The sequence below is a fragment of the Lotus japonicus genome, chromosome 1 (genome assembly GCF_012489685.1).
Source record: "Lotus japonicus ecotype B-129 chromosome 1, LjGifu_v1.2".
NCBI lineage: Eukaryota > Viridiplantae > Streptophyta > Magnoliopsida > Fabales > Fabaceae > Lotus > Lotus japonicus.
The window spans coordinates 6,873,209-6,945,297 of NC_080041.1; the positions used below are offsets into that span (position 1 = coordinate 6,873,209).

The 72,089-nt window shown below is 37.9% G+C and overlaps 4 protein-coding genes, 2 long non-coding RNA genes and 1 pseudogene across 6 annotated transcripts; 4 read left to right on the top strand and 3 right to left on the bottom strand.

The window, feature by feature from the left end:
* The first annotated feature begins 14,151 nt into the window (after window positions 1-14,151).
* On the top strand, window positions 14,152-18,647 carry LOC130731554 (uncharacterized). The gene is made up of 6 exons (XR_009016733.1): window positions 14,152-14,342; window positions 14,506-14,813; window positions 15,227-15,468; window positions 17,058-17,139; window positions 17,480-17,631; window positions 17,787-18,647. It is a non-coding gene; the product is annotated as an uncharacterized LOC130731554 (long non-coding RNA).
* A 5,832-nt stretch (window positions 18,648-24,479) lies between these two features.
* LOC130733305 (uncharacterized) lies at window positions 24,480-25,303 on the top strand. The gene has a single exon (XM_057585440.1). It carries the CDS (start codon window positions 24,540-24,542, stop codon window positions 25,212-25,214), a length of 675 nt encoding a protein of 224 aa, XP_057441423.1. The 5' UTR covers window positions 24,480-24,539; the 3' UTR covers window positions 25,215-25,303.
* Window positions 25,304-28,032: 2,729 nt separating this feature from the next.
* On the top strand, window positions 28,033-29,519 carry LOC130733304 (aquaporin NIP1-2-like). The gene is made up of 4 exons (XM_057585438.1): window positions 28,033-28,263; window positions 28,600-28,797; window positions 28,919-28,980; window positions 29,118-29,519. Exons 1-4 carry the CDS (start codon window positions 28,033-28,035, stop codon window positions 29,320-29,322), a joined length of 696 nt encoding a protein of 231 aa, XP_057441421.1. The 3' UTR covers window positions 29,323-29,519.
* Window positions 29,520-31,053: 1,534 nt separating this feature from the next.
* LOC130733307 (uncharacterized) lies at window positions 31,054-33,001 on the top strand. Its single transcript, XR_009017446.1, has 2 exons — window positions 31,054-31,489; window positions 31,606-33,001. It is a non-coding gene; the product is annotated as an uncharacterized LOC130733307 (long non-coding RNA).
* A 1,626-nt stretch (window positions 33,002-34,627) lies between these two features.
* LOC130733306 (MLP-like protein 34) lies at window positions 34,628-35,631 on the bottom strand. Its single transcript, XM_057585441.1, has 2 exons — window positions 35,351-35,631; window positions 34,628-35,040 (listed from the first exon to the last, which is right to left on the bottom strand). The coding sequence occupies exons 1-2, from the start codon at window positions 35,538-35,540 to the stop codon at window positions 34,760-34,762; spliced, it is 471 nt and encodes a 156-aa protein (XP_057441424.1). The 5' UTR covers window positions 35,541-35,631; the 3' UTR covers window positions 34,628-34,759.
* Window positions 35,632-39,480: 3,849 nt separating this feature from the next.
* On the bottom strand, window positions 39,481-41,429 carry LOC130733308 (uncharacterized; annotated as a pseudogene).
* A 14,968-nt stretch (window positions 41,430-56,397) lies between these two features.
* On the bottom strand, window positions 56,398-58,398 carry LOC130712123 (uncharacterized). The gene is made up of 2 exons (XM_057561992.1): window positions 57,517-58,398; window positions 56,398-57,300 (listed from the first exon to the last, which is right to left on the bottom strand). The coding sequence occupies exons 1-2, from the start codon at window positions 58,396-58,398 to the stop codon at window positions 56,398-56,400; spliced, it is 1,785 nt and encodes a 594-aa protein (XP_057417975.1).
* Between the last annotated feature and the right edge of the window lie 13,691 nt (window positions 58,399-72,089).

Sequence of the window (72,089 nt, forward strand, 5' to 3'; positions counted from 1 at the left end):
GAAAAAACCTAGTGAAGTAACAAGAAGGATTAGATAAATGTGCTTTTTATTAACGAAACAAACTAAAGACACACACTTAGCTTATATGTGCAGGACAATCACCATTTCTATATGTTCTGGGAGTCGGTAAGACCTCATCATCTTAGCTCAAGCTCCACAGTCCTTGTGGACCAGAGCTAGGGGATTGTATTGTTCTAGTAATCGGTAAGACCGACCATCATCTTAGCTCAAGCTCCACAGTCCTTTTTCACCAGAGCTAGGAGACTACTACTCTAGGAGTCGGTAAGACAAACCATCATCTTAGCTCAAGCTTCACAATCCTTGTGGACCAGAGCTAGGAGACTACGTTCTGGGGAACAGTAAAGTCGATCACCCTCTAGCCCGATCGCCACCTTGAGGCCTGGTACGATCACACATGGTCGACTAGTGCCGAGCGTACCCAGCACGACGAACGCCAGCTGGAGGTAAGATCCGAATCACCTCACCATCCCATCGCTGACTCTAGGCTCCAACGGCATAGGGCTAGAAACGAGGCTCGAGGCTTAGTCCCTGGTTACTAGGAACCCCTGGCCATCAGATCTCTAAGGACAACAGGAGCCCCAAAGATATCTGACGACGGAGAATCATCTAGGGGCCTAGGCACTCATAGCTTTTCCTGGGGCTACCCTAGCCTCTCAGATAGGTATATAAGGCACTGAGAGCCTCTCTCAGGAATTCTAACACCAACACTTAGAGATATCTCATCTAGCTCCGGATCTAACTTAGGCATCAGAGTGTCTATATGCAGGACCCCTTCTCAGACTCAACCACGGTACTCGGACCCAACCCTCCATCCTTCCCAGCTTCAAGCGCCACACTCCCATTCTCCTTAGCTCAGCGTTCCACTGCTCCCCTCTCCTTTCACCCATTCCCGGGTGTTCAATTCTTGGTCGTTTAATTTCCCCCGATCACTAAACTAGATTTTCAAGTGGAGGTGGAGTTATACATAACCCAGCTTATTTGTATTTTTCAATAAAGAATGCATGCAGGCAATTATTGGAGTTCATATGAATTTGTTTTGACTGTGAAATTTATTAGCAATTTGTGGAGTACACCCTCCGGTCACATATATAAGTAAAAAACACTTTTTAGGTTCATTCATTTAATGAATGTATCTAGTTGTTTTAATGACTAGATACATTCATTAAATGAATGAACATAAAAAATGTTTTTTTGCTTATATATGTAACCGGAGGGTGTAGCTATTAGCTATTCAAACTGGAAACTGAAGCATTATTTGAAAAATAGAAAACAGACGGCATAGAAGTACTTCATTAACAGATTAAGTGATTAAAATTGCAAGAGTAAAAGCTAGCCTGAAATATGAAAACAATTGAAATGAAAAATATCAAAATTCATCTTGACGACATGAAATATGGCAGTAATCTATCAAAGAGTAAACTATATGAGAAAGACATGTTTTATTTAATTTGTTTTCTACAATATAATTGACTAATGCTGATTATCTTTGCTCGGCCCTTTTCAATATTTAAAATGAGACACTAATCAAATTAATTACTTGATCTTGATTGTTTAAGCAAAAAAGACAAAGCATATATATATTAAGCTAGCGGATGACACTAATCAAATTAATTACTTGATCTTGATTGTTCAACCATCTACTTTTTGTTTGATTTTGTTTGTTAATTTCTTGCTTGATGGGGTTTTGTTAACAAATCTGATGTATAATTTATAATTTTTTAACTCTTGTGTTTGAAGTTATGTCATTGATTCTTCCTTGAGGAGCTTAACTACTTGAAGAAAATTAACAACCAAAAGTGTGGAAATTGCGCAAAGGCGAATGGTCAAGTTCTTCAAGATGAAATATAATTCCAAGGTGAATAAAACGTCAAATTAACCCATATAAGTTATAGTTGTTGATCTACCAACAGATTTTCCACAAGACAAATATCATACAATTATAATCAGGCTTAAAATTATACTAAATGTAAAATATGATTTCAGTCCCTACAAGTAGGGGTGAATATGAATTTGTTCCTAATTTTTTTTTTCATAGTTTCGAGTCTTGTGATGAAATAAGGGCTTATGATGTCGTACCACATATGCGGCTTATTTTTTCGCAGATATCAATCAACGAAGGCTTTTCACATGGTCCGTTTTAGTCTCTCAAAAATTTCTTTCATTAAATTAAATCATGCTCTCATTTCCCCCATCTCCATGAAACCACTTTCTTCTCTCTCCACCATACAAGTCACCCCTGACCTTCTCCTCCCGACATCATTTCACCATTAAATCTTTCATCACAAAACTTCTTACTCCAATGACCCAATTAATAGAAAATGGGACAGTTACTAAACCCTAGTGTTAGTCAGGGAAGGAACGAGCGCCTCCCCTTCTTCTTCTCCTATGAAATAACAAACATAACCACCCACTCAGTTTTGAAGGAAGTTTGGATTTTCATAGTAGCCCACTTCTCTCTACTCTAGCAAAACAAGGCGTCTATACCCTGGCTTGTCGGATTCACGACGACCTTGGCCGGCCTGTGCAAGGGCGACAACAACGTCAGTAGAGGCTGACGACAATAGCCACAACAATGGCATGATCTACTAATTCTCTGTTTCAGCAATATAGGATATATATACAACCCAGGAATTACCGGTGGTCGATGTGAAACTAATGTTCGGTGCCACCACATCCTTCCCTAGCTTAGAAAAACTCAACTTCTCTTCTCCTTCATGTAAGTAGCCAAATTTCCATTGTGGTCTGTCTCCTCCTCATCCCCAATTGCAATCGGCCTTCAACCACCTACTAGCATTGCCCATAACCCTCCCCCCCCCCCTTCTCTCTCGTTTTGGAGCGAGAAACATATGTGTTCCGGTATGGAACCGCAGACTAAGGCTAACCAATATCGAGAGTAAGCGAGAGTAAACAAAGCGAATAAAATGCGTGAAAATGATAGGATCCCCGCCGCTTGGGCGGTCCTTCTTTATTTATAGTTGGGTTTTGATCCGGTTGGATCATGGGTTACCCGGCCCATCTAATACATGATTCGGTCAGCCTAAGTAATATACATATTGATCAGCCCATACCATACCACAAGCCCTCAAGACATTGAGGCTTAGTATAAGGCGAAAGTGTCTTTAATAAGCCCTCAACCATTAAAGCCCTCATGATGCAATTAGAATGGGCGTGTAAATCATAACATGTGTTCATTTGAGTAAAAGTAAATAATAATAATAACCACGTCAAACCAGCTCTTTCCCCTTCTTCTTTTCTTGCGTGTTCAACCTAACCTGTCAAATCTCTGAGCCTATTACCTGCTACGCCCTGACTGTGGAAAGAATCATCATTGCTTTTCCTGCTACAATTACATCAACAGATATCCACAAATATTTTGGAACTTGAGCCGCAGCATTACTGCGTCTTTAAATCCCACCAACATGATTACCATCATAAAAAATAAATGCGATTAAAAGCACATAAAATGAATTCAAACATAAAAGGTTGTACCGTTCCAGCGACTCCTGGAACGTCATGATTGCCGGACTAAAATGTCCTTTCCACTTGGCCTTTTCAGTGAATCACGTCCGTTCAAATTCAAATCCTTGATCGACGTGTCCTCTTTTAATATGAACATCAAACTTGACTCTTGAATACCCAAATGTAAGCACGTGTTCACTCATCTGGTAATTAATGTACCTTTTCATCTCACCCTTTCATCCTCCTTCCTTCTCTATATAAAGCCCCCTATTTTACCCCTCTCATCACTTACCTGCAATTCCTTACTACCAACATTCTTTTCAAGTAAAACACAAACCCACACACTGCTTCTTCTCTGCCAAACCCGCTTTCCTATTTCCTGCGTTCGTCATCAACCAACCCAGCAGAGTCCTTGGAGTTCCAAACTTTCTCTCAGGTAACAATCTTCTTCCCTTTTCTTCTTTATTTCATACTTTCACATGAACTTGCGCATAAAAGTTTCTATTTTTGATACCCATAACTCTTTCTCTACCCAGAAACACTTCATAAACCTTGCATTGTAAACTAAAAACTTATACTCTATTCCTTCTTCATCTTACTTCTAAACCTTTCACTTTCAGGACACTTTGAAAATGGTTTCTAAACGCACCCGTAAAGAGGCTTCTACTCCTAGTGTTCCACCTATTGCCGATTCCCTATGGGTGGCTAGTAAAATCAAAAAACAATTCTCTAAATACTCTACTCCAAAAGCTATTATAGATTTAGTCACTAAATACAACTTTAGGAAAGATGGCCTAGATGCACATTTGGACATAATTCCCTGCGCCCCTGATGAGCCGTGTTGTTTTGGGGGACCAGATAATCAGGGGCGAAACTTCACCTATCTCTTTGAAAACTTATTTTCCGATTTGAAGTATACTCTGCCTTTCTCTGATTTCACCTGTTCCGTTTTAACCCTTCTGAATGTAGCTCATACCCAACTTCATGGCAATGCTTGGGCGTATTTAAAAGCCTTTGAAATTTTATGCCTAACTCTAAAAATCGAACCCACCAGTAATAAGTTTTTCTACTTTTTTGAGACATGTGGGCGAAACGTTAGAGGTGAATACGTTTCGCTTGCTACTGCTAGGGGTTTAGGGCTATTCACTTTATTCAAAAGTCACTATAAACACTTCAAAGGAAAATTTTTCAAACTCCGTGAATCAGAACCCTGTAAAGATATTTTTTACTTTGATGACGGGAGTCCCCGATTTCCGTTCTACTGAACGAACCAATATGAAGGCATCATCAAAATTTCCGAGGATTCCTTGACTGAATCAGAATTAGTAGATTGCCAACTTTTATCTGGCTTAGGATTGAACCTTGCAGATTTTATGGCCGCCCTTTCTAAGAATGAAGTGGGTAAATACATTGGTAAGACATCTCATTATGCATTTTACCTTTCCACTTTATATTAAAATCTTCTTATATTCTAACACCACTATACTACTGCAGGTAAAATGGCTCGCCTTACTGAAGAAGATCTCCTCCGCTTTCGCCGTGAACAACAGGCCGCCCGTGAAAAAAGGAATCCTTCAAAGTCTGTTGCCGACCAAGACACCAGCCATTCTGGCACAGAAGTTGGTCGCCCCGCCAAGAAAAAGAAAAAGACTGAAGAACCTGCCTCTCAGAAGAACAAAGCTTCGAACCATACTTCCTTAGAGCAATTTATGAACAGAAATGATTCGCCAGGGGCGAATAAAGGCTGCTCATCAAGCGCTCCGCCTATTTGCTGGAAGAACTTGCTGAAGGAGTTTGAAGAACTGACCTCCACTGAAGTAACTTCACTTTGGGATTCAAAGATAGATTTCAACTCTCTGGTGGAGACAAACTTGGTTTTTGAAGCTGACCGTGAGAAGATGAGGAAGATGGGTTTAAAAGAGGCCTGCCAAGCTATGATGACCAAAGGCTTAGAAATTGCTGCAGTCGCCAAGATGATTGACCTAGAATCTAATGGATTCGATGGCCTCACCAATGCCAAACTTGTTGAAGAAAAAGAAATTGGGAAGCTGAAAGCAACGTTGAAGTTGTTAGATAAATCCAACAAAGCGAATGAGAAAAAGGCTGCTGATTTGGCTGTAGAGATTGAGGATGCGAAGAAGACTGCTGAAAATCACAAAGCTTCTGTTCAGACATTAACTGAGGAAAATGACAAAGTGAAAGCTGACCTCGCCCAAATAACTACTGTTCATAACCAAACCCTGGATGAGAATTCTAAAATGAAAACAGAAATTGCTGAATTGCAATGCTCTGTTTTGGATCAATTTGAGGCTGGCTTCGCCAAAGCACTAAATCAAATCTCCTTTCTCAATCCTGACCTGGCGGTCAACTTGGAGGGTGCAAACCCTTATGCTCGTATTGTAGATGGAAAATTGATCAGCCTGGATAACGCGGATGGGAAAGGAGAAGAAGAAGAAGAAGAAGAAGAAGAAGAAGAAGAAGACAAGAATGAAGAAGAAAATGTCAACCGCAAAGAAGGAGAGGGAGAAAACCATTAGCAACAAGTCTCATTCCCTTTTCCTTTTTAGAAAATTATGTAAAAGACCTCCGGTCTCTTTAATCTTCGTTTATTTATTTTCCTTGCTCTCATGTACCGAACTTTTCCCATATCGTAATGAATTTCCCTTCAGCATTATATGAATACTTCATATTCTAATTGTCTCGCCAAAAACCTAAACCTTCATGACTTCAGAAATAACATTATCCTTTTCGCACCCAAACAACTATCACAGTAACTAATTCTATAACTAAACATATCATTACTAAGTCATCTAAGTTACCATACAACTTAAAAATATAAGCATAACTTTACTTAGTTATTCAAGTTATCACATAACTTAAACATATAACTTAACACAAATGACATTTACTAACCTTTCACCCGAATCGGTCCGCCTTCGTCATTTAATTGAACTCGTTACTCTTACATTTTACTGTACATAGTAAAATACTCTGGAATAGATCTCTTTAAATGTTATAAAATTTAAACTTAATCAACTACTTTGGAATCATAAGGCCTTTGTGTATATAACTTAGTCAAATTTTCATTTTTGACATAGTTATTATTCATGGAAATCAAAGTCAACATATTTGATTTCATTGGTATGCTCGCGTGGAGACTTGTGCTTAGTTTGGACAAGCTTAAATCCAATTTAAGACTGTGCTTATGAATTCGTGGTCGGATGCTCTTGTTTTAAGAGACTTACTTTTTTCTCAATTGTCTGACGTCGCCCAATTGATAGACCTTAGTTGATAAGTTTCCGCTATGGGTAAAAGAGATAAGCAAAATGATACGCCCTTGATCATTTTTTTTTTAAAAAGGTTATGCCTCGTTAAAAACTCTCCCGCCTGGGGTAGAGAAAAGAGTGCATACCTGTTATTCATTAATAATTGATGCCTCGTTAAAAACTCTCCCGCCTGGGGTAGAGAAAAGAGTGCATCGAATTTAGTCTTACACAACAAACATAGTCTTAAACAATACAACCAACAGACGTAGACTTCAACACACACAAACTGAAACAACGAAACATAGTCTTGGACAAACATACACTGAAACAAACTGTACAAAACCAAACAAACCGAACGAATCACCCTGCACTTCAACTGTAATAATAACGGAGATGCTGTGCATTCCAAGCCCTTGGGACCCTTCGCCCCGATAACTCCTCCAAATGGTACGCCCCTTGACCAAGCTCACGCAGAATCCTGTAAGGTCCTTCCCAATTAGGTGATAACTTCGAATCATCAGGCCCCTTTGCCTTCCTACGCAGAACCAAATCACCAACTCTCATTTGCCTCGGAACCACTCTAGAATTGTATCGCCTTTCAGACCTCTGTTTTACCATTGCCTGCCTCAAACGAACCTCTGCTTGCGTTTCCTCTGCTAAATTGAGATCAACCACTCTATTCATGTCGTTCTGCTCTTCATTATAAGTTGCCACCCTGAAAGTTACATCTTGTAATTCTGCTGGTATCATCGCATCTACCCCGTAAGTCAATTTAAAAGGTGATTCGCCAGTAGTTGATTGAGGAGTAGTATTGTACGCCCAAATGACCGTGATTAACTCTTCAGCCCATAATCCCTTAGCTTTGCCTAGACGCTTTCTAATTCCATTGAGAATGACTTTATTCGCTGACTCCACTTGTCCATTTGTCTGAGGGTGCTCAACTGAGGCGAAACGCATCTCAATTCCCATTCCTGCACAAAAATCCTTCACACTCCTGCTTGTAAACTGTGTTCCATTGTCTGAGACGATAGTTGCTGGAACGCCAAATCTGCAAACCAATTTTCTCCAATAAAACTTTTTGACTTTTTCTGCTGTTATCTTCGCCATTGATTCCGCCTCAATCCACTTAGTAAAATAGTCCACCGCCACCAAAATAAATCTGATTTGAGAACCTGCTGGAGTGAACGGTCCCAGAATATCTACTCCCCACATTGCAAATGGCCACGATGAACTCATTGAGCTAAGAGTCTCAGGCGGCGCCTTATGTAAATCTGCATAAATTTGACATTTACCGCACTTCTTCACATATTCCATACAATCCCCTCGTAAAGTTGGCCAATAGAACCCTGCCCTGAGCACTTTCGCCGCCAAAGATCTTCCCCCTACATGACTTGCACACACACCTTCGTGAACTTCAAACATGATTCTTTCCGCCTCATCCTTAGAGACACATCTCAATAAAGGAACTCCAATCCCTCTTCTGTACAATTGATCGCCCAACAATGTGTAACGACTCGCCTCGCGAATTTGATCCTTAGAGAATGTCAACACATTAGAGCCTTCTGCCTCCAAACACTGTTTGATACGCCCCATCCAATCTGAAGTCGCTAAATTTAACACCATCATTGTCTCATCTTCTTCGATACTTGGGCTACTTAACACTTCCTGGATAACTGACTTATTGTTTCCCGGCTTCTTGGTGCTTGCTAACTTTGATAGAATATCCGCCCTTGTATTCTCCTCCCGCGGAACATAATTGACCTGCACTGTGCCTATCTGCTTTATCAATCCCTGAGCTTTCAATAAATACTTAGCCAGCTGTGCGTCCCTCGCCTGATATTCACCCTGAATTTGCCTGGAAACTATCTGAGAATCTGTTTTAATCATTATGCTCTTGACCCCCATCTCGATCGCCAACTTCAAACCTGCAATTATAGCTTCATACTCGGCCTGATTATTGCTTGCTTTAAAGTCAAACTTGAGTGACTGCTCAACTGTCACGCCACCTGGCCCTTCTAAGATTATTCCAGCTCCACTTCCCTTGACATTAGACGAACCATCTACAGACAAACTCCATTCGCCAACTTCCATATTTTTCTCACTGGAAGACATTTCATTAACAAAATCCACCAATACCTGTGCTTTAACTAGACCTTTCCTGTCAAAAGTGATTTCAAATTCTGACAATTCAACAGCCCAGGAAACCATTCGTCCAGCCAGATCAGGCTTTTGCAAAACTTGGCGAAGTGGCAAATCTGTTTTTACCACAATTGGAAAGCCTTGGAAATAAGGTCTTAATTTCCTGGCGGATATGATTAGAGCTAATGCAGCCTTTTCAATTTTTTGGTATCTAATTTCAGCTCCTTGAAGAGCATGACTCACAAAATATATGATCCTCATATCATCCTTATTTTCTTGCAACAAAACTGAACTAACTGCATTATCAGAGATGGAAATAAATAGTGATAATGAAATACCTGGAACTGGTTTGGCTAAAATTGGTGGCTTGGACAAATGATCCTTCAAACTTTGGAACGCCCTCTCACATTCTTCAGTCCACTGAAAAGTTTTGTTCTTCCTTAAGCATTGAAAAAATGGTGCTGATTTTTCCCCAGAACACGGAAGAAACCTGGATAAAGCTGCTATTCTTCCTGTTAACTTCTGCACATCTTTAACTGAGGTTGGACTCTGCATATCGAGTATCGCCTTACACTTATCAGGGTTCGCCTCAATTCCTCTCCTCGTGATCATGAAACCCAAAAACTTTCCGCTTTGAATTCCAAACGAACACTTTTCCGGATTAAGTCTCATGTTATGCTTTCTTAGTTCGCCAAAAGCTTCTTCGAGATCAGAACAATCTGCATAATCTGCATGCTGCCTGCACAAAGAATAGTGATTTTCTTTGATAATTATTCGAACTCCAGTGGAATATACCCTTGCATAGTTAATTCTTAATTTGTTTTGATGGTAAATCCTTAATTGATTATTTGAGAAACAGTCTCCTAGCTTTAATAAGAAGTACCTTTGGAAAGTGTCTAATTGCAGTGGATGTTTTATATCCCCTACCGCTTGGGTGGTGTCTGATATTTATAGATTGAGTTTCGGTCCGCCCGGACCATGGGTTGCGTGACCTATATTTACATTAGGCTGATAAGCCCAACTAATCAATAAGCCCATATCAGACCACAAGCCCACAAGACACCGAGTCTTAAAAGCTTTAAGACGAAGTGTGTCTTTTTCCGAGCCCACAAGTAATCAACTCACCCAATGTTCCGGTATGGAACCGCAGACTAAGGCTAACCAATATCGAGAGTAAGCGAGAGTAAACAAAGCGAATAAAATGCGTGAAAATGATAGGATCCCCGCCGCTTGGGAGGTCCTTCTTTATTTATAGTTGGGTTTTGATCCGGTTGGATCATGGGTTACCCGGCCCATCTAATACATGATTCGGTCAGCCTAAGTAATATACATATTGATCAGCCCATACCATACCAATATGATTGGGAAAGAAATAAAAGAAAACATGACCTTCTTCTTTGTCATTGGGTGGAGGGTTTTGTTTTGTCAAAATAAACTGTGGAAGAAGGTGGAGCAGAGGAGGTCAAGGGATTGTCAAAGCCTGTGTTCACTATAAATATGTATTTTCCTTTTTTTTTTGAAACATATTTTCCTTATTGTTATACATCTGGACTATTTCAGTAAAATTTTCAATTTAGGAATTTGACATTATGTGGTCCAATTATTTCATTTTTTTACAAATTTTCCTACCTTGGCCGAAGATATTACCACCAATGCTAACATAAGGTCAATAGCGGTGACCTTTGTAACATGTAGGCAATGTCGACTAAATGACACTAAGGGCTCGTTTGGTATGTTGTATAGTATAAGGCCTGATAGTATAAGACATGATTGTATTAGGCCCTATAAGATAAGGCCTGATAAAAATTTAATACTATACAACGTTTGGTCATACACTGTACAATTCGGTGGAGACAGTGGTGGTGGTGATAATGGTGGTATTCGAAGGTGATAATGGTGGCGGTGGCGGTGGTGGTGGATAGTGGTGGCGGCAGTAGTAGAGTCAATGGTGGTGGCGGCAACGGTGGTAGTGACGATAACGGTGGCGGCGACAATGGCGGTAATGGTGGAGGGTAGTGGTAGAGGGTGGTGGTGGCGGCGGTGGGGGTGGAGGGTGGCGGTGGGGGTGGTGACGCGGTGGTGGTGGTGAGGGTACATGGTGGCGACGGTGGTGGTGGTAGAGGTGGTGGTGGCGGCGGTAGTGGTGGAGGTGGCGGCAGTGGTGGTGGTGGAGGACGATGGCAGTGGTGGTGGTGGCGGCGGCGATGGCAGAGGTGGTGGTGGATGGTGGTGGTAATGTCGATTGATTAAATATATTCAAGTAGTTTATACATCAGACAATCACACTCTTATCATGTCTTATTAATTATCTATAGGGTGGATTAAATAATTCATTATTTTAATGTATAAGAGATGATTGATGTATGAGTTTATACTATCATGCCTACGCGTTGGCTGCATGGTCGAATAAAGACGTTTTTTTTTTTTGAAAGAGGGAAAGACGTTAGTTTCAAGCATTCTTAGCGTTAGTCACGATATCAAAATTAAATCAGCTGTAGCATAATTTTTTAGCTCGTCAGCATCGCTTTTATCATATTTATATCGCAGTGATTGTTATTCTTATGATCTTTTTTTTTGATAGGCAATTATTCTTATGATCTTATCACTTAACTGATTAACAACTGTATGGTACTGTATTGCTCGCTGCTTATAAATAAAAACACTGTATTGCTCACGCTTATAATATTAAATTAAAATTTAAGGTTAATGTAAACATATAGTCATATAGAGATAGTTTGTTGAGAAGCAAATTTAATTTGTCCTAATTACAAATCGGTGTTGGACCTCCCTGGAATATTCAACCCCCGTCTCTTTTTTTTTTTTTTTGAAGGCACATGCATTAAATGCCAAGGAATACAAAAAATCACGTGTACAAATCAGTATTTGAAAAAAGTGTTCTTGACCAAAAATAAAAAAGTGCTTTAAATATACAACCACTACTTAGTCCTCACTCGTCACCTCTCAATAAAATAATAGAGTTCCCAACTGTCGCTTTATTTTTTGCCACATGCCCTAAACTACAAGAAATAGTGAAATACATATGAGACAATTATTGGAAATCTTGACTTTTCTCTACAATAATTGGAAGAGAGCACAAATTAAAATTTATATTTGGGTTAACATTCTCCAATTACATTATTTAACAAGATTTGGACTATTTTAGATTAAGAAATATCTAGTTTACAAAATAATATGACTTTTTAAAATTATTTTTAACAAATAATTTATAATGTTTTTTTGGTAAATTAAATAACACATAATTAATGTAATTAATAATATATGTTAAATATGATATTTTATAATAAGTAAATTAAAACAGGAAATATGATAATTGATGGTTTGGCTGGTTTTGGCTAATTGCTGGAAATTTGTCTATAGATTTTTTGGGTTTGGTTGGCTTTGGCTATTAATTTGTTGGAAGTTTGTCTCTAGGTTTTTTGGTTTGCCGTTGGGGGGTTTGCGTTTTTTCTTTGAGGGGTTGCCTTTAGCTGATTGCGGGTTAGCTTTTTATTGCACTGACCTTCATTTCCCTTTGTACGTACTCCTCTTTACTTGACTTGTCAAGTATTATATATATATATATATATTTTGCTTTAAAAAAAAACAAGAAATATTCATATATTGAAAAAGTATATCTCAAATGATGATATATATGGTAATCTTTTTATGTTTTAATTTACTTATATAGCTAGAAAGTATCATAGGTATATGAAATCAATTTGGTTTTTTTGTTGTTGTTTTATTTATGCATTTTTTCTCTTTATTTTCTCTTCTTAACTGGTTATGGCTTATCTTTCTATTTTGTTTTTTAAGTTAAAACTTGGTCAATGGAAATAGGACATGAAGAAGGTACATATAAGAAAATTGTTCTACGATGTATATAAGTACTTTAGGTTGTTCAATTGACAATTTAAAAGTCAACCATTAAGTACCTTGAGAATAAGTAGTTATGAGGATCACGTATATGAGTTCTCATTATACTTTCAATTTTAGTTATTAGATTAATTGTTCAAAATACTACTACTAATTATTTGAAAAATTCACAAGCTCTCTTATGATATTTTTTCTTTTCAGCATAAGACATATATTCACCACCATAAATTTTGTGTACGTTTGAATTTATTTATGTATCCTGGAAAATTGACTAAGGTAAAGAGTATGCATTAAAATTTAAAACACCTTAGTGCATAGAAAAAAAGTACGCAGGATGTCAACAGTTATGACCGATAATTACATGATTTAAGATTTAATTATGTAATCTATCTATCTATAAACTCTATAAAAGCAAAGTTTGTGCAGCCTTAAGGATAAAAGTGTAATTCAATAGATCATTGAACATAAACTAGGATTTTTCCATGGACAATTCAGTAAATCTAAATATAATTAGTTGGAGATCAAATCTTGGCCGTCCATCGCGTTAATCTCAGCCATTTGATTTTTTTTCTTTTTCACTTCAAAACTCCTCGCACGTTTGGTTTTCCCTTTCACAGCTCCCTTCGGTTTTCATTTTTCCACCCCCTTTATGACTTTCTTCCGTTTTCGTTCTCCCAATTCCACCATTTCAAGAGTCACTCACGCTCATTGATATTGAAAACCCACCGTTTTCGTTCTCCCCTTCTGCGTATCCGAGCAGTGATATTGAAAACCCACATCGGAGAGAGCTCTAGCGAGTCCGAGAAAAAATTGTGGGAGAGGAACTGGGTAGAGCTCGAGGCAGAGAAGATGGTGTCATCCCTGAATTTCAGGCGAGGTGGTCATGCTCTAAAGCCCCATTTCCTCTGTTCCATCAATTTGCGAGGTGAAGCTCTCTATTCCACTAGGTTTTGGTTGCGAGGCGCAGTTCTCTATTCCATCAGGGTTTTCTCATTTCTTCTCTCACACCTGGCTTCACACATCATCCTATCACAACTCGATGAGTGAAGAAGCGGAAATTTCATGTTCCTCCAATCTTTTTCATAATTTGATAGTTTCTTACAACTACTCTTCACAAAATTTCTTTAAAAATAGTGTGTTATTGTGCACAGAAGCACAGGTTTCTGAAACAGATGGTAAAAGCAAACAGTGATAAGGCTTCAGAAGATTCCTTGGTGCCCAAAAGGTGAGCAATTGTTCACCTTTACTTTAACTTCTATCTTAATGTACAAGTTAATATGGAGACACAAAGAATGTGAGTTTTCATAGATACAATGATTCTTATTTCTTATTTTCCATGAGAAAGATTCACAGATTAAATCCTTGATCTCTTTTTGTGTAGGGTTGAGTTCCTCATTTAGGAAAAAGTGTCCCATGATTGTCTCTTTGTAACTGTATCCATCTCTTGACATTATGGTTGCTTTGAATATGTAGTGTATCTTAATCCAAACAGGGTGCGATCCTCTTCTGACTTTCCTCCTCTGCTGCAGGTTATTTATAAACTATGTATTTGGCACGGGGGATATATCACTTATGCTTGCACAGGTTGGTTTGATTGTTTTGAGGCTAAATTGTGGATTTAACTCATGTTGATAGGCTACAAATCTCTCATCTGTTCATCTTTTATTGTGCTTTAACTCAAGGTGAATGTTGATAAATAGAGAATGATAACTCAGATCAGTGATTCTTTGGATTTTTTGCCCGTCAGGTTCTCTCTATCATGCTGCGCATCAGTAACCTCACCTTTCTCATCCACTCAAACTCTCTAACCTGTGCGTTTCTTGATTTGAAAGATTTAATCTTGATTGACCAAAGTTTTCTGCAATGTTTCAGGTTTGCTTCTCTTCTTTTGGTTTTCTCGGTTACGTTTTTCAACCCCTTTTTTCTTATTTCTGATTTGGCCCCTTTCTGATTTAATTCCTTTTCTTCTAATCGTTTCTCCATTTTGAGTCTGGGTTGTTGTATCACGATTCTACCAGCCCGCCACCCTACCTGCACTGATTTCGGTATCAAGCGGTGAGCTTTTTCTTTAATTTTCTGTTCCCCATAGGTATTCAACCATTTCAATTTGATATGTACTTCCCTTGATCGCTTTGTCTTTCAGAAACATTTCAATGGAAAACACCTTACCTAATCAATACAACTGGAATTTAATAGTAAAATTAATCAATTGTTTTTCTTTAAAGCAAGCTTCAATTTTGGCAGAAACTTTTGTGAGTAGCTAAAATTGATTATGAGAAAACACAAGTGGATTCAAACATGCTACCCGTCATTCCTTCAAAATTTCTGATTTTAGGTCTGGGATGATCGGTTTATTTGTAGGGGTTACTAAAAGTAAAGCATACATTTTTTGCATCTTTACAAGGTTTTTGAGTAGTTAGTTATATTGCAGTTTTCACTCAAACTCAGTACTTTTGATTTATTTTTAGATTTGAATGCGAAGATGGAGGCCATGATGACCATTTTGGAAGGTGGAACCCAAGATCATGTGCATTACAAATGGAAAGAAGATCTCATAGAGATGCTTGAAGAACTTGGCCAATCTTACCGTGTTTTATTCATATCATATAATCAACTGAAGTCCAAAACATCCAGCAATGTGGTGTTAATTGGAGCATAGAAAGCTGTCTCCAACAAGTAATAAAGCTATGTCAAAGTGGCTCTTTTTCAAGTATGTTTTAATTTACAATTATTATTTTGGTCATTGCAGCCTGATTTGTCTGTTATTTATATTGTCATTCGAGTCCCCCTTTGTTGGATTTGTCGCTATGTGTCTATGTCCAAGGGTTACTTCATTATGAACACTAATTTTCACCAGTACACATAATGTAGTTTTTTTTCCCTGTTACCATTGCGTAGTAGTTGTGTGGAATTTTATGCTTTCTTTTATATCTCGGAATAAATTATATGCTTGCAATTGATATGGAGGTATAGTTGATTAATTCCCCACATAGACGCCTATGTGCACCTTTTTTTCTCAATATTTGGTGAATGCTTGAAGCAAATAAGTTTTCTGATTTCACCTGCAATATTTCATTTCCTTTCCATAAGGTTTGTGCTTTTTTATGATATGATATATACTTCATCCAACTTTAAATTCTTCATCTGATTACCATTTACAATTTGAAGGAACTGATCCAAAAAATCACCAAGGAAAGAAGATTTATTGATCAAAAACTTACCCTCCGGCCTCCAGGCTCCATATTTATTTTTTCCTCTTTTCTCTCATGATCCTTATTGCTTACCCTCAAGGCTACAAAATGCAGTTATGCCATGAGCCTCAAAATTGCAAAGGAAGTATTTTGATGCAATTTCATGTCTAATTTAAACTCTCATTCAATGGAAGATGAGAATTACTTCTTATTACTTTTTATTGATTTTTACGCAGCAAATAATGCCAGGTAGAACTTATGTTGTTAACCTTCCTTCATCTCCTTCCTTTGTGAATCCAAAGCATTATTTTCTCTTCTTTTCTGTTTTTTCTTTCCCAACTTTCCTACAATATGAGTGCATGAAGTATGGCTGAACTTTTTATGCGGAGTTGTCATGTTAACATCTTACTTTTGTGGAGCTATATATTATGGCATGCCATTTTTTGAAAGTTAACTTTCATCAGTATTCTACTTCTTTTGTAAGTGAATGGTTTGTCTATTATGAATTTATTATCGTTCCAAAGATGTACCTTTTGCTGGAAATAGAGAGTACAATTTTATGGAAGGTTTTTCCCGAAAAGTTAGCCAGACAAATGGTCCGCCCCTCCCCTTTGCTCCTCTCATTCCTTCGGATGAAGGGCTGTTATTTATTTCTCATGCTTTTGACAATCTGTTTTGTTATTATGCTGATATGTGGAATATTGAACTGACTATTTTTTCTCTTTGTTTTACGAAATTTCACTACCACTCTTATGTTCATATTCCTCTATATATAGAAGATAAGAATCATGGTCTTATGTACTTTTTGTGGTTTCAGGTTGGTCTATTATTGGATTGGTTTTGCAAAATCTATTTTATTGTAAATGTTTCTCTCACCCACCTGTACCAACTTTCTTCTCTTCACAATGCTCCGAATATGACAATTCTTATTTTCTCTCTAATGGTTCTTTGATTTCTGAATAATGTTTCTATTGCTTTGGAATCACCATTCACTGTTAAGTCCGTATTAATTCTTTCTAACATGTTAAAACTCAAGCTAATATTGTGACTTCTCCACTAACGTTGATACACTGATACTCAACATGAAGGATAATTTAATTTGTTACAGGCATGCAAGATCTTATGGGGTTATAGGTAGCAGCGCAGCTGGGCTCAAATATGATTGCTTGCAACCTTATTAACAGAATATTGTAAGTGAAATTTTAGCCCTCAATTACTTCCTTCTGACAGGTTAAAAATAAAGTTAATATTATGACTTATGTACTAATAGTGATACTTAATTAGTTGCTCTTATGGTTTCATTTCTACTCCCTCTTGCTCTTTAGTTTGTTCTGCAGTTAAAGAGAACATTTTTATGCCTATTTTGTTTTTTTAATAAGCCAAAAAATGTATTAAAAGGGAGTACAAGAGGTACTCCAACCCTTAATATAAAAAGCAATCAAGAATAAAAGCACAGTTACAAGACAAGAAAATGCAGTAAAAAGTCTAAATAATCAATTTGACAAGAAGAAATCCCTTGCCCTGTTACAGAGAATCCCAATCCAACGTTATACCAAACCATCATACAGTAGATGCCATATACTCCATTCCTTCATTCACATAATCCATGACAGACCAAAATCACCACACCTCATGACCAAGGAATCAATTACCAAGGAGTGACAGCACACACTTATAATGAGGTCAGTGCCTATTTTATGATCTGTATCATTTTAATTTCTTCGTTTAGCCATTTGTAACTGTAATTTTGTTTCTCTTTTGCTGCTATTGTAGCATTTTAATTCATATCTCAAGGCTATGCTTCTGTATTTTGATATCAAATATACTTTTCTTGAAGCGGGGAAATATATGTGGGGCGCGCCTTTAGGCTGGGATTGCTCTCATCTGATCAATTACTTGGAGGTCAGCATCACTATCTCTAATTACTGCATTAGTACTAAATAAAAGAGGCATTACTATTGCTATTTTAAGTTTTTGACATCTTAGTGTTTATTAGAAAAAGTTTGTATGACATACACCAGTATGAGTACACTTTTTGAAAGCTAGAAAACAAAGACTCAAAGTTGGGCCTCAGGTACATAAAGTGATTGACAGTCTTATGAGAAGTACAAGCACAATGACAGTAACCGCAAGATTGTTACTCCTGACCTGAAGGAAATTATCTTTCAGCACTTTATAAAAAAGATAAAGAAGGTCATCACGGATGAAGAGATTTTGTGATTGTAGGGGTGACAAGGTTATGAAAAGCATTCTTCTATGGCATATTGCAACACATTTTTATGTTATAACTGTCTCATGTGAGGAGGAAACAGATAGCGGAAGGGGTTTAAGTTTTAGAGAATGAAGCAAATTGTTATCAGAGTACATGTTGTATCTTATTGTTATGAGAACATCCATGCTGCCTAATGGGTTTGGTGGGTATGTGTCTCCATTGATTGGACATATATATTTCATACATAGCGAGAAAGTAGTTTGCATAAAACTACTCAAACTCCGCACAGAGATTGAGAAAGTGAGTCTGGTGAAAGGCAATAGGAGCAAGTATGCTATTTAATGCGTGCAGGATGGAAAAACATACAAATTAAAGGTGGTTGATTTAATATTATATCAATGTTGCAAATAACATTTCCATTATCCTTTTCCCTGGAGCTATATAAATATTAAATTAAATTGTTTTTAATTAGATTAAAACTTTAATTATTCGTCTCGAAATTTTTATAAATGAGTTTATTATTATTTGGCTCATTAATATTTAGTTTATATAAGTTAGAATATTAAATAGGACGTCCCCGTATGATACCTCAAGTGGTAGGAGTTGGGGGACATATGAGTTAGGTAGGGGGAGAGCCACGGATCGATTCCTAACGGGTGCAATTTATATTTCCGATGTACCAAAAGAGAGAATTTCATAGAGTACAATTAATAAGTTTTGATCTAAAGAATTATTAATTAGTTAATACTTAATATTAATACATAAAAGTTAAAAAGGTGATGGTTTTAATACCAAATATGACATCACTCCAAAAAGAATTGGCCACTAACCATTTTTCCTACAACTATATAAATTAGTTATACTGCTCAGTCAAAATTTATTTTTATGGTATGTCATTTGTTAAAATTTAGTGAATTAGTTTTACTATTTTCATATTAATTTTCTAAGTTAATATTTAATTCTATACTATTTATTTTATTTTATTAAAATGTCATTTGCAAATTTTTCATTCATGATCATATTATTAATAAGTTCTCATGGTGTTTTCTCATTCATTAATAGCTTTTTGTTGTAAACAAATTAGTTACTAACTAAATAAAAAAGTTAATATTATTGATACTATCATATTTGTATTTTAAACTATATTAATTTCAAAAAAAATATTTTAAACTATATTACCTGATAAAAACTTATCGGTACAAAAAAATTCAAATTTTAAATTATTAGATCTAAAATAAATTTAGTTCTTTTAATTCATAAAATATCTTAAAATAATAACACATGTATAAAAAAACAAAAAAAAAAAACAAAAATCTCCCGTGCATCGCACGGGTAAAAGTACTAGTGTTATCTAAAAGTAGAGTAATTAATTTTTCCCATAAAAAGTTTAAGCAATTTATCAGCAAGTATTCATCTAAAAATTGAGGGGTTCATACATTTGGTCATAAATTCATTAAATTGTCATATTTTAATCCTAATAAACTTTAAACTTTTAGGATTTACAATTTAATCTTTTACATTTGAAATAATAGGCCGAAGAATTTCAAACCCTTTTATTTTAAATGGGTTACAACTTACAAGCAGCAACGCCCAAATATTTAAGCTTGTTTTTAGTGGTTTCTTGGAATTAACCTGCAACTTGACTTTACGTGTATGTGTGGGGGCAAAAGAAAAGTGGCAAATTGGCACGTGAAAAGTCATTAGCTTGGTCATAAACCGACAACTTAGGTAGCCATATACGTTCAATCAATATCAGCCTATGAAGAAGGGAACTTATTGCTTTGAGTGACTTACAAAGACGTACTTTGTCTCTATGGATCCAAATTTATAGTTGGAAAATAATAACCAAATGAAATGAACACCAACTGGCCGGCTTTGAAATCTTAGTCTTTAATAACTAGCTATTAAATGAATTAGTTGGGATAATAGATTAAATGAAGTCAACAAATTCAAACTTTGATATATAGATAGATGCCTTTGTGGATGATTTTCATTTGAGTTGATCTATATTTATGTTTTTGGATGACGTTGCGACAATTGCAAGAGTAACATGGTGGACATAATTTTATGAACTGCCATGACTGGAGGCTGGAGCTAATGAGCTATCTTCTAATACCGTTGAATAATGAAAAAAAAAATTCTATACCAAATCGAAAATATATATCACATGTTTCTTTATTTTTAGATAGTGAAGGAAAAGTGGAGATTTTTTGTTAGATTAATCTTTAAAACCGTTTTTTATGAATAAAACCTGTTTTCTTATACATAGAGAGCTTTAATGTGGTTATTTGTAATTTTAATGGGATTCTAGCATACATAAGCAAAATAAGTGGTGCAATCATAGAAAACGAGTGTCAATTAGCTAGCAATCACATACAAATATATATTTTTTTTAAAAAGAGAAATATATATAATAATAGAGTGTTGAGAAACATCTCCTCTCAACATGAGTATAATAACGTAGTAAACAAAAGCTGAAAAAAACTCGAGCACTATGACAAAAACCTCCCAAACCACCTGAACAAACACCCACAAAATAACCAAACAACTACCCACTAGCAAGGACCATGTTCAAGTCGAAAAACAGCGATTCAATCGCAGCACGACACCTACCGATCAGAGACCCAACCTAATCGAGCAACCAAAAACCCAAACAATCAAGAACCCCACAACTGTCATAGTGCTGAGAGACCTACCTAAGAAAAACATGACTGAAAAAATAAAATAAGAAAAGCAACCAGCGGCACCTCCACATCGCCTTCAGCTCCGCCACCATCACAGATCTTAAAGGGAACTAACAAATAAATAGTTTTGTGTCTAATTTTCAAACTAACGAATAACTTTTTTTATAGGGAAATGTTAATTGTTAGTAACGCTTGTAAATTAGTCTCTCCTCAGGGTCGTTAGAACCTTGGACCCTTTATCAATCACACTCAACCCTTATGTCTCTTAACTCTACCACTTGAACTAACCATCGGGGACAATGAATAACTATTTCTTCGTTAATGAATTTTTTTTTATCAGCAATTTTTTTCTTAGTTAATGAATGGTGAACCACACATACCATAGTGCTAGACATATGCCAATTCAATTAAGAAAGAGTTCTTATACATAGACAAACTGATTAAGGCCGACACTTTTCCATCGACGCACAAATTAGCCAGCAGATGTGTTTTTAATGACCACAATGGTCTGTGTTTTCTGAAAATGTATTTGAGACTATTTCTAGGAGTAATATTCTTCATATGCGGGTTGTATAAGTTCATCCATATAGACCCTATTTGCTAGTTTTACATTCTGGATGCATGTCCATATCTGATAGATCTGCTTTATTATACGATGACTGCATTTTTTTTGAAAGTTAGATAAATATGATATAAATAAGAAATGTTGAGAAACAACTCATCTCAACATGAGTACAGTAACCTAGCCAACATAACACCGAACAAATTTCAGCTCATATAGTAAAACCTCTCAAGCCCACACGAACAAGGGCGTGCTAACAATCTAGAAAAAACCTCAAAACAACGACTACTCCTCTAAAAAGATATTCGTAAAAGTAAAAAAACGGCGACAAATATATTATCTTTAACTTGTTGGCTATCAATGCAAATTTAGTGATGACTTGCATCATTTGCTAACAGTTTGGAGGTCCATAAGTTCTTAGTCCTGTGCAGGTCAAACAATACCCGACAGGAATATACTAAGCATGATAACTCAAAGTTAGATACTGCTTGTCTCGGTTAAGGTCGACCAATTTAATAGGTTGGAAATAGTGAGATAAGGATTGTAAGTTATCATCAGTTAAGCCTTGATGGCCGGCGAAAACAATTTGATTCACATCATACATGGCATCACCAACACTATTTAGAGTTGGCCTATACGAATGATGATGTTTTTTTGTGAATTTGCGTCAGTTGAAGTGACAGTGGGTCGTGTCGGCTTAGAGTCAACTAAATAGACGCTAAAACCTTTGGCTTTATGCTATTTAGCGTAAGACTCGACGCCAACGCTAAATAGGCGTTAGGGTCAGCTTTTTGCCTGTGCCGCATTTTTTGTATTGCCTTCACGTCCATGACTGGATATTTGCGAGTGGTTCATACATGAGTAGTCTCCAATGAACAGTAAATAAATCTATGATAAACTCTAATACTATTTTTTTTTTGAAAGGCGCATGAATACTATCTTAGGGTGCTTACTCCGGTGCCCAAAAATTCATATGAGTGTACGATACAAGAGTGATATGGACCAGTAATATTAGTACATTTAATATGATATAGATAAGTGAGTTGTGACAAGATATTATTTTCTAATTTATCCTTATTCATTCAATATTTTCTTAATAACCCACTTTTATATCAATATTCAATGGTTCTTCATCTTCATGCTTTTAATCTTATGTTCTTCATTTCAATAAAAAAAAAATCTTATGTTCTTCATTTTCTTCAAAGACTCATTTCCAGAATTCAATCTTACTCCAACTTCTGTCTTCTTCTTTCTCTATCTCATCCTTTTTTTTTTGGATAAGCCGCAATATATATAAAACTAGGCAAAGGGATGCCACCCATCAAGAACAAATACACGGTACCAGTAAAAAAAAGAAGAAAACAAGAGGGAGAGAAAGACACAGAGAACTAGATACAGGAAACAGAGAAAAAAAATAGAGGAACAAGGGAAATGGGCATAACGTGAAAGAGTAACAGCCAAGGTAGGATAAAAACACCCAAGGAGGCCACCGATTGATCACAAAGGCACTGCCCACGTCTGTCAAACTCACCCACATTCACACAACCAACATATCCACACCAAGTCAAACTGCAGGACACGGTGAGCCCGGACAGATGAACTGAGAGGAGTGTGAAATATGCCATGGATCTTCTGTTGTTTTACCCCAAATTGGGCTAATTAGGGTTTATCCTTCCTCTCTGTTCAACATCCCCTTCCATCTTTCCCCTTCTGGAACTTAGGTTTGCTAATTTCTATTCACAATTCCGCATCGAGCGATCTTCAACGCCCTGATGAACAAACCCTAACCGAAGATAATGAAGTTAAACACCTTCTACGCAGCCCCCAATCGACGAAACTGTTGCTACGGCGTTGATTATCGACAAAACCCCCAACTTATTGATCACAATTCGTATTGATGCACCTATATGAGCCAACTGAAGAACCCTAAACCCGAAGAAGGGGAATGAACAGATGTGGAAGAAGGTGAAAAAGTTATCTGAAAAAATCAACTTGGTGTCCACATTTTTTTCATCTTGTAGAAGGACTCAATTCGTAACACACAGAGTTCTAGGGTTAGTTTATAATTACAGTAAATCTACTGGACTGATTCAGAGTTTCAGGAAGTCCACAATTTAATTTACCAATAAATCCAAGTGTAATTATCCTATTGGTACATGCATGTCACTCATGTATTTTACCCACAATTTTTTTGCTTGTACCACAGTAAATGCCCTATCTTAGAATTTGGATTATACCTAATTAACTTTACATCAAGATTAAAATTAGGTTAGATGTGCCTTTTATAAGGAGTATACACCCTACGATCATATATATAAGTAAAAAAAGACATTTTAGGTTCATTCATTTAATGAATGTATCTAGATATTAATGACTAAATACATTCATTAAATGAATGAACCTAAAATGTCTTTTTTTGCTTATATATATATGACCGGAGAGTGTATATATTTAATTTAGTCATCGATGTGTAGCTTTGTCAACATGATAAACCAGAATGGTGAAATTTAATTGAGTGTTACATTATGTCCATGTATAATTATTAACCTTCATTTATAATGCTTTAGGCTTAGAGTTGCCAGCTTATTCATTTCGCGTCTGCGGAATATTTCAAATTAAGCACTTTATACGCAGTTCAATCATGTGATGAAAATGAGATGCATGCTCCAGATCGACCACTTTAATAAAGTTTCAGAACTAAAAATACTTGTATATTCCAGTTTTACCCCCAAAATAGTACAATCCTCAATTAATCCGATATATCATATTGGATAAAAAAGATGCGCAACTTAATGTTTTGAATATAAAAGTACAAGGCACACAAGGTCAAGGGTATTAAACCTACATACACAAGATAGTGTGGCCTAAAAGAGCCCACACAAAGAAACTTAGAGAGAGATGTTCAAAGCCGACATGGCTGACCAGACCACCGACCCATCAGAATCAAACTAATGTTGCCAAAAATCATAATAATAACACAAGTAACAACAAAACCATATACTAATTAAATTTTATCTAAAAATACAAAGTCAATTTCTTCCCCCATTATCTCTATATCTCTATATATAACAAATCAATCTCTTCCTTTCGCAAAAGTCCAATCCAATTAACCATCTCTCTCTTATCTTCTCAATGGGAAATGCAGCATGCTTCCAATGCAACAACAACACAAACTCAACCTCTTCATCAGTGAAGCTCATATTCTGGGAAGGCACAGCAAGATCCTTGAAAGGAAGACACATAGCTGGTGAGATCATGTTTGAGTTCCCTGACATGATGGTTTGCCATGCAGACTCTTTCTTCATTGGACACCCCATCCCAGCTTTGTCGATCGATGATCAATTGATGCCAGGTCAAACCTACTTTGTCATCCCTCTCGATCTCCTGTCCAGCGACACGCTCTCCGTGTCCTCGCTCTCTTCATTCGGCGGAGGATCATCATCAAGCCCTAGCAACAACATCAACAAGTCCCCTATCAAGTTTGGATCATGCCCTTTTCAGTACTTGAAGGGTTCTGATGGAAGGGTCTTGATCAAGGTCATGCCAGAGTTCATCACGAGCCTCATCAACAAAGGGATTAGCAATAATAATGGAACCCTTGGTAGTGGTAGCCCCTCTAGCCTGTGTAGTACTCCTGAACTGCAAAAGCACTATGAGCAGCTCGTGAAGTCAAAGAACCAGGTGTGGTCACCTAAGCTTGAAACAATTTCAGAGTACAAGATTAGGTTTTCAGTTTCACCTTGCAGATACATAGGTACTCTAGAATGGAAAGAAAAAGAAAAGTCAGAGGATGTGCTTACTAGATAGTGATCATGTATTAATTAAATCTTAGAACACAACATCAAATTTGTACACTTAATTTTGATATTTTCATGTATACATACATTAATTGTTAATTATGGCCTCATGATCAGGATAAGCTAGTAGCCACTCGTTTTTTTCATCCTTGTTTGTCTATAATTTTGTAGAATTGATATGATAATGAAAAGTGTTTGTTTCAAGAGCTATACTAAGTATATTTCTTAGTTGGTATGTAAAGTAAGAAGTTTTTTTTTTAGAACAGGTAAAGTAAGAAGCTTGAAAACCTTGCAAGTTGCAATTTATTGTTCTCCAATTCTCGGTCAAGTGTTTAATTAAATTATAGATGGTGAATTTTTAATATTATCGTCATGAAGTTTATATATGTATGGATATTCACAATGCTGCAGCTCGCTCTTGATTCTTATATTAAATGGTTCGGATTTGTAAGTAAAAATTGAAATGGTAAAAAAATTTAAACACTTATCATTTTGCTGTTGCAAGACATAATAGGATCCGAATTCAGAATTTGATATCTTCATTTCGTCCATTTTCTCTTTCATTTTATTTTTAAGCACTTTATCATTTTATCTATTTTTTTTATATCATGATGACACTTGTTATATCTATCACTTATCTCTCATCTATTTATATCTCTATTGGAGTGGAGTTGAGTTGAGGTGGAATTGGGGTGTGGATGAATTAATTTTCCCAAATGTATAGCAAGTGGTAGAATATTTTGCTGCAGATCGGATAAAATTAAGAACTCGAGTCTTAATATTCATTCAGAAGAACTTAAAACATTACAAACATTTTGGATATGGGAAGAAAATGAAGGGAAGAGAATATGGGTAGATTAATTACACATGCACACTTGACACTATGATCTATTTCTTCATCGATCATATTCATAGTTCTTTCGACCTCTCTCCCATCCATTAAAAATATCCAGGAGAAACAATTTGAATGATTTATGCTCTATATATTGGTGACTCTCTCTGGATATATATGAAAAACACAAAGCTAGAGATGGGTGTGTGAATTGACGGTACTTGGTCTTGGAAATTTAGGTGGAGGAGGAACTCAGTGAGCGGGAACAAACCCTGGTTGAGGAACTCAGTACTATAACAAGTGGGATATCATTGCCAAGAGGGGTGAATGACTCATGGGTATGGCTAGCAGAGCCTGAGGGGAGCTACTCGGTACATTCAGCATATCAGTTGAGCACCATCAAATGTTTGCATGTTCATCTGGAAGGCGATGGAAGACACCGGCTACCAACACGTAAAAAACCTTCTAAAGAGGAAGGAGGAGATGGTTTTAAAACTGGGGATAAAACTCCATATTGGGCTTTAAAGAGCAAGTGAATCAGACACCACATCTTTCACCCAATACTTTAAGGGCAATGAGTGTATGAGTCATCACAATTATAAATTAAACCACTCAAACTTATTATCATTATCTTCCAATGTGAGACTTTACTCACACTTGGTACACAACAATTTCCCCCTCAAGTGTGAGTCCATCTCAAACAAAAGTTGGCTTAGTACTCAAACGACCCTCAGAGGCCGTCATTCTGGGCTTGTGCTCTTGAGCCTCAGAGGCCCATGGTAAAAAACTCATCGACTCTGATACCACTGTTGGGCCTTAGAAAGGGTCAAACAAAGGAGATGGTTTAAAACTTGGGAGATAAAACTCCACATTGGACTTTAAAGAGCAAACCATAAGTGGACCAGACACTACATCTTTCACCACCCAAAACCTTAAGGCAATGAGTGTATGAGTCCTCACACTTATAAATCACTTAAACTTATCATTATCTTCTTCCAATGTGAGACTTACTCACACTTAAACTTATCATTATCTTCCAATAGGTAAAGTTAGGCTCTGTTGTACTATTTGTGGCGGTTTTTGTGTATTAGCTAGTGATGATATTTAACTCCTATAGATCATTTATTCTTAGTTTTAGTGAAAGTTTAAACCGCTATAAATGAATTAAAGACCAATTTCACCCTTTCATTGATATTGATATTTGAGACTAAAAGCTATATATGAAATTATTTTAGAAGAATCAAATCCAACTCACCTATATTTTCTCTATAACGTTTGTTGAGAAAATTTGATGAAATTTTCAAATGCCAAAATTACGACAGTAGAACAACAAATATCATAAGAGAGTAGACCAAAATAAACCCAAAAATAGGACTAATACCAAACAAGAATTCTTTCATTTCATGTCACAGCTCACAAGCTACAAATAACAAAGTTTTCATAGATTAAATTCTATCTAAAATTACGTTACAGAGTGGAAGTGCATGCTTACCCAAAAATACATAGAAACACTCGTTAACAAGGTTGTACCATCTCTGGATATCCATCTTCCATTCTGCTATTTTAGGACTTTTGAGTGTTAATAAATTGGCGTTGCTCTCTCAGTTTTTCATATATAACTTGTGTTCTAACCTTCAAGAGAGAAACTCTATTCTATAGCATTCTTCTTGCAACACCATTTCTAATTAGCTTTTTCCTTATTCTCATTCGACTGCAATGGCTGATAACTCAGGAAGCAATGGAAGCGAGTTGATTTTGAATGTAAACCGTGAAACCTCCAAAAAATGTGATAGCATTGAAGAAGACTGTGTGCCACTTTTGCAGAAGGTACCTCTCCTAATATTTTCTTTCCTTCTCCATGCAAAAACAACAATTCAAATGCTATCTTTCCAAACATATAAAGTTCCAATATTTTTTAGAATGTAGTCTCTTTTGCAATCAATTTGTTTGGTTAGAAATTACCACAAAAAGTAATGGTTTTGTTGAATATTGTTGAATGCAGTTGGTAGCAGAGGTGATGGGCACATATTTCTTGATATTTACGGGTTGTGCTTCGGTGGTGGTGAACCTTAATAATGATAAGGTGGTGACACTTCCTGGGATTGCAATTGTTTGGGGACTTGCTGTTATGGTTTTGGTTTACTCTATTGGTCACATATCTGGTGCACATTTTAATCCAGCTGTTACCGTTGCTCATGCTACCACCAAAAGATTTCCCTCGAAGCAGGTGAACCAAATATAACATTTTTCCACTTTCTTTAGTTATTTTTTTAATCGTACCAAATATCCTCCATGAATTAATCATATTTGGCCTGTTATGGACATCAAACCTCTCCTTATCAAAATTTAACGCAATTGCATTCAGAGACTCGAACCTTAGACATTTGCTTATACTTGAATAATCGCGTGGCAGTTGATCTATGCATTTGATGATTTCACTTTTAGTTATTTAAACTGCTATACAGTAGAATGTGCTTAATTTCATTTCTGTTGATACATAATAGGCATTGTATCTCTTTATTCTTAAATTATTGAATTTTGCATCATTTGAATCACATTGCAGGTACCAGCTTATATCATGGCTCAGGTTATTGGATCCACGCTTGCAAGTGGAACTCTCAGACTTATATTCAGTGGAAAAGATAACCATTTTACAGGAACACTTCCTGCTGGTTCTAACTTACAAGCTTTTGTGGTGGAATTCATAATCACTTTCTTCCTCATGTTCGTCGTCTCTGGAGTTGCCACAGATAACAGAGCGGTAATGTCTCATGTTCTTACATTATCAACAAAAAAAAATTCATTGGTGATAATATACTAACTTTATAGACAACATTTCCATAACTTTGCTTAACTATTCATTTTTCCCTTGAATTCTGCAGATTGGTGAGTTGGCTGGGCTTGCAGTTGGATCTACAGTACTGCTAAATGTGTTGTTTGCCGGGTAATTAACCTATCTCAATACCTAATTGAATTAGCCAATTTTAGTGTAGGTTTTAAATAAAATCAAGATGTGACACCCTTTTGGAAACAAATTTAAGCTAAGAACTTACTGATTATGCGTGAAATTAAATTTGACAGGCCAATTACTGGAGCATCAATGAATCCAGCAAGAAGCTTAGGGCCTGCAATTGTCCACGGTGAGTTCAATGGATTATGGATATACATGGTTGCACCACATCTGGGTGCTATTGCTGGTACATGGGCCTATACTTTCATCAGATACACAAACAAGCCTGTGCGTGAGCTCACCAAGAGTTCCTCTTTCCTTAAAGGAACTCAGTGATACCCAAGAATTTATTATTTTCTCTTCTTCATTTTGTTGTTTTGAAGATGTGGTGGTGTTTTTGTCAGAAACTAAACTTTATTCTTCAGAAATGTTGAGTCACAGAGGGATTGATAACAGAGCACCTGTGCGTAGGTAGTGTGTAAGAAATAATCACTAGTTTGGGGTTTTTGCAAATGTATAACCCAGCAATACAGGACAACTGGTGGAAATGTAAACTAGTGTTTTTTTCAATTTTTTGTTTTTGTTTGTTAATTACACTTCTTATCTACTTATGAAAGTATTTAACGCGAATGTATTCACAATGACTCGACTCAAGACCTTCGCTTCAGCTGAGTTATAGGAAGTTTTGAAGGATTTAAAAATGTCCTATGATTTATCTGCTATTAGGTTGCGAGTGGAAATAGATTCTAAGATTGCTCACATGATGATCTTTTATCACTATCCAATGTCTAGGTGACCATCCTTATGCATATCTTTTTAAGGAGATTGTTATTTTGGCCAATTCAGTTTCGAAACTCTCTTTAATTTAGTCTACACTGAGGCTAATAAGTGTGCTGAGCTAAGGAATTAATAAGGAATCAAAAACAGGTTCGTATGTATCTGGATTGGACTTTTTTTTGTCAACTGGATTGGACTTCAATAAAAGCTAAATCTGGCTCACATAACTTCGTGTCAAAAGCCCACTAAAAATTCCAACCGAAAAAAGCCCACTAAACTTTTGGACCACCTTTCCTCTTATCCACTGTTGCGAAGGCAAGTATTATCCACAAGATTTGTGCTATTCTCATTTTTTATTTCATTTAGTTTTTTTTTTGTTGAATTTTTTTAATGTTGCATGAATTGGTGTCAATCCCAAATTTTTTGCAGTATGATTTGTGTTCATTGTGAAGTAATTATTTGATTTGCCTCCTCGAATCTGCTATCCTAGGAAGAACAACAACTGTTTGTATTCTTAGATCATGGTTCAATTCTTTGATTTATTTGTTACCGGCTTTTTGAAATGGTTTGAGATAGCTTTCTTATTGCTTTCTGAATTAGACAGTCACCCCTCCAAACAAAGCGAAACATTGCAAATTTGTGAACAATTAGTTACACCCTCGGGTCACTATTATAAGCAACAAAAAAAACATTTTAAATTCATTTAATAAATGATGTATTTAGTCATTATTATAGACTAAATACATATTTATTGAATAAATTTAAAAACTTGTATTTTACTTATAATAGTGACGGCCAGGAGGGTGTATATTTCAATTACTTTGAAGAAATCCAGCACCATGGTTTTGAGCCTCTCAAAGTATGATGACTTTATTGACCAAAAAAAAAAAGCATGATGACTTCTAATGACTGAAGTCGGTGCTAGAGATAAATACAAAAACTTTTACACGAGAATACATGAAACAAATTGAGATAAGTGGATCCCAATTCAATTAATTTAGATAGCATTCCTATATATCAAGTGCTTGGATGACAGTACTCTGATCCGGTATTAGGTGAGCAATCAATATGGTGGATTTACGCATTAATGGTGGTGACTTTGCTTCCCATGTTTTATTTCTGCCTCAGACGGTGGTGGGAAGGCTTTAAATTTTACTATACTTCATAGAGCCTGGCACCTTTTATTCTTTCATTTAGGCAGAATTTTCTTTCCTATCCCATTGCCATTGATAGGAGCAGATCACTTGGATGATTGTTCATTTGTACTCCACACATGCTTTAATGGTGATATTGGTGGCTTTTCATTTTCTCATTTTGCTCATCATTGATGTTAATTGTACTACTGCTAAACAGCATAATTAACCTGCTAGGCCGCTCCACCATGTTTTATGGCAATTTCAAATCGCCACAAAATGTGTTTTGTGATTTTTTTTTTAACTTTCCTCTTTGTGATATAAAAAAAAAACCGCTATAGAAGTGGGAGAGGAAAATATATCGTTAATGATCAAAAAGATTGGTAGAAGGAGGAAATTAAAAAGTACTATCTTCATGTTTTGTTTTTTTTTTTTATGGGAAAGATGTTCAATAGGAGGATTAAAAAAAAAGATTGCCGTTGCAAAAAGGTAAATGAAAAATGAGAGATAGAAGAATAGCAAAAATAGATTATGTGTCGTGCCCCTATATAAATTCGGTTCCCTTCAAAGATATTTTCCTTGGATCTAATGAGGTAAAGTTGTGTAGTGCAATTTAATGTACGATTGTCTTGCTAGTGTGGTGAGTTTTGTACTGTGTAGATTAATTTGATTATTTTGGTATGGTAAAGTTTTTCCCCTCTTCTGCTAGGGTTTCTCAAATCCATGTCTCTCTTGCGCCGCCAGATGCAACCCAAGGCGCCGTGAGTGGCGGCCGGAAAACTGAGACTGAAGAAGACTGAGGTGCGGATGAAGATGACGCTGAGGAGGAAGAAGTGCCCGTGAAGAGCTCTACGTTGTTCATCGACGGGATCTCTAAAAGGGTGGGGTACGCTCAAATCAGGGCCTTGTTCGCGCAAATTGGAAGGGTAGGGAAGGTTTTCATTCAGCGGCAGCGTAAGATTGGACGACGATTCCGGTTTGGGTTCGTGCGATTCTTGACTCGGGCTCACACGGAGGCGGCACTGCTCAGACTAAACGGGGTCAAGGTAGAAGGGTTCCATCTTTCGGTGACGGTGGCGAAATTCCCTCGGGTGCGTGGGTCGGCTTCTCGAAACCCTTGCTCTGGTCATGTGGTCCACAGCAAGAATAGGGAAGAGGTGGGCTTCTTGGAGAATGGAACTCAGAGAATAGGGTCTCTGCATTCCTCCTTCTCTTGGCGGGATGTTGTGACAGGCAAGTCTTCTGATTATCGTGCTACTATGCTGCTGCCGGCGGATGATTTTGTGTTGACAGGTTTGAGGAGGGGCTGAGGACTCCCGAGGCTCTCCTTTTCCTTGAGATTGTATTTTTTTGATCGATCTCTTGAGGATTGCAGTGTTGGGGCTGAGGCTAGGAAATTTCAGGATGTAGCTATATTTCCTAAGGTGTGGCACGACAGGTTCAAGCTTGAAGGCCCTGTTATGCATCTCTGTGCAGATTTGGAAGAGGGTGACGAGGTGGACTGCTGCACAGCTCTGGTTCGTGACTCAGAGCGGGCTTTGGATGTTGGCGAGAGTCATGATATTGGTCTGGGATGTGACGTGGATATATAGGGGCTTTGCGACGACCCCGGCGAAGCTATTAGGCTGCCTAAGCAGCGAGGTCGTCCTAAAAAGGCTTCTAGTGGGCCTTGTTCCTCGTTGTCACCTCGTTCCTATGGTCGACCTAGGAAGGCAGTGCTTTAGGTTAGTGAGGTGGAGCCTGAGGCTAACTCTTCTTCAGGTCTTAGGTCGCATCTTTCGGGTCAGTTGGTGCTTTTTGAACCTCCAACTTCCAAGGGTCCTCTAGGTGTTATGACAAGGGCAAGGGCGGCTTTGATTTTAGGAAAACGTATGGGTTTGTCCTACGATTGTTCTGACGAGGTCGCCCTTCAAGGCATTTCTCAAAACATTAGGTCTCGTCGGGATGGTCATCGCTGATTGGATTGGATGGGCTCTTTCGGTTTGTTTATGGGTTTTTTTGGATGGTTTGGGTTGTATTTAGTAGGCTTTGCTATGTGGGGGTGATTTATTTTGTCTGTTGGCTAGCAGTTTTTAAAGCTATTCTTACTTCCCTTGTTTTTTGTTGCTTGGTTCTCCAAATTTATCTGTATTTATATATCTCTTTTGTTAAAAAAAAAGGTTTGTGGGGAGAGGGGGTAAGGTAACTATGTGGCAATTCTCAAAGAGAACAGAGAGAATTGTGTGCCTCTTCCTTTTCACTTGTAAAAAGGGTTGTGCTTTAATTCACCTATACCTTTTTTTGTGTTTTTTAGTGGGTCAGGGGTGTTTATGGACCGTTAATCGGGTTGTAGGATATGTTCCTAAATAAAAAATAATAACGACAATAGGTCTCAAAATTCTAGTGAAACTAGAGTGTGGTAATGTCCCCGTAGGATAGCTCAAGTGGTAGGAGTTGGGTGACATATGGGTTGGGTAGGGGAGGTCCAGGGTTCGATTCCTGGCGGGTGCAATTTATCTTTCCGATGTACTAAAAAAAAAAGAGTGTGGTAATGACCTAGTCGTTTCAGTAATAAATGGCAAAAGATCCTTTAATTTTTGGGGTTGTCTAAATGACTCATGAGAAAACTTGAGTTAAATAACCAATTGTTCAATCACATTGAAGATAAGTAAATAGAATTTATGTATTTTATTTATAAAAAAAATTATTGATTCATTGAGTTGTGGGCTAGTAACTCACATTGGTCATCTAGACAACCACTTAATTTTTTTCAAGGTACAAGTGCTCCCTTTTATATTGGGTGGGATGGGTAGCTCACATGGTTGAGCTAAGGGCAATTATTGTAGGTGAAGGGTTAGGTTCGAATCGTGATGAGGGATAATTTGTACTAAATTACTAACAACTAACGTTTATGCCTATAAAAAAAGTGCTCCCTTTTATATGAGGTACATAGAAACCCTATAGAATTGGCTAATTGGGCTAGTTGGGTCTCATTATTCTCGACCTAACGGCCTTACATCCATTTACTCACCTTATATATGGCGGTTGTTTTCTGCCCTTCAGGTGCTGATTACTGCTCTTCACTTTTAGTCGCCCTTAGCTTAGTGGTTTTCTTCACCCTTGGACGCCGAGGGGCGGGTCCTCTCTTATGGTGAGAGACTGAGAGGTCTCGCCCAGTCCACACTCCACAAACTTATTCTTTGAAAAAAATAGAATGTCGTGACACTACTCAAACTCGTTTAATTATTCAATTTTTAACATTCATCCCGCCGAGGTAATTAAAAATTCCGAATTGAAATAATAATATTTTTGGAGATACATCTTTGATTGTAGAGGTACATCTATTGAGAGTGATTGTTTTTCAATCTTTCCTCTCTTATTAATAAATTTTGTTGTTAGAAAAAAAAATCATTTTATTAATAATTTATTTTCGTGCATAAATTGGCAACTTGATATTGAATTTCTTAAACTTCTAGAAATGCCTCCATTTCACTGAATGAAGATTTGGCTAATCAACTTAAAACAATTCAGAAAAAAAACACATAGAAATATCCATTTATTTATGGGTTTATAATCACTCTAAGTAAATATGAAGTAAAATCATTCTAATTTAGATAGTCTTGTAATATTTTGACATGTGTTGAAATATTCCTGGATCATCTAAAACTAAACTAATTTTATCTTATATTTACTTGATGTGATTAGACTAGACTGCACATTTATTTAATAACATTATCAAGAACCTCTAAACATAATTCAACACATTTTTCTTCCATACATCACTGAGATATGCATATGCATCTTTATTCCATACAAACAAAGGAAACGAACATGGACTATATATATGGAGACCAAATTACATCAGAAGATCTCCATGTAACTCTTTATGCCTTCAGAAGATTAGCATCAATGTCTCTAGTGCCTTTATTCAGGAATTCCATCCAGCCATGAGGAGGTTCAATATCCTCATCGAGCTTCTCATATTCAATAGTCCATTTAACAACATCAACAGCATCACCGCCATCATTCTTATCAATCACTTGAAGGATGAGCGTAAAAGTCTTATAGTGAGGACTGATATCTCCACCATAGATGCTGTGTTTGATTGTTTTCTTCTCTTCATCAATGGCTTCAATACGCTCCTCCAATGTTATGGCCTTGCCATCTGATGATGTTTCACAATATAATTAATTAAGATCAAATCAAAGCAAAAAATGAGATTTAATTTATTATAGAAATAGAAAATAAAAATAAACATAGAACCTGTTATTGGATTAGACCAAAGAATAGTTATTTGAGCTTATTTAATTTAATATTTTTTTAGCAGATAAGCTTCAATAAATAATTTTGGTACGTATCCAAACAAACTTAAAGAAGAAATTCATACACATAAACCACCAAATAGATGGGATACTCGCAATTTATTAAGATTAGTTCATATTTATATATGTTAATTCTAAAACTTGATTACGTACCTATAACATTAGTCCAGTGTTTAACAGAACCAACGCCTACGCCATGCCAGTCACCTTCATGAAGCTTGGTTTGAACCACTCTCTCGCAGTGGTTTTGAACATCGTGAAGCTGCGTTGCGAAGAGGTTGAAGAATTTGACAGATGGGGATTTGATCCCAATTTCAGTACTGAGCTTACCAGCAAGTACCATGACTGGAGAAAAAACAAGCTAAGTAATATAAAGAAGGAGGATGTTAATGGAACAAACAAGTTGTGATGATGAGAGATGAGGAAGGGTATGCAGCCTTATATAGAAAATGATGGATGGACACCCTTTTTAAGGGGGTATATAGGCGCTGAAAAAAAAAATAGAAATGAAGAGAATAGAGGATTGAGAAATAATATGGGTTTGTAATGGGTGTATACCATTTCTGAAAGACATTGGAAACATCTATCAGTTTTTTACTGACATAAATTGCATAATTTACTTTTCCTCTCTACAATGTGTGGTTGTCAAAAACCGTTAGAAATTAAAGTGCAGCTGTTGATGAGAAATTTGGATTGTCTGCAGTCGGCAATTCCCTAAATTGTAAGATATAGTAAACATATGATTTTAGTGAAAAATATGATTGGATAGATCTTGATTTTAATGTAAGAGATTGGTGAATGCAGGAACCAAAATTAGCTATTCGGTGTCCTCTAGATAGTGTTCATCCATAATTTCCAAAGTACTATAAACTAGTATTGATCTCGCACCATGCACGGATGAAATAAGAGTACTTTGACGACATACATAAGACTTTTTCATATTTTCTCTCTCATTTTTCTTTTTTAAATACATATATCACCTATTTAAGTTTTTTTTCTTTCTAATCCTAGTTACATTCTAATTTCCATGTTTTTTCTAATTTGTTTTTTTTTTAAGTAAAGAATTGTATTATTATCCACAAAAAAGACCTTGAGGACAAAACCCCCAAAGGCGCTTCCAGGAGAGCTATGCACAACAAAACCCAAAGTCAAAAAACAAGAATAGGAACAAAACCATCCCACCATCATCAGCACCATGTTCCTTTCCTGCATGTTTGTGAATTACAACCCCTTATTCACCAACATCAAGGGGAGGATCCAAGCGAAACTCGACTAATCAATAAGAAGAAAGTTTACAACCACCATTCAAAACAGAACACGCAACCTCGGACAAGTCCCAAAAACCAACGACCTAGCAATCTCCCACACTCTGCCCCTCAAGGGGGCGGTCACCAAGCTCGAAGCAGAGGCAGAAACAGATAAGAGTAAGTGTGTGTTTGGAAAACTCATCCAGGATCCACGTTTGACCCCGATCCACGTTTCAGAAGCAAGAAATAGTTGCTTTTGAATTTCTTGATCCACGTTTGGCCTGTCCAGATTTGAAACCAAACACACACTAAGCCCAGCAGCTCCTGAGGAAACCAAAGCTTTAAAGGGAAAGTATGGTCCTCGGAAGGCCTCAAAACAAGCTCGCAAGACTATATAGAGAGAGAGGTACAACTCGATCCTGGGGCGTACAGAGGACCTTCTCTCCAACCGATTCCAACTCAACACAATGAAGAACAACAGATTTCTCAGACCAGCAGCTCCCATGCAACAACTCAGGAAACAAATCATCATCTTGCAACCTAATGAGCTCAGACCCAGACGTACCCCCCCTCTGGAAAATGCCCGAAAAAATCAATTTCAGGAAACAAACATATCTGGAACCCTCCTATCCACCATGCTGAAACTCCTCAAGTCTGCAACTAAGAAATCTTCTGTCGACGGCGCCAGGACGCGAGCATTGCAACCCCTGGGCTTGCCCGCCACAATATCCCTCCACGAGAACTGATCTTCCTGAGAACCTTGCTTCATCGAACCAGAGAAAGCCTCTCTCTGGCTAGAGGCTATACCATCCAAACCTGAATTTCGAGGACATGAACCTTTCACCAGGGGAAATCTCGTCGGCGTCACTGAAAGATGGACTCTACCTACCTTGACCCCAGTGAGCTTCAGCAACACTGCCTCGACATGAGCCCTTGCCAAAAACCGCATGAATCCAAAGCGAAATCTTCGACCAATCTTTTGTTGCCTCTGAACGAACACCTTCCCTACCCTTCCAATTCGAGCAAACAAGACTCTAATTTGGGTATAGCCAACCATTTTAGAAATCACATCAACAAATAGTGTAGAACACTCCAAGGGAGGCATCCTATTCCTGCAGGGTTCATCTTCTTCCTCCACCTATGCTTCATCTTCGTCCTCGTCTCCGCCGTCAATGTATTTTTTCCGACCGGCCGCGACTTCAGAGAAGGGTGGCGGTGCACTGGAACTAGAGAGTGCAGTAACCCTAGCAGAAGATGAGAAACGCGTTTCTCTCATAACGCGTGCCAAAAACTTTACATTAGTTGTACGAGTTCGAATGAAAAGCTGTTTTTTCTAATTTGTTATGCTTTTAATGAATATACCAAAACCATTTTAATTTTTTAGACGTATATACAAAAACATAAAATACAACTTTTTTGAGTTAATTTTCAAATCAATCCTTTAAAACTGTTTGATATCATTTTTTAATGACACATTTGATATCATTTTGAACGTAAAATATTACATTCAAAAAAAAATATTTTGTAATATAAAAAATAATCATAATCATTAAAAAAAGATTTTGTCAGCATACATCTTAATGGTAGAAAAGTCACAATTGACTTTTATTAATTATTCTAATGTTTCTCCCTCTGTTCCAAAACTATTGTTGTTTAATGTTATGCATATAGTTTAAGAGTTCATTAATTGATGTTATAATTTAACCGAAACACACTGATTTAATGTTGTGATATATTAAAGAGATAGAATGTTAATTATTGGTAAACTAATTTATGAGAATTGTGATAGGTGAAAATATGAGGTGGTAATCGGGAGATACAATATTAAATGAGGACATAAATGAAAGTAAATTGGATAAAATGCTTTGAATTTATAAAACAACAATAATTTTGGAATAAAACACAAAGCTAAAACAACAATAGTTTCTAAACGAGTTTCAAACAAAACAATAGTTTTGGAACAGAGGGAATATTAAAAACCGTTAAATGTCAAATTAATACATTAGTTATTTTCGTAAAAATTCACAATTGACTTTTGTTAATTATTCTAATTTTATTAATAATTATTAAATTCAATATTAATACATTAATTATTTTCAAAAATATGAAATTATTTAACATTTAAATTACTAAAAAAATTAAATACTATAAATATGACATCATCTACCTACTAATTATAGTATGAGAGGAAAACTTATGAAGGAATGCATAGAATGAGAGGGTGACACTTGTCGGAGTTGCCACTTTTTAATTTCGGAAATAATATATAGTATAAGATAGGATAGGAGATATAGGATTATGTGTGGGCTTATGACTTGGTAAATTGGTTTTGATTTTTGTGTGCATGGATTACTCATTGAATGAACTTTTGTGCATCAGGTGGTGGGGTTGGTGAGTGTGTGGATGATCTTTTGTAATCTTAATTGTCGTTTGAGTGTGGGTAGGTTCTAATTTGTGTGGATTAATTAATATAAGCAGGATGTAAACGTGTTTTTGTTTTGTCTATAAAATATGGGTGATTTAAATTATTTTTTCAAAAGGAAATTTAATAGGGGAAGGCTTAGGGATCAATTACTAAAGGGTATAATTTATCTTTCTGATATATATAAAAAAAGGTCTCAACACTATTAGATTAGGTGAAGTTTTTGTGACGGTATTTTATATTAGTGACAATTTTTTATATTAGCGACGCATTTTAACTGCTACAAATGATTTATTCTTAGTTTTGATGGCGGTTTAAACCGCAATAAATGAACCAAAGACTAAGAGCATCTCCAATGCATGGTTGCTTGTTGGGTTGCTTAAATGCTATTCTGGTGGATCCAGACTGCCACATAGGATTTAAGCAACTCATAAGCAACCCATGCAGAATTCACTCCAGTGCACGGTTCCTTATTTTACTTTTAGTTGGACCCCACTGTACCTCATATGCTTATATTTTTTATTTCAAACTAAGCATGACTTAAATTTAAATATTAATTAATATTTATAACAATATAAATATATTTAAAATTGGACATGGTATTTAAAACAAAATTCAAATAAAATGCATTACATTATATTATATAATTAAATTCGAAATAAGATACAATTCATTGCAAAATAAATAATAATGAAAACTCTCTCAAAGATTAAATTTCATTATTCCTACTTTCGGAGAGCTTCCAAATATGCTCCACCAAGTCTGCTTGAAGTGGGCGATGGATTTCTCTTTGACTCATATGACCTCTTCTTTCTAAGAATGTTGCAAATGAAGGGATATGACCGTTAAATACTTCAGCGATTATGATGGCATTGTCTACTTGGTCGTAAACAAAATTACCATTATACCCATCACGTTCATCTTCAACAATCATGTTATGCAAAATAATGCATGCATACATTATTTGTTTCATGGTATTCACATGCCAGAAGCGTGATGGGCCACGAATAATTGCAAATCGAGATTGGAGTACTCCAAATGCGCGCTCAACATCCTTTCTTGCTCCTTCTTGTGCTTTGGTAAACAATTGTCTTTTTTCTCCTTGTGACATTGGGATTGTCTTGACAAATGTAGCCCACTCGGGATAGATACCATCCGCTAGATAGTAACCCATATGATATTGTGTTCTGTTCACCTCGTAGTGCACTTCAGGAGTTGTGCCATTCAACACATTGGTAAACACATCAGATTGGTTTAGCACATTGATATCATTGTTAGAACATGCAATGCCAAAAAAAGCATGCCAAATCCACAAGTCTTGTGATGTCACTGCTTCAAGCATGATTGTGGGTTTGTCATGATCACCTCGAGAATATTGGACAATTTTTCCATTCCCAATGCATACAGTCAATGGAACCCAACATACCTGGAAATCCACGAGACTCCCCCATTTGTAGTAGGCGTGTAGTGTCCTCTTTGTTCGGTCTCCTCAAGTATTGGGCACCAAATATTTCATTCACACCCGTTACAAATCTCTCTAAGCACTCAATTGCAGTACTTTCACCAATTCTTACATACTCATCCAGATTGTCAGCAGGTGATCCGTATGCCAACATACGAATAGCGACGGTGCACTTTTGTAATGGTGAAAGACCTTTTTTACAATGGCATCAACCCTCATTTGAAAATAATTGTCATGATTGCCAAGTGCTTCTACAATTCTTAGAAACAATTCCCTTCGCATTTGAAACCTTCGTCGGAATTGAGTTTCTGTGAATACAGGGGTTTCAGAAAAGTAGTCGTTGAACAATCGATTGTGACCTTCTTCACGAGATCGCTCTATCACCTTTCTTCTTCGCCTAACGGTGTCATCAGATTGTTGTTGGCTCTCTTGCACCATCCTCAAGTAATCTTCTGTACTGGTGTCATTCATATAATCCTCTACCATTTCTTCATAAAAGGCATCAAAGTCGAGTATATCGTTCGGATCCATCAATAGGGTGAGAAAATATATGTGTAAAGGGATTGGTTCTAATGAAGGCTTTTAAGAGAGAAACATGAATGTGTATAATTGAGAGAAAATGTTGTCGGGTTGAAGAAGGATGCAAAAGTGTTTATGGATGATATATGGACTTTATAATGTGATGTTATGGGCATGTGAAGTCTTTGAAAAGGGGAAACCGGAGAAGAAAGTGAATCTGCTTAGACATTATGATGATGGTGCCATTCCTGCTACCTTTCTTGCTTCACATTAAATGTGATGTTGCCAAAGACATGTAAATTTAAAGCCTATTTCTTAGCTTTTGACTTGTTTTCCTACTTCCCCACACACTCATTTATTTCCCTCCGCATAAAGGCTGGTTTTCACGTGATGAGGAAATGATATTTCATGAACAAATAATGTGGTAGCAAAGGTAAATTTGGCTCGCAGGAATATAATATCCAGTGATATTCTCTGCCTTTGGTGTGGTTCTGCAGAAGAAAACACTTCTCATCTGATTTTTCATTGCGAATTTGCGTGGGGGATTTGGTCTTTAGTATCAAAGTGGTTGGGGGTATATTTTGTATATTCTGATGCTCCTAGTGATCATTTAATTCAATTCTATGACTGCATGTCTGGAAACGTAAAGTATAAACGAGGTCTCCTTTCAATCTGGCTTGCAATTGTTTGGCACATTTGGATTGCTAGAAATGCAAAATTATTTAAGGAAGAGAGTGCTTCAGGTGAGGAAATTTTTGAGCTGGCAAGAACAAAGGCGTGGTACTAGCTGAGAGCAAGAAATAAAGATTTTCTACATTCACTTTGGGAGTGGGTTAATGAACCATTAGCATGTCTGGGAGACTTATAACTTGTTCTGATATATCAGGGTGGTGAAGGATACTTTTGTTGTACAACAAGACTATCTTCAATTGTTAAGTGTTGTAATATTCATGTTTGCTTGTCTTCTTTGAGGGGCCTATATGATAGCAAGGATGGTAGCATGCTTTATTGACTTGGAGTCCCTTAGCTTGGAGGATCACAAAGACTGTTAGCTGTGTTGTGCTTACACTAATGAAATAATGCTTCTGGTCTCTGGGATGTGCACTAGTACTCTGTAGGCATTGGGTGGGATAGTGGAATTGTATTAATTCAATTTTTGTAATTTTGCATAGTCCTCCTTGGAGATTACCCTTTGATTATTGATATCATGTACTCTTTTTCCTTCACCAGGTTTTCCCAATGAGGTTTTTCCTGGTAAGGTTTTAATTAGGCATGATCTCCTTAATCCGTCTTCAGGGAGGTGGTGGGTGGTGGGCTTGGCTAAGAGTAGATGGTTATCAGATGATGTTATGTCAATTGTTACTCTATTATTTTCTCTTTTCCTTTTCCTACTTGTATTGGGTAGAAGTACCCCTTGTACTTCATTTTAATATATTTTTTATTGCCTATAAAAAAAAAACTAGGCAGATGAGAAACAAGTGCTCCAACCAATTACATTTATTTTTCTTGTTGGCCAACAAATACTCTTTAATGAAAATCAATAACTACCAACTACTTTTATTTTTCTTGTTGGCCAACAAATGCTATTTAATGAAAATCAATAACTCCATTCCTATCAACATTGGTTCCTACTCGTGCAAGTTAGCTGAATACATTTTAAAAACAATAATAAGAAACATAATAAAAATTGGCTTTTAACAATACATGGCTTATTGTAACGCAGGGTGAACTCAAATAACTGGTGCCAGCAATTACATGCATGCATGCTCATTAAATATTAGAACCAATTGTAACTCCTTGGCTAAAATACAATAAAAAGAGTAACAATAACCGGTGCCAGCAATTAACTTTTTGTAATTAAAACCCAGGGTAATTGTAACTCCAATTATAATTAAAATACAATAAAAAGCATTAACACTACAATATTGGACTTTTTTACCGTTATAGTGTAAATTTATAATTTATTTACCAATTTGGTGTAACTTTTAAAATATTTACGACACTAGTGTAAATCGCCACTACCTGTGACGATATCTATTTTTTTTCTCACTCTCACAAGAAATCGCCACACGATATTTGTTTTTTTTTTTGTATCGTCATTAGCATTGTAGTTAACATTATATATATGTATTTTTTATTAGTGTCGCCATTATAAGTGGCGATTTCGATTTTTTTTTAACAAAACGCCATTAGCACTGGCGAGATCTTTTTTTTCTTTTTTTTTAACAAGTTTTATTAAAACATTACTTTTTGATTTTGGTTATAATGGTATTTTGAAATTCCTAGTATTTGTCATTCACGTTTTAATTTTTTGTTCAGTTTGATTTATTTTAGAATTTATCAAATATAGTTTTTTTAAACACTAAAATATATAGTTAATTTTAAGTTAAATAGTAATACATTAAATAATAACACTATATATAACATTTCAAAAACACTATATATAGAGGTTTAGTACCCAGTTACTTTTAAAAATAAAAATAAAAACAAATAGTCCCGTAAAACAAATTAAATGTATGCATGTAAAAAAAACAAAATGCATGCCATTATAATCAAACGTGGATACTATTTTTAATTTTTAAGAAAAAACAAAAAAAGAAATCGCCAATCCTGTTGGCGTTATTATTTATAAAAAAAAATTGTCGCCACTGCTAATGGCGTTTTGTTAAAAAAAAATAAAAAAATACATATATATTGCTAACGCCAATCATAATGACGATACCAAAAAAAACCCAAATATCGCCACACCTACTGGCGATTTCTTGGGAGGGTGAGAAAAAAAAAAAGATATCGCCACCGGTAGTGGCGATTTACACTAATTCTGTAAATATTTTTAAAATTGCACCAGATTGGTAAATAAATTCTAAATTTACACTACCAAAGTAAAAAAGTCACAATATTGGCTAATTAAAATACAATAAGAATTAGAAACATTACATTACAGTAACAATTATTCCTTAAACAAGTCCTCTAATTGGCGCCTAGTGTACACACATATATTCTTAAAATCTGCTAATTGTTCCTCATTCATGTTAGATGTGTCTTGGAGAAGGATATCATTTAACATCTTCAGCTGGTCATTCTTCTTTAAACGCTCAAGTCTTGCCATCCTTTCCTCTCTTCTCTTGACAAGAGATTCTGCATCTACCATCCTTTCTTCATTGATGGAAGTCGTTGTAGCCTTTGCCTTTGCCTTAGCCTTTGCCTTTGCCTTCATATCTTTCTGCCCCGGTGGGCGGGAATATATTTGTACTGCCTCATGTCCTGAACCATCGATTGATGTGTGCACCCCATCAGTAGAATGTTGAGACTGCTGAGAATAGATTGGCATTGCTTCTCCTTTTCACTTGGGTTCATCTTTCAACACCCGCCATGCATGCTCAAAATTGAATATTTTAGTCTTTTCCATTGCATTATTCATTGAACATGCATCAGCCATGTTATCTCTCTCAGAGTAGCCGCTCTTCGGAGGGTTGGTAACTTTCTTGTAGCAACCAACAAAAATTGAGACCGCTTTACTCAATGTATGATAGCGAGACTTCAGTTGAGACCATTTCCTCTCAGGAGAACCTACTTTGCGGTACTTGTTGTATTGATGTTCAACCCTCCGCCAAAAAGCTTCAGCCTATTGATCAGTTCCTATTACCGAATCCTTTGAAATGTTGAGCCATGTCTGGGGAAGAATTATATCGTCGTTTTCGCACCATTTCAAGCGTTGTTTTTTGGTTTTCTGGTCATCTCCTTTAGCAGGGGAAGTAGTCTCATCAAGCTCATCGGGCATACCTTCAAATTGTGTTTCAGGTACTTTTTCACTACTGCTACTAATTTGAGGTCTATAGGAGTTTGGTGGTGGTGGTGATGGATGCACAAAATGAGTTGGATTTTGGGAACCATCTCCAGCATGTGGTTGGTAAATGAATGGTTGTTATTGATACACTACATATTGTGGATTTGGAGAATTGTTACCGGCATAATGTGGTTGATTTTGGTAAAAGATTGGTGGTTGTTGTGAGACTTGGTTTGGAGGTGGTTGTTGTGAGACTTGGTATGAAGGTGGTTGTTGTGAGACTTTGTATGAAGGTGGTTGTTGTGAGACTTGGTTTGAAGGTGGTTGTTGTGAGACTTGGTTTGAAGGTAGTTGATACATTGAGGTTTGTGGATTTGAAGAATTTTCAAGAGTAGTAGAAGATTGATTTTTCAAGTACTCAAAGTAAGCTTGAAAAGAAGGATCCATAGAGTATGTAGGAAGAATGAAATTGTGTGAAAGTGAAAAAATGCAAGTAAAAAAAACTAGTACAAATATCTTATTTATACCAAGATATATTGACATTTAATTAAGAATGAATTAATTAAAAAAGAAATGACATTTAATTAAAAAATCATGGTACAAGAATGATTTTTTTTTCCTGATAATGGGCCCAACGGTCACATTATTGCCCAAAACGACAGCACCTCTATCTCACCCAAAAGGCTAAAACGACAGCAGATTGTCTTTTTACGGTTCTCGAAGCTTCCTTCTGATTCACACACTAATTCAAACCCTCAAACTCTCTCGAATCCTCCACTCCACCCTCTGAAACCCTTTCTCTGAAACCCTCTTCCTCTCTCTCACTCTCTCGAAGTCACTCACAACCGCCCCGTCTCAGACCACAACCGCCGTCTCCACCCACTCTCTCGAAGCCTCCGCCTCTCCAAAACCCTTTTCCTCTCTCTCACTCTCTCGAAGCCACTCACAACCGCCGTCTCCACCCACTCTCTCGAAGCCTCCGCCTCTCTGAAATCCTCAAAACCCGCTTTCTTTCTTGCTCCCTCTCACTCAATCGAAGCCCAGATCACCCATGTGGCCATGTTGCTGAAACCCTCTCGTTCTCTCTCACTCTCAGTCGAAGCCCATGCTGCTCTCTCGGTCTCTTTCACTCTCAATCGAAGCCCATCGCGTTCTCTCGGCGTTATAGATCGGAGATCGGAGGACATGCAAGGTTCAGAGGACATGCAAGGTTCCAGATCGGAGATCAGAGGCTCAAAGGCTCAAAGGTTCAGAGCGAATGCAAGACTCCAGCCATTTTTGTGTAATTTTTTTTATTTGTTTCAAAAATGTGTATTTTAGTTGTTTAATTTGTGTTCATCTCTGCTAATTAAAAAAAATCTCTCTGCTAGTTCATTGATCTGTGTATTTTATCTCTGTTTGTTGCTTCTGCTTCCATTGATCGGTTCTTCCCTCCCCTTTTAACGATTTTCTGTTGCTGAATGGAAAGAGAAAAAACTATTTTTTACTACCTGCAGCAAGCTAAGGAGAGTTGCTTATTTAAGCAACGTTGCTTAGCTTTGAGCTATAAGCAACGCCACCTCAGCAAGCTCCAATGGAGCAGAAAAATAAGAAACGTTCCTTAATTTAAGCAACCATGCTAAGCAACTCCCGTTGGAGTTGCTCTAATTTCACTCTTTTATTAATATTTTTTAAAGGAGAAATATATATATATATATATATATATATATATATATATAAATGTTGAGAAACAACACCTCTGATCAACAACATGGGTATAGATACTTAGCCAACCAAAAGTCTGACCAAAGCCAAAGCTCTAAAAAGATACAACCTGCCGTGGAGAATGGATAAAATCCCAGCCATGAAAGGTAAAGTGCCTAAAAACCAGAATACCTAGAAAAAGCGTTTAGATCATAATCTGATAACGAATCAATTAAAGCCCACCAAACACTAAACCTCGTAGCCCAAAACCAAATGAATGGGAACTCCATCGGGGACTGAGATGCAGCGAAGAGATTCAAGGATCATAACGAGCCACTCAAACCTCCATCCCTTTTAATAATATTTGAGACTAAAAGCTATGAAATTATTTTAGAAGAATCAAATCTAACTCACCCTTATTTTACCAGGACTAAAAACATATTTAATTTGTTTTTTTTTTATTTTCATCTATTTAATTTATAAACCTTTATAATTTCAATTGAGCAATATTCATGTTTTACCGGATTACTTTCAACTTAATATAATGGTGAAGAAAAATTGAAGACTTAACTAAATAAAAGAGATAAATGGTCTAGATATATAGGAACAAATGAAGAAGTACCTTTAAGACTACCCACAATGGTTTCAACATTCAACACCCTCAACACTCCACTTTTTCTCTTCCCAACACTCCACATCACCTTCTCTCTCCAGTTCAACACTTCATTCAACTTTTACCCACTCCAATGGTTTTTCATTCAACACCCTACCCCCTACCCCACCACTTTTATTTCATATTTTGATTTAATTTTATATTTTTCTTTTTATGATTTCATAAAATTAAAATTTACGATAAAAATTAAATTAAATAAACTGATTTGGATGTTGATAATTGTTGGGAATTTGGTTAGAAGAATTCTGGGTGTTGAAATGATACTTGTTGGGATCCATTTCAAAGCAAAGGGGATAGTAGAAAGATAATAAGATGAATAAGATGATGGAAAACTTGGTTTTTTTTTCTGTGTCCAAATCAAACGAACCAAGTCTCTATTTATAGAGAAAAAAAATCATGAATTTTGGTAATTTTTTTATATTTTTTTAAATTTTTTTTGAATGAAATAATTGAGTTGGAAAGATTAGGAAAAAAAAATCGTCCGGACCAATCAACGCGTGACACGCGTCACCCTCAGACCGTCCTCTCTCTCCTCTGACGCGTGGCACGCACGCGCCTGTCAGTGCCCAACCGACGCGTGCCACGCGTCCCACCACGGTCCCGCCTGCTGCCACGGCCTGCCCGTAACGCGCCCTGTCTGCGCGTGTGTGGCACGCGCCTGGCATCAACCAACCAGGCCGTGCCACGTGTCACCGCGGGCAGGTTTCAACACAGTTGAAAATTTTCAACACCTCTCTCCTCCTTCCAACTTTCAACACCATTAAAACCCACTTTCAACATTAAACTACCCACTTTCAACACCATTGTGGGTAGTCTAAGTTGCTCAACTGGTTAATTTTATAAGGATTTTGCTTTCAAAAATGACACGGAATTAAAGAGCTTTATAGTTTGGATATATGTTGCATTCTATTTTTCAAAATTTTCTAAGGCTGCACTTTTTTTACCTCGGGATTGATCTCTGGACCTCTCACACCCAACCCAGATATTTCCTAGCTCTTTTCACTCGAGCTATCATTTGGAGAGAGAAAGAAACACCTAACGCTGCACTTGGTTTGTTGTTGAAATTTCTTTTTTATTTTATGTATTTTTTCAGTTTTGTCTAAATTAAAATTTATTCAATAGAAATTGGATGTATATCGTTTTTTTTTTCCTAAGTTTGTAAGCAATTAAGTTTGATTTTAGTCACTCTGAGAAAAATGATGTTAAGTGGCGGTCATTTTTATAATTATCGGTGGTTTTTGAGTGTCACTAAACATTATTTTTTTTCAAAGGGACTAAAGTTAAACTCGCTTACAAGCTCATACACTAATTAATTTAACTATTATCCCTTAGATATAATATCAGTCGTTGATGAGTTGTTTCTTTGCTTTATGTGAACCGAAAGACATCCCAGCTTTATATCGAAAATTAATGTTTTTTGTGTCTATATTGTTTAGCAAATATATATTTTTTAATTTATTTTAAAATGTAAATTATCAGTTATGGGAAAAAAATTTAAATATTAAAGAATTGGGCATTGTAAGATTTTACTGTCAAAATTATAATATAGCTGACAAATAATATAGGATAATGTTTCATCAACATTCCGATTTCATCCCTCATTCAGATAAAATAAAAGTAGAAGATAAATAAGTGAAAAGTTGTGATGAGATTTATGCATACTCCCCATTTGTTCGATTTCAATTGCTGGCGGGATGTCTACATGTCTGATGGTGAATTCCTTCCAACGGGATTCATAGTATTTTTTGTTTTTATTGTTCATTATGATGCTAGAGGGAAAATTGTGTATCATGTCTTTCATTGTATTCTCTCATTAACCCTAGAAAAGTTGGACTGGAAAGAAAAAAATGACTTGAGTTTTTAATTTATGTAAATTAATGATGGAGTTATGGATGATTTCCTTCTCTCCTTCAAGAGAAGGAAGGGAAACTTTTAATGGATGTGAACCTCATAAACATTAATATATATCAATATATATTAGAAAAGAAGAACTTCTCTAAGGCTGATTTGATGACGTGTCGCTCCCACAGGCTAAGTTAATGACGTGTCGCTCTGAGATTAATTCTCACTTGATATTTTACACGTGTCAAACCTAAGCTCTTCCTCTTTGGCCCTACTTGCCACATGTGCCCTGATTTCTCCTTACCTTATTTCTCCTTAACAGCTAAACCTAATGCTCTTCCTCCTCCTCTTTTTTCAATTGCACGGCTCACCATATATCAAGAAAACTATTGCACGGCTCACCATATATCAATTGCACGGCTCGCCAAACCAGATTTCAGAAAACTACTTCTTTTGAGCTTTAATGGAGAGATTGAGTTTGTTACGCACCTTCTGGAACTCGATGTAGGCATGGATTTCTTCTCAGAGATGGAGCCGCCTAGGGTGCAGATGAAGATAACTCCATTAAAGCCAAGCCAACAGCGGTTTTCGTCATTCTGCTACCACCTTTCTTCCCCAATCTGTTCCAACCTCTGGGTCGTGCTTCGCCTTCAATGTTCTCCGTGAGTCCCAATTTTCCTTTTTGTAAGCGGCCCAGGAACACGGTTTTGTTCAAGCTTGCGAAAGTTTTGATTTTGTTGAAAACCCCAAATTTTTTGAAATCAATTGATTGCCATTGCAGGAGTGGATTGCTCCCAAGTCCCAAGCCTATGCATGAGCTGTTATCACTATGTGTAACCCACCCGTGAATGCCTTGGCTATTCCAAGTAAGCTTCACTAGCTCTAGAATCTTCTTTGTCATTTGTTTTTCGCCAATTTATGTCATGTTTTCACTTTTTGTGTGGTTTGATTAGTTATCAAGGCGTTGAAAGATAGATTTGATGAGGCGGCGAGGAGAAATGATGTTGTTCATGTCTAAAGTATAGCAATAGTAATAAAGTACCCTTGATAAACCCTAGCAGAGCTAAAAAGAAGTAAGCAATACGTAAATAAGGAAATAATCTCATAAATGGTTCAAAAGATCCCTAGTACAAGGTGATGACACCCTTTTTATAGTAGGAATGATCCTTATCTAGAATGTTCATGGATTTGAGCATTTCATATCGGGCCCAAATCCCTATGTTGAATAAGACAAATGCATGTGTACAATATAACAAGACAAAACAACTCGAGCCCACATCCTCAAGCTGGGGTCTACGTCCTAATCACCTTGGTATTGGCCTTACCGGGTGGGTCAGTGATCATATGATGACCCGCCCGGCCCATAAGCCCACAAGACATGAAGCTCCATTTTTTCTGGAACTGAAATGTCTTAGTCAAAGTAGAAATGCTCTTGCCGCCCTTTACGCAGTAGGCCCGCCTTATTTGACCTAGCCCACAAGCCAACAAGACAAAAGACCACCTCTTTTGGAGTCTACTTGTCTTATGAAATTCACGCCAGGTCGCCCGAACCATTCGACTCGTGCCGTTTCTTCTAACGTTGCACCGTTACCGAGAAATTGCCATCATTAGCATTCAACTGCCGCAGTCTTTTCACGCGGGATTCGAGGGATTGCCTCAATTTGTGAAAACGTTCAAAAAAGGTCACGTCTTTTCCACTTTCCTTCTCTCTCCTTATTTGACTTCCCTATAAAAACCCCAAATCTTCATTTTTCATTCTCTTTTACTGTTCTTTACTTTCAACCCTTGTCTTTGTTGAAGTTCTCTGCTCTCAACGGTCGTTTGCTACTCCGGTGACCTTTCAGCGTTCCGACCACCATTGCTCGCTGCATTCCCATTACTTCACCTATCTTCGGTCAGTTCCTATCTTTTCTCTTTACTTTTCTTGTTGTTTTTCCGTTCATCTCCTTTTCCTGAAGCTTCCCCAAAATGTCTGCCAAAGACCTATCTTGTTCTTCTCTTTCTCTTGTTTCTGACGATGACAAAATCACTGTTAACCAAAAGGTTATTACGGTTGACTCTGATTCTGAGTCCCACAACTCGCCCTCTTCCTCGGACCCCGCCCAAGAAAGAACGACCTCTATAACCTCTCACCTTTCCACCGATAACCCCCTCAACTTCTGAAAGTTTGCGCACTAGTGATAAGTGTATTGATGACAAGTGCCTCTACCGTTCCGTTTGGAACAATGTTCAAGCATTGAACAACAACCGCCTTAACGCTCGGGGTTTCACCCGGGTGAATAATGACGACCTATCCCTGAACGTCGCCCCTTGCGATGACAGTGAAGTCGTAACTCTTAAACCTTTTGGAGCCAACGGAAAGCCCGCCTGGTTCTATCTTCATGGATATATTTTCACCGAGCTTTTCATGAAGCTTCCTTTTTCCAGCTTCATCTGTGATGTACTTACTTTCCTAAATGTCGCCCCCTGCCAGCTTCTACCGAACGCCTAGGGCTTCATTCGTTGCTTTGAGTTGTTGTGTGAGCAGCTAAACGTTGTCCCCACTTACCCTTTATTTTTATTTTTCTAAAAGACTAGCATCGTCAAACCTTCTTATGTGTCTTTTGTTCCTTTATCGGCCCGCCCTAACATGGCCATTTTCAAACCCTTGAAGAGTAACTTCAAACATTGGCAAAAAAAGTTTTTTAAGATCGTTCATTCGCCCGACATTCCAAACCTCATACTTGACCAAAAGGACCGCCCCTTATTTCCTCTACACTGGACCATGAACCCTCGGTGGGATATCACCGTCGTACTTAAGGCTCTGACCAGGGAGGAAAAGCAAGTCGCCTTTTACATCCTTACCCTCCCTCAAATTTCTTGTTCCGACCTTCTTCAGGCCGCCAAAGATGAGAAACTTCCGCAATTTTTTTGTAAGTCTGGATTCATTGTGCATGCCTTGTAATGAGCTTTCCTCGATCGCCCGTTGTTAACTTATGCCTTTTTTTTTACTGTTTGCAGCTGAAATGGGCAAGACCAAAGGCGGCGTTAGTGCTGACAGCATGCAAGCCTTAATCGCCAGTCAGGTCGATGCTGCTAAGGGGCAAAGGAAGAATGAAAAGAAAGATTTGAAGGGTGACAGGAAGAATAAGTCACCCTTGGTTGATGAGCGTGACCTCAAACGCCAAAAACATGGCAGTTCCTCCAAGAGTGACCCCAAGCAAACAACATTGAATGATGCTTTATCCAAGGCTTCAAAAGACAAGCGGTCTTCCAACAACATTCCCCCGGCCCCGACTCACACTCCTAGCGCATGCCAACCTGATAGCTGCCGCCAGCCCTCCCCCTCAATCATCTCGGGACGCGGTACCTGGGAGCGATACCAGCGCTCTTCATAGCGTCTTTGATCCCAAATTTAATGGCCTGAACTTTATAGAAAGGAATTTCAACACTCAAATTCGAGCCGCTGTGACTCTCGCAGTGAACCAAGCGCTCTCCGCTGCCAGCTGTGCCGCCGGTCTCCTTCCTCATTTGAAGAATATTGAATCTGATAAGGTCCGCGCCCAGCAAAAATTGGAGGATGCTAAGGTGGCCTATGCTCAGTTGAAAACCGAGTCGGACTCCGCTGCCAAGCGCGCCGATACTTCCAAGAAGCAAACTGAAGATGCTTTGGCCGGCGTCCGCCGTCAGCTTCAGGGGGAGACTGAGGATCTTGCCAAGGAGAGGGCTGCAAAGGGAACTCTTGAAACCAAACTTAACACTGCCGAAGAAGAAATTAATAAGTTGAAGGCTGAGTTGCAAAAAACTAACGAGACACTTTTAGTGAAGAGTTCTCGCCAATATGTTTTGGGTCATCTCGGCGCCAAAGAGCAACTTTGGATTCTTTATCTGAAACTTGATTTTTCTATGTTTGGTTTCATGAAGAAGATCGTGGATGGAAAAGTTATAGGCGATCCTGATCCTGAAGTGAGCAGCCTTCCTTTTATGCAAGAGTCCGACAATGAGGATGAGGGTGAGGATGTGGAGAAAGTTGCTGCAAGCGAAACAACTCAGGGCGAGGGCGTGGAAAAGACTGTCCCCACTGCCAACGCAAATAATCAAGAATAGGATATTAAAAATATTTTCCATGTTTGTAACTTGACTTTTTGTTGCTTTCATTTGGATTTTGGGCTCCTCCCTTTGTTTTGTAATGACTTATGACATTTGGGCGCTTGTTCCCTTTTGATTTTCAATCATGTTTTGCTCGTAATCATTTTAATTTCGTTATAGCGTGTTTACTGAGACTTTACTCGCCTTTTGGCGAGGTGTTTTGGGTTGGTATGATAACCAAGGCTTAGGCACATTTTACTGTCCTTAGTCGTTTTACGGACGAGGCTTGGTTTCTAGTGGCCACTAGAATTGCCAAGGCTATGTTTGCTCAGTGATGACACTTTCTGATTGCGAAAGTTTTTTGTCATGTTAGATCATCGCCATAGGAAAATTGTTTAGCAAAGTTTATGAGTTAGATCTTGTCAGTTGTGACAAATATCAAACTGTAAAACATTTTTCATTTCTGTTAACAAGAATTAGGGTTTATAAACCCGTACATGAGGGTTTCCCCCCTTCTTTTCATTGGTCGCCTCATTAAAAACCTTTTTCAAGGAAAAAAGAGTGCGACTTTCTTCTTCCTAACTATAATATTGCCTCAAACTAGAGGCGTTCCACGTGCGGCGCACTGCCCCGCCATCCAACTGTTCCAGTTTGTACGCCCCAGCACCCACTTCAGCTTTAACCCTAAAAGGGCCTTCCCAATTGGGTGTCAATTTGTTCTTTCTTGAAGTCAGCGTCCTTTCACGCAACACCAAGTCTCCCGCCTTCATTTTTCGAGGGACGACCTTAGTTGCGTACTTTCGGGCGACCTTTATCTTTCCAGCTTCATTACGCAAGTGTGCCTCTCTTTACAATTCTGGGAGCATGATTAAGTTTTCGATTAAGTTATCATTGTTTTCTTCCTCATTCCTGTTTGCAACCCTCCAGCTTTGATTTTCTACCTCCACGGGTAACATGGCGTCTGAACCATAGGTTAGCCTATACGGCGTTTCTCCGGTGCTTGTTTGGATCGTGGTATTGTACGCCCACAAAACACCGGGCAACTCCTCTGCCCACCATCCTTTCGCCTCATCAAGCTTCTTCTTCAATCCGTTTAATATGACCTTGTTTTCCGCCTCAGCCTGGCTGTTCGTCTGAGGGTGTTCAACTGACATGAATCGTATGTCAATCCCAAGGTCAGCACAGAAATCCCTTGTTAGTGCACTGGTAAATTGAGTGCCATTATCCATAACTAATGCCATTGGGACTCCAAAACGGCACACAACACGCCTCCACAAGAAGTTTCGCACCTTGGCAGCAGTGATTATGGCGAGTGCCTCGGCTTCTATCCACTTTGTGAAATAATCCACTGCTACCACGATGAACTTCATTTGAGCCTTTGCCTTTGGAAAGGGTCCCAAAATGTTCGTTCCCCACATGGTGAAGGGCCAAGGGGCGGTCATTGTCGTGAGTTGCTCTGGTGGTGCCTGTGTATATCGGCGAAAACTTGACACTTTGAACACTTCTTCACGTATTCAAGGCAATCTTTCTTGATGGTTGGCCAATAGAATCCCGCCCTAAGGACTTTGACGGCCAAAGACCGCCCCCCAATGTGGCTTGAGCATACTCCCTCATGAACCTCAGCCATTATCTCTTGAGATTTGGCGGTATCCAAGCATTTAAGCATTGGAGACATAATTCCCCGCCTATACAGCTGTCCACCCACCAAGGTGTAAAAGCTAGCATCTCGCCTTCTTTCTTTAGTGTTTTTGCTTTCATCTTGTGGTTGTTGACTCAAGAATTCGATGATTGGACCCATCCAAGATGGTTCCCCATTTCCTATAGCCTTCGCCACTTTGAACTCTACCATGTTCGTACTTGGATGGGGCAAGACTTCTTGTATTACAGTTTGGTAGTTCCCGAGTCGCCCAGTTCTAGCTAGTTTAGCCAATGCATCCGCACGCTCGTTTTGACTTCTTGGTATGTGCTCGATCCTTACATGTCTGATCGCCTGCATAAGCCTTTGAACAATTTCTAGGTATTTGGACAATTGTGGATCCTTCACTTGGTATTCACCGCGCACTTGCTTCACTACCAACTGAGAGTCGCCATTTATATATAGTTTTTGCACTCCCAATTCAATGGCGAGTCTCAAACCAGCTATTAATGCTTCATACTCGGACTGATTATTGCTCGCCCTGAATCCAAACTTAAGTGATTGCTCAATCAACATTTTGTCCGGGCTTTCGATCAACACGCCTGCCCACTTCCTGATTCATTGGACGAACCATCCACCAAAAGTACTCATTCTGCATTTTCTTTGTCACCCTCAGTGGGTGTTAACTCCGCTACAAAGTCAATCAGACTCTGAATCGTGACTTGTCCTCTCGGTTCATAGCTAATGTCATATTCCGACAGCTCGACCGACCAACTCACCAGTCGCCCTGATAAATCAGGCTTTTGCAAAACTTGCCTCAAGGGAATGTCTGTCTTGACCTTTATTTGGAAGCTCTGAAAGTATGGCCGAAGTCGCCTGGCCGTCTTTAGTATTGCTAGAGCCGCCTTTTCTATTTTCTGGTAACGCACTTCTGCCTCTTGCAGCGTGTGACTGACAAAGTATATGATTTTATACTGCTTGCTTTCTTCTTGAAGCAAAACTGTGCTAACCGCCGCCTCAGTGACTGCCAAGTAAAGAATTAAAGGAATCCCAGGCGTAGGCTTAGCTAGCATAGGTGGTGAAGCCAGTAACTCCTTAAGCTCCTGGAAGGCCTCTTCGCACGCCCCTGTCCACTGAAAAGTTATATTCTTTTTTAAACACGCAAAAAATGGCGCTGCCCTATCACCTGCTTTTGGCAAAAAGCGAGATAAGGCCGCCAACCGTCCTGTTAACCTCTGGACTTCGCGAATATTGGACGGGCTTTTCATGTTTACTATAGCTTTGCATTTGTCGGGATTAACCTCGATCCCCCTTGAAGTGACCATGAATCCTAAAAACTTGCCACCTAAAATTCCAAAGCCATGGGACACAATACAGATAATTGCTGGACTTTGCGCAAGGAGATTGAACGACTGATCAAAGCGGAGCATTTTTCTGGATTCAACCTCATATTGTATTTCCGGATCTGTGCAAATGCCTCAACCAAGTTATCGTGATGCGCGCTCCCTTTGACAGTTTTAACAAACATGTCATCCACATATACTTCCATGTTTCGTCCCACTTGACTTACAAAAACCTTGTCCATCAATCGCTGATAGGTCGCTCCCGCATTCTTCAAACCGAAAGGCATCGTCTTGTAGCAATAGTTCGACTGACTTGTCATGAACGTCGTTTTCTCCTCATCAGGGCGATACATCATTATTTGGTTGTATCCGGAATATGCATCCATTAAACTAAGCATTTCATTCCCGGATGCCCCATCTACCAACTTGTCCACATTTGGGAGCGGATAAGAATCCTTTGGGCAAACTTTGTTTAGAATTGTGTAATCTGTACACATTCTCCATTTCCCATTAGCCTTTCACACCATAACAACATTTGCTAACCATGTTGGGTATTGTACTTCTCTAATGAACTTTCCTTCAAGTAACTTTTGAGTTTCTATTTGTACTGCCTTGTCCTTTTCTTCGCCCATCCGCCTACGAGCATGTACAATAGGTTTTGCCCCTTGCTGGATTGACAAGTGATGGGATATAACGTTGGGTTCAATGCCTGGAACATCCTTGATTGTCCATGCGAATAAATCCAAATTGTTTTTTAGTAGTTCGACCAATCGGTCCTCTTGTTCCTTTGACAAGGTGCTTCCAATTTTCAAAGCACGCCCAGATAAGTAAATAGATTTGGTTTCTTCCGCCGGCTGAGGTCTTAACTCCTCTAAATCATCACGAGGATCCAAATTGAAATTCTCATGTGGAAAAATCTCTGTGACGCGATGTGCTTCCTTGGCTGCCTTCTTACCATAAAGTTCCAAACTTTGTGCATAACAGGCTCGGGCGGCCTCTTGATCCACCCTCAAAATTCCCACATTTCCATTGCAAGCTGGATACTTTACTGTCAAATGGGCGGTTGAAATTATTGCACATATTTTGTTCAAAGTATCACGCCCTAGAAGCACATTATACGTCGCCTTACACGGAAGAACCAAATACTTTACTTGAAATTTCTTCACGTATTCACCCTCACCAAAAGCAGTGTCCAATTCCACATAGCCTCGGACCTTGGCCCGATTGCCTGTGAATCCAACTAGACACCCCGTATATGGCTTTAAGTTTGACTCCTTTAAGCCCAATCTTTCAAATGCATCACCATATATGATGTCAGCATAACTGCCTTGATCTAGAAAAACTTTCTTAGTAACATAGTTATTTATGCGCAGAGTCACCACTATTGGATCGTTATCATGCGGAATCACATGATCAAAATCCTTTGGCGAGAAAGTAATAGGAGTATGGTTCAGCCAACATTCCCCCTCGTAAGCGTGGTGAACCGAGTTTACTGCCTCTACATATATTTTCCTTCCCTTGCTAGATATGCGCCCGCCGCCAAATCCCCCTGCGATTGACAAGCAAGACCCGGTGGGTACTCCTAACTCCTCAACTACCTCCTATCCCTTTGACAAATCATCGCCTGTGTTTTTGACCGCGTCAAACTGTGTATTTTCTCCCGAGACAAAATTGGACAAATGCCCCGCTTTGATCAGTCGTTCAATCTCCTTGTGCAAAGTCCAGCAATTATATGTATTGTGTCCCATGGCTTTATGGAATTCACACCACTTTGTTGTATCCACATTCGCAGGAGGTCGCCTGGGTGGCCTCGGGTATTGAACCACATTAGTTTGCCCTACTGCTTGCAGTATTGTGCTGAGATGAGCGTTCAATTTGGTTTGATGACCTTGGGCGGGAGCATGTCCTCCTTGGGCCGCCGGATTCACCGAAGCGGGTTGACTATTCCGATGCCAAGTGTTACTTTGTGGCCCCTGTCTTCCTGCTAGATAGGGCGCTGGCCTTTTCTGGCGCGGTGTCTGAGCGGGTCGTTGGTCTTTAGGAGCGCGACCTTTTTCTGATGAAACGTCCGGTTGAGCTCGCCAATCGTCCCTATCTTTTTTAGTTTGCTCATCCTGTTCAACCAAGATAAACTCTTGTACCCGTGCACGCAAATCCATCATATCTTTGGCAGGCCGTCTAGTTAAATCTTTGTTCAATGAGCCGCATCTGAGCCCATTTTTGAAGGCCGCCACACACACATCCGGACTGACGTCCTCTAACTGCACTGAAACTCTACTCAATCGAGACATGTAGGTTTTAATACGCTCGCCCACATGTTGGCGAATATTGAACAGATCAGCTGGGGTCGCCTTTTGTGCTTGATTGGCCGAGAATTGTGTTAGAAACTTAGTTGACAAATCAGTGAAGTTGGAGATGGAATATGGAGGTTGCTTAATAAACCAAGTCATGGCCACGCCCTTAAATGTTGAAGGCAACAATCTGCACTTCAAAGCATTGATCGCCCCTCCAATGACCATTTTAGTATTAAAATACCGTAAATGATCAATTAGGTCGGTATCCCCCCCCATACATGTCCAAAGTCAGAGTTTGCAAATGCTCTGGAATCTCAACTGCGACGACTATGGGCGCAAAGGCTAAATCCACCACATCCTCCGCATCCACACGTTTCCCACGCCTTAAGTCGCGCATTGGATTAAGGTACTCCACCTGAGCCTATAAATGTTCATTCTAACGTTGAACCGCCTGAATAGTGTCCAACACCTGCTTGAGCTCCGCATATGAGGCTCTGAGTGTATGATCCTTAGCTGGCACCGGAGTTTCAACATGGGGATCCTCCGTCTCCGGAGTGGGAAGCTTTGCCTTAAGATCTAGTTCTAACCTAACCGGTGTAGCCGGCCGATCCGGGTTGTCCGGCGTCGTGGTGGCGTGAGATCGCAACGCCACCGATGCCCCGTCGGAGGAAGCCTCATCCTCCACGTCATGCTGAAGCGCTTGTGCCTGGCTTCTGCCTCCACTGTGACGGCCACCACCACGACGTCGCGGTGCTCGCCCACCACAAGAGCGTGTCTCCATCAAAAAGAAAAAAAGAAAGTTGTCTCTCACGTCAGCAGAAGAACAATCACTGAGTAAGAGCCACAGACAGCGCCAATGTTCCTGTCTAAGGTATAGCAATAGTAATAAAGTACCCTTGATTAACCCTAGCAGAGCTAAAAGAAGTAAACAATACGTAAATAAGGAAATAATCTCATAAATGGTTCAAAAGATCCTTAGTACAAGGTGATGACACCTTTTTTATAGTAGGAATGATCCTTATCTAGAATATTCATGGATTTGAGCCTTTCATATCGGGCTCAAATCCCTATGTTGAATAAGACAAATGCATGTGTACAATATAACAAGACAAAGCAACTCGGGCTCACATCCTCAAGCTCGGGTCTACGTCCTAATCACCTTGGTATTGGCCTTACCGGGCGGGTCAGCGGTCATATGATGACCCGCCCGGCCCAGATGTCAAAGCTATAGTTTTAACTGGTAATGTTACTTTCATTTCACATGGTCATGATGTTTTGTGATTGATCTAGCTTTGTTTCATTTGGTGGATGATATAAGAAAATTTACAATTGCTCTACCCATTCAGGCAAAGGTGGCAGATTTTCTGGCGGTTTTGACATCAGAGTTATGCAGAAGGTTCAACAGACTGGTAAGCTATATGAGTATAGCTGTGCTAGATACAAAGTTTATATTTAATTAGCCTAGATGGATAAGACTTTCATTTTTTTTGTTTATTAAACCATATTCATATGTCATTTTTTAGGGATTATCGATAACTAAGTCCTCACTTCATGGTATCCTTAAATTCAAAATAAAATAAAAAAATCAAAATAGCTATTATGTGCTTGCTACACTATTTTATATGTGGCATATTCCCATGGAGGTTATGTGGCATATTCCCATGGAGATTACGAATGTGATGTATGGTTTGCAACATCAAACTGTGAGTAGAGTGAAGTACACATTGATTTGGCAAGCTTTTTTGTTGTTTATGGTTGTTTTGAGGTTACTAATTATTTTTCTGTTTTCAGTCTGTTGAACTGATTGATTTCACTGAGGAATTGAAAGTGAAACCCCTTTTTAGAATTTCTCCATTCTCATTTTGTTGTTGATTTTTTTTGCTACAGGATTATTTCAGTCATGGATCCAAGTCGGAGCTGGGCTGCGCGTTGGTTGCGAATACTCAAGTGTCACTTCACTTAGACCTTCAAGAAAGTTAAAGACAAAACATTGTTTCTTTCTCTGAGTCATTCACAGTGCTTTTTTTTGAACCATGTTTTTCTGATTTATGTTTTAGATTTAGTTCTTCAAGGTTTCTTTGATGCAGTCATGAAGGTGTGAAAAACGACTAAAAGGGGGGGTTGAATAGCGTTTTTAATATAAAAACTTTCCCCTTAAGATTTAAAGTAAATCTTTTCGGTTTCTCTAAGATAGATGGTGCAGCGGATAAAGATAGAGAGAAGAGAGAAGCACACAAGTATTTTATCCTGGTTCACTTGATAAATCCCTCAAGCTAATCCAGTCCACCCGTTAAGGTGATTTCTTCCTTCTTAGAATGAAGGCAATCCACTAATCAGATAATTGTTACAACTGCACTTGAAACCTACAAGTGACTAACAATACACTGACTTAGCTATCACTAAGATTCACTCTCTTAGTCTTCTCTAGGATCCGATCAACCTTGATCTCCTAAAGGAATCACCACTAAGATTCACTCTCTTAGTCTTCTTAAGGATACTGACCTACCCGGTCCCTTAAGGAAAATCAAACAACTGTTTGAGGTTGGTGTTTACAAAGGTTTGCTTCTAAATAAGCTGAGTGTAAACCAAATAAGAATAGATGAAGAAAGTAGAGGCTTGAATCTTTTCTTGTATTGCAGCTCTTGATTTCTCTCACACTGCTTTCTTCTTTTCTTCAGCCTTTTATAGTCCAAGGTGCAAAGGATATTTCTGTTGAGAGAATATGACCGTTGGATGGCATTTCTGGAACTTCCAGAACCTGCTGTGGCTGAACCTTGGTAGGTAGGCTTTTCAGAATAGTACACTGCTCTTGTACTTCTTGATAGAGACATTTGCCTTTAACCAATGACTTCTGATGAGAGGAATGCTTCGTGTTGGAACTTGTGAAGCTTGGTGATCAGAGTCAGAGGGAAGCTTGGATCCTCTGACCTTCGTTACTTCTGCTTCTGAACCTTCAGAGCTTCTGGACCTTCAGAGCCTCTGGTCCTTCAGAGCTTCTGATCCTCAGATCTTCTGATCTTCTGATCTTCTGATCTTCTGATCCTCTGATCATCAGATCCTCTGATCCTCAGATCTTCTGATCCTCAGATCCTCTGATCTTCTGATCTTCAGATCCTCTGATCTTCAGATCCTCTGATCCTTCTGACGAATATATCTTCTGGTGTCAGAATCAGAACCTGTTTGTCAAAACACTCAAGACAAACATTAGAGTATCATAGTTGTTCATCCACAAATAAATACTTGTTATCATCAAAACATAGAGTTGTACCACATGACCAAATCTTGATCTTACAATCTCCCCCTTTTTGATGATGACAAAACCATGTATTTTGATGAGCAACTCTAAACAAATAAACTGAATACACTCAGAGTATAAGGTATCAGAGTTAAAACTTATCCTGATGTGTATGGTTTATTTTGCTCATTCTGAATCCAAGTCACTGCTTGATTCTGAGCTAAGCTCCCCCTGAATCTAATACTTAATATCAACGTTAGTAATATCTAGATTCTGAGCTAAATAATATAGGAGTTGTCAAGATACTATAAGTTCTCCCCCTTTTTGTCATAAGCAAAAATAATGAAGGTGGAAAAAAAATAGTAAGAGCATAAGACGAAATACTCCCCCTCAGAAGGAATACCAAGGGATACTTGGCTGCTGATTAGTATATCTTCTTATGAGAGCAGAAGTGTCAAAGTCCAGAGGTTCTGGTGACATCTCCATTCTGGAAAAAATTCCATCTTCAGATGCTTCAGAATGACAAGCTATGAAACTACTCTTCTTCTGATGACGCAAGTCAGAAGTTGTAGTAGCATCTTCTGATGTTGTTGCATCTGGTTTGACAAGTTCTGAGTCTTTGTTTCTTTTTGAAACGGTCATGCTCATCTCTGCAAGCTTTTTCAGCTGGCTTTGACTTGACCAAATCTTACTCTACTGATGCCTCCAAGATTAACTTCACCTTCAGGTTCAAGTTTTGGATCTTGGGACATATGCCTTTCTCTCGTCATGTGTTGCCTGCATCCACTGTCCAGGTTCCATGGTTGGAGTTTCGATGGACCTATTGAAGATATCTGCAACATATATAATCTTATCCCTAGGTACCCACTTTCTGGGTCCTTTCTTGTTAGTTAGCCCAGAAGTTCTGACAACTTTGGGTCTTTCAGCAGGATAATGGAAAGGAATTTGAGCATGATATTTTGACATAGAGAAAGTTCCTTTCTTAAGAGATGATGGAGCAACTTCAGAAGGTTTAGAATGACCAATGTCATATATTCCATTTCTGCTTACGCCATAGATCATTGAAGCCATTAAGCTTCTGTCGACGCTTTTAGCTAGGAATCTTTGAAAAGACTTTTCATACTTAGAATCATTTCTACAATCAGAGGCATCACAGGCAACAATTTCTTCTAACTTAGCAATCTGGTTCTTAAGCACAGAGTTAGAATTAACTAAAGCATGATTACTCACATTTAATTCAGAAATCTTTTTCTCATGTTCAACAGAGGTTCCAGAGGCAGCAGAGAAAGAATCAAATACCTCATTTTCATCGTCAGAGTCTGGATCTCCTTCTGATTCTGAGTCAGAGTCAACAACATCCTTTGACTCTGCTTCTTTGTCTTTGACAATAGCCATGAGTCCTTGGACTTCACCATCAGAGTCAACATCCTCTGACTCTGATTCATCAAAAGTCACCATCAGACTCTTCTTGGTCTTGAAATGCTTCTTTGACTTTTTGTCCTTTGATGAGCCTTTGAATTTGCTCTGCCTGTGCTTCCAGATGCAGTTGAGCTTTCTGGATATCAGAGTCAGCTCATCTTCATCAGAATCTTCAGAGGCTTCTTCAGATTCTTCTGCTTCTGCTTGGAGAGCCTTAGCCTTTTCAGATTTGGATTTCAAGGCTATAGACTTCTTCTTCTGATCCTGATGTTCAGCACGCTTTAGTTCATGACACTTCAGTATGCTTATGAGTTCTTCCAAACTCATCTGCTCAACATCTCTAGTTAGCTCCAAGGAAGTTATCAAAGGCATCCAGCTTTCCGGAAGACCTCTAAGGATCCTCATGACATGATCCGCAGTAGTGTAGCTATTGCTGAGGGGTCTTATTCCAGCAATAATCAACTGGAATCTGGAAAACATATCCTCAATGGATTCGTCAGGTTCCATTTGGAAGGATTCATATTTCTGGATCAAAGACAGTGCCTTTGATTCTTTCACTTTCTTGTTTCCTTCATGAGACATCTTCAAGGATTCAAAGATGCCCTTGGCGGAATCACGATCAGTAATTTTCTCATATTCTTCATATGAAATGGCACTTTGCAGAATAGCTCTTGATCGGTGATGATCTCTGAACTCCTTCTTTTGATCTTCACTCATCTTCTCCCTTGGGATTTTTACACCATGTTCATCAACAGGAGGGGTGTAGCCATCAACAACAAAGTCCCAGAGATCAGGATCAAAGCCAAGAAAGAAGCTTTTGATTCTGTCTTTCCAGAAATCAAATCTCTGACCATCAAAGATAGGTGGTCTTGCACTGTATTGATATTTGCTTGTAGTAGTGGTGGAATCCATGAGTTTTTCACACTGGCCCGGATCTACTGAACACTGTTAAGTGTGGTAATCAGAACTTGCGCTCTGATACCAATTGAAGGTGTGAAAAATGACTAGAAGGGGGGGGTTGAATAGCGTTTTTAATATAAAAACTTTCCCCTTAAGATTTAAAGTAAATCTTTTCGGTTTCTCTAAGATAGATGGTGCAGCGGATAAAGATAGAGAGAAGAGAGAAGCACACAAGTATTTTATCCTGGTTCACTTGATAAATCCCTCAAGCTAATCCAGTCCACCCGTTAAGGTGATTTCTTCCTTCTTAGAATGAAGGCAATCCACTAATCAGATAATTGTTACAACTGCACTTGAAACCTACAAGTGACTAACAATACACTGACTTAGCTATCACTAAGATTCACTCTCTTAGTCTTCTCTAGGATCCGATCAACCTTGATCTCCTAAAGGAATCACCACTAAGATTCACTCTCTTAGTCTTCTTAAGGATACTGACCTACCCGGTCCCTTAAGGAAAATCAAACAACTGTTTGAGGTTGGTGTTTACAAAGGTTTGCTTCTAAATAAGCTGAGTGTAAACCAAATAAGAATAGATGAAGAAAGTAGAGGCTTGAATCTTTTCTTGTATTGCAGCTCTTGATTTCTCTCACACTGCTTTCTTCTTTTCTTCAGCCTTTTATAGTCCAAGGTGCAAAGGATATTTCTGTTGAGAGAATATGACCGTTGGAGGGCATTTCTGGAACTTCCAGAACCTGCTGTGGCTGAACCTTGGTAGGTAGGCTTTTCAGAATAGTACACTGCTCTTGTACTTCTTGATAGAGACATTTGCCTTTAACCAATGACTTCTGATCAGAGGAATGCTTCGTGTTGGAACTTGTGAAGCTTGGTGATCAGAGTCAGAGGGAAGCTTGGATCCTCTGACCTTCGTTACTTCTGCTTCTGAACCTTCAGAGCTTCTGGACCTTCAGAGCCTCTGGTCCTTCAGAGCTTCTGATCCTCAGATCTTCTGATCTTCTGATCTTCTGATCTTCTGATCCTCTGATCATCAGATCCTCTGATCCTCAGATCTTCTGATCCTCAGATCCTCTGATCTTCTGATCTTCAGATCCTCTAATCTTCAGATCCTCTGATCCTTCTGACGAATATATCTTCTGGTGTCAGAATCAGAACCTGTTTGTCAAAACACTCAAGACAAACATTAGAGTATCATAGTTGTTCATCCACAAATAAATACTTGTTATCATCAAAACATAGAGTTGTACCACATGACCAAATCTTGATCTTACAAGTCACTCTTTTGTTGAGGTATATTTGGATGGTGCTTTTCAATCTAAATTTTTAAAATTGATGCTCTTTTACTCATCATGTTTTTGTCATGTATATTATGTTTTTGTACCATTTACAGGAACAATGTCGACAAAAGAGAGGCACTTGAGAACTTGGACCTCATTCTTTTATGCCTTGATGAGATTCTCTTACAATTGATTTCGAAGTTGATATGCCAAACTGCAAGTGTACAGTTTCGCCCGGGGTTTTAATTATCGAACACAAGGATTGTGATAGTTTACTTCTAATGTTACCAAATTCTCGTTGTAAGGACGAAAAGCGAAATTAAAAGAGGGTTTAGTTGGTTGATAGAACGAAGTAACAAGAAAACGTGGAAAAGATAATTACTGATTTGAAATCACTTAGAGAAAAGCGCACCGGGGAATTGATTTCGTTTACCCTTGCTATGTTTCTACCCGCTACAATTATATATGAAATTAGTTAAATCTGTTCCTGGTGCAAAGCCTATATGTTTACTTGCTAATCCCTTAGTCAAGCACCCCTTCTAGTTAATTAGTGATAGCTAATTCCTTAGTACCTAATCCTAATTAACTAGAGATACAATTTCATGTTCAGGCAAACACAAATAAATTGCTACCCTTATCCCTAAGGCGTAGAGACCCTTATTCAATTTCTTCCTAGATCCCTATCATCTACCAATTTCCCAATTGTGCAAACGATAGCATGAAACCCTTTCGCGATTGGATTCAATAGAAGTAAAGAAGAAATTCATGAACTAAAATAACCATTCATATATAACTGAAACGTATCAAAACATAGTTTAGAGAAAACTACACCATATCCCCAGTACAAGAGAGGATTAGTTCCTCATAGTCATAGGAAACAATTCAAGAAAAAGGTAGCAAAACATCAAAAATCAATAGAAACCTGTAATGGATCCTAAAGAACTCAGAGCTCTGCCTCCAAAGGTCTCTCCAAATGTTTTTCAACGTGAAAAGATCCTTAGGGTTGAAAATAAACACGTTTAAATAATAATAGATTCGTGACTGTGCCATAGCACGAATTACAGGAAAAATTCGTGCTACTCTCATGCTAGAAATTCCATCAACGGCTTCTGTCATGCAATAGCATCAATTTCCAAGCAGAACTCGTGCTACTTCATGCTAAAATTTTCAGCATTGGTTTATGTCGCGCTACAGCACGATTTTCAGGCTAAAACGGCACGAGCTTCATGCTGAAGTTCCCAGATTTGGTGCACTTCTGAATCTTGCTTATCTTGCCTTGATTTTCTCCTGTTTTCCTTTATCTCTTCATAAAATAAAACATATAATAATTAATAAAGGATGAAATAAGGATAATTACCCCAATGAACTTTTCAAGACTCAAAATAACAACCTAAGTCCTATAAAACTCATAGAAATAACATAAAAGTATAAGAATATAATAAAACTAATTAGAATATCAAAATATTAAGATAATGTGAATACTCAACTAAAAATACTAAAATTCTTAAATAAACCTTCAAAACATATGCCAAATATTACGAAAAAGGACAATAGAACCCCGTGTTATCAGAAGTCAAAATCAATTATGATTTATGAGAGTGGCATATTTTGCAATATTGTATTAAGAAGTTGTTCAATCTTTCAGATTTCAAAAAACCAATACCACTGTGATGAATATGGCATCTGCAGGTAAAGATCCTCAATCAGTTTTCTAATTGTTATATTTCCTACTCCACATTGCTTTAACAAAATTTGATCATCATCTTCTCTATATTCCATTGCAAATAAAGACTTGCTTCAAGCTTTTATGGATATGCTTATGCTGATTGAAATTAATGCACCTCAATTGGGAATTGAATTCTAATTTTGCTGCAGACCAAATGCTTCTCTGCAACAATATATTAGCTGAAAACATCTAGGGCCAGCACAAGAGCCCTTGCTGGAATGGTTACATACAGTGATACAGATGACCATTGAGTGTGAGTAAATTGCAGCACTTCACTATTACATTCTCTATTTCTCTTACTCTATTTACTTTCTTAGCACTATGACATGTATAACATATATGGTTGATTTGATGTCGCAGGTTCCTTATCTGTATATTCTCATATCAAATATTAATCGCGGGGTTCCTTTCAGCTTCTGAGTTCATGACACTTCTGTTCAGCTTTTTCCTCTCTCTTCCACTCCGTTCGGCGCCGCAACAATCACCAATCGATTGTATTGACGGATGATGAAAAGAGATAAGTCCAAGGAAGAGTAATGTCATGCCCAAAGCAGTATTATAATGTAAGTTCAGTCCTGCCCTATTTTTTTAGTGCTTTCTATTACATATATTGTTCATATTTCATTCATGGTTGAATGATTGCAAATTTTTTTTAATCAGGCTTTACTTTATTCCCATTTAAATGAATAAATTGCATCTTATATGAGCAGGTCTTAACCATGATGAAGGTCTTCAAATGCAGAGAAATGTGCAGCTGGAGATACAACCTTTATTCTCTCACTTTCTATTCTCATCAGTTTTGCTAAATGTATCTGGTCAAAGGCTGTTATTTGTTTTCATATTGTAATTGCAAGGACTATTGTAATCTGAAGGGTTGTTTGCATTTTCTGAACTTTATGGCATATTGTTCCATTTTTTCTCTGTTAAATTTAATCACTTCCTTAAAACTGCATTTGCTTACTTGCTCCGACAGTTTGTCCAGTTGAAATTGGGTTTTTGTGATCACCCTTTTCCCGGTTGTGTTTATTTATTTATTTTGAGCACTTGATTTTTTTATTTTTTGTTTATTTTCATTTAGTAACAAGTTGTTGCTTCAGATTTAATGACTATAGACGATACATATTTGTATACTATGTCTCTTTGTTGAAGTTTTGTAATTTTTATTTAGATCAAATAAAAAAAAGTATTGATCCTTAAGTTCATTAATTCACTGCCATTTATTTTCCTGTTTGACAGAAGTAAGAAGCACCTTCAAGTGTGACCAAAAAGAAGGTTGCAGTTGCAAAGCAGTACATAGAAAATCATTATAAGAAGCTGATGAAAGACCTGCAAGAGAGAAAGGACCGGTATCGGTATGTTCAATTTATATTTGGGTTATAATTGTGAGTATGTGACCGATGAGTATTGTAACATGTTAAGTAGTTGTTTAACATACTTATAGACATCTCCTAACATGATTAAAATTATAGTTGTTATTCTTATAGTTGTTTCAGTTATAATGCTAAAATTAAGTGCATAAAATATTTGCTGAAACCGAAAGTTTATGTAGTTTAGAATATTAAATCTATTCTAATATCTAAAATCAGTACATAGAAAATAATTATAAGAAGCACATGAAAGACCTGCAAGAGAGAAAGGAGCGGTATGTTCAATTTATATTTGAGTTATAATTGTGAATATGTGACTGATGAGTATTGTAACATGTTAAGTACTTAGCTAATTTGATTTGGGTCCATATTGCATGGACTTTTATGCTTTATTATACTTTGAAGTGATTTGCTGCGTAATGTGAACTGTAACTTAGTTTTGATTACAACTGTTCATGGCATGCTGCATAACAGAGCGAGGTAGAATTGAAGGTCAAATCAAAACTGCTGAAGCTGATGCAAGAATGAGGGTTGAGGAAGAATTGAGGCAACGAAGAGAAAAGGAAGGAGAAGCTGCACGAGCTGCAATAGAAGAGGTTTATTTTTCTCTTCTCAAACAATGTATCTGATTTTAATTTCCATTTTCGTAGTTTTAAGAATTATAAATGATCAGTTTGGGTTTGTCTTTGTCACTCATCATATTTCTCTTTCTTAATTCAGATGGCTGAAGTTGTTGATGTTGAAACTCTTCCAAGTAATGATCTTAACGTTGGGGATGACGTTACCGAATCTCTCCCTGTCAAGCGCCCTTCCCCTCCTGAGGTTGAAGGTGGTGTTGGAAATAAGTTGTTGAAGGTGGTAAAAAAGGAGAAGATTTGAAGACTTCTTTTAGCATTTTCTTTTTATTAACTTTTTTATTTCTGGTTTTATTATTTCATCTAGACTACAATTTAGAGATTTTAAGTATGTTGTTAGGGTGCTGTTAGGGCCAAAGCGGTGTTGTGCACCCATTCTTTGGTTGGTTTTGGCTCCTTGGGCAATTTTGCAAATTTTGTGCTCATTGAGCAGTTTTGATATGACTTGGATATTTAGTCTTTTTGGTTGAATGAAGCGTTATTCTTTACATTTTCTATTTACTCTTTAATTTCTTTTAATATTTGGTTATCATGGTGATTGATTTCCTTCCTTTATAAGCTAAGCTAACTTAGCAAATTATTCTACGTTAGCTAAAGTGCTATATCTTCATTGTGATTGATTTCATTTGCAGATTTCTCTAAAGTATGATTATTATATAATTCTCTTCCTTGCCTCAAATATTCATAAGTCATGTATTCTAATTTTAAAAATTTCTTGAAATCAATCTTATTTAAACCCACGTGCGTTGATAATATCATTAAGAGTTCATGTTTATAATTAAAAAAGCAATCTTTGTAAGATAGAATCACAGTGGGTTATAATAACCTTATAATTAAATGTTTAAATACATTAAACAAGAAGAAAAAAATGATACAGATTGGCCGGAAGAGATGAGCAAAATTCATAAGGAGTTGGTCGGTTCACTTACCGGCGAACAGAAGGCTGTGTATAAGAAGGTGTTGGATGTCGTCATGTCTAATAAGGGAGGGTTCTTTTTCCTTTAGGGCTCGTTTGGCACGCCGTATTAGGCATGATAGTATAAGCTTATACAATACATTATGAGTTTATCCATTGTTTGGTGATGACATTGTATTGTATAAGCTTATCCATCAAAGTCCCATTATACGTTAAAATGACGTATTATTTAATCCATCATGTGAGTGATGGATAAGGCATGATAAGGTTGTGACGTATAAGTCACCATCACCACCACCCTCTATTGCTGCCAACTTACACCACTATTGGCACCACCACCACCACCACCACCATCCGATCACCGCCGCCGCCGCCACCACCGCCCTACCGTCACCACTGGTGTTGCCACCACCACCACCGTCGCCGCCCTACCGCCACCACCACCATAATCGCCGCCACCACAACCTTATCGCCACCACCACCATATTCGCCGCCACCACCGACACCACAACCACCACCCTATTGCCACCACCACCACCACCACCATTGCCTCCACCCTCCACCGTCACCACCACCCTACTAAGCCGCCACCGCCTTACTACCACCACCACACCCGATCGTCGCCAACACCACAACCACCATCGCTGCCACCACCGCCACCACCGATGTTGCCGCCACCCCCACCACCGCCGCCCTACCGCCACCACAACCACCACCCTATCGCCACCACCACCATAATCGTCGCCACCACTCTATTGCCACCACCGACACCACAACCACCACCCTATCGCCACCACCACCACCATTGCCTCCACCCTCCACTGTAGCCGCCACCGCCTTACCACCACCACCACTACCCTATCATCACCACCACCACAACCACCATCGCTGCCACCACCACCACCAACCTATCTCCACTGTCACCACCACCGCCACCAACACCAACCTACCACCATTGCCACCACCACCACCACCACCAACCTACCACTACTTCCATCACCACCGCCACCACCGTTATAATCACCTTCATATTTGATTTTTATTTTATATCATTATTCAATACTTTATTAAACATAAAATTGCATTAATTTAAACGATATGGTAAATTATACAGTGTATGTCCAAACGCTGGATAGTATAAGAAAGTTATCAGGGCTTATACTATCAGGGCTTATACTATCAGGCCTTATACTATCAGGCCTTATACTATACGTCGCACCAAACGGACCCTTACGGTTTTGGTGGAACCGGTAAGACTTTCGTGTGGAACACACTGTCTGCCATTTTGCGATCTAAAGGTTTAATTGTTTTAAATGTTGCCTCCAGTGGGATAGCTTCTTTACTGTTGCCCGGAGGGAGAACTGCCCATTCCAGATTCTCAATACCCATCTCAATAAACGAAGTCTCCACGTGCAACCTTCGTCAAGGGTCGCCTAAAGCTGAATTGCTCCAAAAGGCGAGTCTTATTATATGGGATGAGGCGCCGATGATGAACAAACATTGCTTTGAAGCGTTGGACAGGTCTTTGAATGATTATGAAAACAAGAGCAAATTACGGCAACGACAGGCTTTTCGGGGGTAAGGTTGTCGTATTGGGAGGGGACTTCAGGCAAATTCTTCCGGTTATTTTAAAGGGAAGCAGGGCTGATATTGTGGGGTCGACCGTCACTTCGTCCTACTTATGGAAATATTGCAAGTTGGTGAAACTGACAGTAAACATGAGATTACGGAGCGCCTTATCCTCAACGTTTGCTGCAGAGATAAGAGAGTTCGCTGAGTGGATTCTTAAGGTGGGCGACGGAACGTAATCGCGCTCACTATAGAGTAACTCAGCAACTGTTTATTAGACACCGTGAAACCGTCCCCTTATATGTTTTGGAGAATTTGAGGTTTTGTTAACCAATCTTCTTATTAGTTAATCAGTCGTTTGCTTCACATTTCACACACTTCTATTTCATCTTTGTTTATTAGTTATTCAACCGCATGAATTTCAAACAAGTGATTTAATTTAAGACTTTTCCGCCACTATGCTTAGCGTATCAGACACTTCAATTTCATATGTTGTTTAATATATTTTAAATAATCAACGTATTGACTCACATATAAAAAAAACGTATTGATTGATGTTTTAAATACGACAAATTCATCCCCTTATATGTTTTGTAGAATTTGAGATTTCGTTAACCAATCTTTTTATTAGTTCATCAATCGTTTACTTCGCATTTCAGACTCTTATATTTCATCTTTATTTATTATATAAAATATGACATACATATTCCCCGTGCATCACACGTGTAAAAAAAATACTAGTTTGTTTAAATTTATCATTTTCTGTTTATACAATCCATCCAAACAATATCATATGTAATATCATTATATTCAATTCCTCTTTATTCTATCAATCCAAATATACGGTGGTATGG

Excerpts from the sequence above, each read along its gene's own strand:
- LOC130733306 (XM_057585441.1), bottom strand. The coding sequence starts at position 35,540 with ATGGTACTTGCTGGTAAGCTCAGTACTGAAATTGGGATCAAATCCCCA. Across the intron at positions 35,041-35,350 it reads ACACTGGACTAATGTTATAG|ATGGCAAGGCCATAACATTG; the intron begins GTACGTAATCAA and ends AAACATCATCAG.
- LOC130712123 (XM_057561992.1), bottom strand. The coding sequence starts at position 58,398 with ATGGTCATTGGAGGGGCGATCAATGCTTTGAAGTGCAGATTGTTGCCT. Across the intron at positions 57,301-57,516 it reads AAAATACACAGTTTGACGCG|GATTTTGATCATGTGATTCC; the intron begins GTCAAAAACACA and ends TTCTCGCCAAAG.
- LOC130733304 (XM_057585438.1), top strand. The coding sequence starts at position 28,033 with ATGCAGTTGGTAGCAGAGGTGATGGGCACATATTTCTTGATATTTACG. Across the intron at positions 28,264-28,599 it reads AAAGATTTCCCTCGAAGCAG|GTACCAGCTTATATCATGGC; the intron begins GTGAACCAAATA and ends ATCACATTGCAG. Across the intron at positions 28,798-28,918 it reads TTGCCACAGATAACAGAGCG|ATTGGTGAGTTGGCTGGGCT; the intron begins GTAATGTCTCAT and ends TGAATTCTGCAG.
- LOC130733305 (XM_057585440.1), top strand. The coding sequence starts at position 24,540 with ATGGGAAATGCAGCATGCTTCCAATGCAACAACAACACAAACTCAACC.